Source organism: Mustela erminea, chromosome 11 (assembly GCF_009829155.1).
Source record: "Mustela erminea isolate mMusErm1 chromosome 11, mMusErm1.Pri, whole genome shotgun sequence".
NCBI classification, from domain to species: domain Eukaryota; kingdom Metazoa; phylum Chordata; class Mammalia; order Carnivora; family Mustelidae; genus Mustela; species Mustela erminea.
The window spans coordinates 5,597,815-5,664,781 of NC_045624.1; the positions used below are offsets into that span (position 1 = coordinate 5,597,815).

At 53.5% G+C, this 66,967-nt stretch overlaps 5 protein-coding genes and 2 long non-coding RNA genes across 22 annotated transcripts in view; 5 read left to right on the forward strand and 2 right to left on the reverse strand.

The window, feature by feature from the left end:
* Positions 1-6,294: 6,294 nt before the first annotated feature.
* LOC116568488 (ATP-binding cassette sub-family F member 2) lies at positions 6,295-20,312 on the forward strand. The gene is made up of 15 exons (XM_032303883.1): positions 6,295-6,401; positions 7,061-7,259; positions 11,727-11,939; positions 12,432-12,614; positions 12,698-12,869; positions 14,002-14,097; positions 14,925-15,027; positions 16,419-16,514; positions 16,677-16,796; positions 16,884-16,973; positions 17,336-17,446; positions 18,093-18,155; positions 18,358-18,486; positions 19,174-19,377; positions 20,073-20,312. Exons 2-15 carry the CDS (start codon positions 7,103-7,105, stop codon positions 20,208-20,210), a joined length of 1,875 nt encoding a protein of 624 aa, XP_032159774.1. The 5' UTR covers positions 6,295-6,401; positions 7,061-7,102; the 3' UTR covers positions 20,211-20,312.
* Positions 20,313-20,960: 648 nt separating this feature from the next.
* On the reverse strand, positions 20,961-28,211 carry LOC116568494. The gene is made up of 3 exons (XR_004276648.1): positions 28,041-28,211; positions 25,699-25,788; positions 20,961-21,447 (listed from the first exon to the last, which is right to left on the reverse strand). It is a non-coding gene; the product is annotated as an uncharacterized LOC116568494 (long non-coding RNA).
* LOC116568491 (late histone H2B.L4) lies at positions 23,411-26,345 on the forward strand. Its single transcript, XM_032303890.1, has 2 exons — positions 23,411-24,079; positions 26,068-26,345. Exons 1-2 carry the CDS (start codon positions 23,828-23,830, stop codon positions 26,302-26,304), a joined length of 489 nt encoding a protein of 162 aa, XP_032159781.1. The 5' UTR covers positions 23,411-23,827; the 3' UTR covers positions 26,305-26,345.
* An 88-nt stretch (positions 28,212-28,299) lies between the features above and the next one.
* IQCA1L (IQ motif containing with AAA domain 1 like) lies at positions 28,300-41,701 on the forward strand. Of its 4 annotated transcripts, none has more exons than XM_032303881.1 (19): positions 28,300-28,379; positions 29,003-29,330; positions 30,275-30,394; positions 30,715-30,900; positions 33,436-33,540; positions 34,702-34,910; positions 35,370-35,454; positions 35,900-36,016; positions 36,124-36,199; positions 36,654-36,760; positions 37,343-37,426; positions 37,521-37,579; positions 38,299-38,381; positions 38,537-38,644; positions 39,276-39,475; positions 39,919-40,005; positions 40,278-40,455; positions 40,824-41,062; positions 41,579-41,701. In XM_032303881.1, the coding sequence occupies exons 1-19, from the start codon at positions 28,369-28,371 to the stop codon at positions 41,678-41,680; spliced, it is 2,484 nt and encodes an 827-aa protein (XP_032159772.1). In that variant the 5' UTR covers positions 28,300-28,368; the 3' UTR covers positions 41,681-41,701. The 4 variants fall into 4 exon arrangements, with proteins under 4 accessions (XP_032159772.1, XP_032159773.1, XP_032159770.1 ...); XM_032303882.1 differs by having other exon boundaries at positions 33,469-33,540; XM_032303879.1 differs by lacking the exon at positions 41,579-41,701 and having other exon boundaries at positions 40,278-40,926.
* LOC116568492 lies at positions 34,749-43,011 on the reverse strand. 9 transcript variants are annotated; one of them, XR_004276639.1, is made up of 9 exons: positions 42,919-43,011; positions 42,162-42,777; positions 40,917-42,071; positions 37,935-40,463; positions 37,596-37,660; positions 36,871-37,041; positions 35,833-36,645; positions 35,335-35,459; positions 34,749-34,834 (listed from the first exon to the last, which is right to left on the reverse strand). It is a non-coding gene; the product is annotated as an uncharacterized LOC116568492 (long non-coding RNA). The 9 variants fall into 9 exon arrangements; XR_004276643.1 differs by having other exon boundaries at positions 42,162-42,773; positions 42,919-43,004; XR_004276645.1 differs by having other exon boundaries at positions 42,162-42,306; positions 42,919-42,992.
* Positions 43,012-43,227: 216 nt separating this feature from the next.
* On the forward strand, positions 43,228-52,941 carry ASB10 (ankyrin repeat and SOCS box containing 10). Of its 5 annotated transcripts, none has more exons than XR_004276638.1 (7): positions 43,228-43,515; positions 44,059-44,148; positions 44,328-44,595; positions 47,921-48,440; positions 49,839-49,945; positions 51,021-51,134; positions 51,389-51,478. XR_004276638.1 is itself a non-coding variant. In XM_032303885.1 (7 exons), exons 1-6 carry the CDS (start codon positions 43,245-43,247, stop codon positions 51,572-51,574), a joined length of 1,449 nt encoding a protein of 482 aa, XP_032159776.1. In that variant the 5' UTR covers positions 43,228-43,244; the 3' UTR covers positions 51,718-52,941. The 5 variants fall into 5 exon arrangements, 4 of the variants coding, with proteins under 4 accessions (XP_032159776.1, XP_032159777.1, XP_032159778.1 ...); XM_032303885.1 differs by lacking the exon at positions 49,839-49,945 and adding an exon at positions 51,718-52,941 and having other exon boundaries at positions 51,389-51,574; XM_032303886.1 differs by lacking the exons at positions 44,059-44,148; positions 49,839-49,945 and adding an exon at positions 51,718-52,941 and having other exon boundaries at positions 51,389-51,574.
* A 5,928-nt stretch (positions 52,942-58,869) lies between these two features.
* GBX1 (gastrulation brain homeobox 1) overlaps positions 58,870-66,967 on the forward strand; it is a 19,253-nt gene continuing 11,155 nt past the window's right edge. Inside the window, exon 1 of the mRNA XM_032303889.1 lies at positions 58,870-59,398. Within this exon, the coding sequence (XP_032159780.1) occupies positions 58,870-59,398 (529 nt within the window). The remainder of the gene's footprint in view (positions 59,399-66,967) is intronic.

Here is a 66,967-nt window from a genome sequence, read left to right on the forward strand (position 1 = left end):
CTGCCTCTGCCTCCGCCTCCTCGACGACTTCTCCCAGTGGCCTCGGAACCCCATCGTCCCCTGACGTGTTTCAGAAACGTTGTTTGCCCACCCAGTTGCAGGCCGGCGTTCCAAGTGTTGAGTGAGAGACGCCTGGGTGGCTCGGTCATTTAAGCGTCTGCCTTCGGCTCAGGTCGTGATGCCGGGGTCGTGGGATCGAGTCCTGCGTCCGGCTCCTTGCACAGCCGGGAGCCTGCTTCTCCCTCTGCCTGCTGCTCCTCCAACTCGTGCGTGCGCGCTCTCTCCCAAATAAATAAAATCTTTAAAAAGAAAGGAAAGGGGAGGAGGGAGAGTTGAGCGAACAAGTGGTAGGTGAGGTGGGCATGGTCCCTGCCCTCCGGGAGCTGAGGGTTGAGGGAGACACAGTAAACACACACTGACATACCCAAAATATAAACAGGTAGAAATGGAATCACAGCCTGTCCTAAGTACCACTGCAGAAAGTAGAGCCCAGCGGAAAAACAGGACGGGAAGAATTAAATTAGATTGGGAGTTTGGGAATGCCAAGATCAAAGTTTCGGTAAGTTACTTTGGCAAAAAGTGGAGAGGAGTTTTCCGGGCAAAGAGCAGAGCACAGAGACCCTGAGAGAGGAAAGATACTGCGCCAGAGAAGAACTGGGGGGTCAGGGGCGGCTAAAGCCCGATGACAGAGGAGAAAACAGCGCAACGGGAGGCCAGGGCTGGCGGGGCCTTCCAAAGACCACAGCGCGGCCTCCGCCGGGAAGGCACAACCCTGATAGGCAATTTGCAAGTGTATGGGGGCCACCCTATCCTATGGTTGAGGGGAGGAGCCCAGAATGTTCCAAATCCTGCACTTTGCAAGACAGAGTCTCACAAGAGGAATCACGCAGCCCATATGGCTTTCAAATGTTCTCCTAAACTTTCGTTATGTGGAAAACAACAACAACAACAACTAATCCTTGAGCCTGTGTTTTATTTTTTTTAATATTTTATTTATTTGGCAGAGAGAGCACAAGCAGTGGGAACAGCAGGGAAAGGGAGAAGCAGGCTCCCAGCTGAGCACAGAGCCTGATGCGATGGCAGGATCCTGACCTGAGCCCAGCAGGTGCCCCAAGAGCCTTTGTTCTATATATAAAAACAAAGTAACTCTGTAGGGTTGTAATATGTGCTGAATTTTCAAGGAATGTAACTATCATGTAAATGGAAAGAAGATAATACTTTGTTTCATTCAGGAAGACTAAGAGTTACTATTTTGGAGAACTGTATCACAGACAGTGTACTCACGGTGTTCGGTCTGTATTTGTACAGTCATATTCAAGGTAATTCTATATACGGGTACAAACATATGACTAATTATGTTTTCTAGCATAATGAGATAACAATTATTGGAAAGGCTCTCCTTTTCTTCTGTTATGGCTAAGACACTACATATATATATATATTTTTTTTTTAATTTACGTGTGTAGTTAGGTTATATTTCAAAATAGTAAAGGAGGTGTTATAAAAAAAAACAAGTTGGCTATTAGAAGAGAATATTGGGGCTGGTAGAGTAAAGAACCACCATTCTAGGAAGTATATAAGATAGAAGTTACCAGCATTTGTTTTCCTTTACTGTGCTTTGGTCTTATTCTCAGTTAGACTGCAATTTGATTTCCCCTGAGCAATGGCACATAATAAGTAGTAAGTGAATGATTTGTAAGACTAGGAAGTCTAACTCTGGGAAGCAGAGTAGGGATGCTCACTTCGACTCTGGAAGATACAGGTTCCAGACCAGCATTGTCCAACAGAAATATAATGTAAGCTGTATAGGTAACTTTATATTTTCTGGTAGTCACGTTAAAAAAGCAAAAAGAAACAGATGAAATTAATTTTACTAATATGTTTATTACAGTATTAATCATACCAAAATATAATTTCAACATGCAATCAATATAAAAAATTGAGATATTTTAATTTTTCCTCACATATAATCATTTTATTTTTTGCTTTTTTTTAAATTCTAGTATTACATATAGGGTTATATAGCTTCAGGTGTACAATATAGTGATTCAACAATTATATACATTACTCAAGGCTTGTTATAAGTGTACTCTTCTTTTTTAAAATTAATTATTTATTTATTTGAGAGAGAGATAGAGAGGGAACACAAGCAGGGAGGAGGGGCAGAGGGAGAGGGAGAAACAGACCCCACACTGAGCAGGGAGCCCAATGTGGGGCTTGATCCCAGGTCCCGGGGATCATGACCTTAGCTGGAGGCAAAGGCCCAGCCCACTGAGCCACTCAGGCACCCCTCTTTTTTTTTAAGATTCTATTTATTTATTTAAGAGAGAGAGATAGTGAGCAAGAGCATAAGCAGGATAGAGGGACACATGGATGAGGGAGAAGCAGGCTTCCTGTTGATAAAGGAGCCTGATGGGGGCTCAATGCAGGGCTCGATCCCAGAACCCCAGGATCATGACCTGAGCCAAAGGCAGATTCTTAACGATTGAGCCACCCAGGTGCCCCCTGATAAGTTTACTCTTCATCCCCTTCACCAGTCTCACCCACCCCCCCACCTCCTCTCTAGTAACCACCAGTTGTTCTCAATAGTTAAATCTGGGGGGGGGGGGGGTTTGTTTGTTTGTTTGTCTCCTTTTTTCCTTTGTTCATTTATTTTGTTTCTTAAATTCCACATAGGAGTGAAATCATATGGTATTGTCTTTCTCTGACTGACTTATTTCAGTTAGCATTATACCCTGGGATCCATCCATGCTGTTGCAAATGGCAAGATTACATTCTTTTTTATGGCTGAGTAATATTCTACAGTCCATCTGTATCACATTTTCTTTATTCATTCATCTTTCTGGGGACACTTGAGTTGCTTCTGTGTCTTGGCTATTGTAAATAATGCTGCACTAAACATAGAGGCACTTATATCTCTTCATATTAGGGTTTTTGTTTTCTTTAGGTAAATATCCAGTGTTGGAATTATTGGATTGTATCGTAATTCTACTTTGCATATTTTGAGAAACCTCTGACTGTTTTCCACAGTGGCTACACCACTTTGCATTCCCACCGACAGCCCATGAGAGTTTCTTATTCTCCATGTCCTTACCAACACTTGTTTCTTGTGGTTTTGATTTTAGCCATTCTGACAAGTGGGATGTGGTTTTGATTTGCATTTCCCTGAAGATTAGTGATGTGAAGCATCTTTCCAGGTATCTGTTGGTCATTTTCTTTGGGAAAAGTTCTGCTCATATCTTCTGCCCTTTTAAGTTAGATTATTTGGATTTTTGGGGGTGTTGAGTTGTGTAAGTTCTTTATATAGTTTACTTATTAACCCTTTATTGGAGATATCATTTGCAAATATCTTCTGTGGGTTGTCTTTTTGTTTTGCTTATGGTTTCCTTTGCTGTGCAGAAGCTTTTTTATTTTGGTGTAGTCCCAATAGTTTAATTTTGCTTTTGTTTCTCTTGCCGAAGAAGACATATCTAGAAAAATATTTCTATGGCTAATGTCAAAGAGATTACTGCCTATGTTTTCTTCTAGGAATTTTATGCTTTCAAGTCTTACATTTAGGTCTTTAACCCACGCTGAGTTTATATTTGTGTATGGTGTAGGAAAGTGATCCAGCTTTTTTTTTTTTTTTTTTTTTTTTTTTGGCATGTGGCTGTCCACTTTTCCCAACACCATTTATTGTAGAGACTGTCTTTTCCCATTGCATATTCTTGCCTCCATTGTCTCCACATGCAGTCTTTGAAATTGATGGTTATTTTACACTTACAGAACATCTCAATTCAGACTAGCCACGTTTCAAATGCTCCATGGCCATATGTGGCTAGGGACTATCACCTTGAACAACAGAGTTCCAGACACTTCTTGGTTACTAAGTTTCTAAGTAGTTCTGGATGAGACATTTCCTTCTTTGGGTCTCCCAGTTTCTTCCTATTTTACTTTATTATTATTATTATTATTATTTTTATTTTTAAGTAGGCTCTACACCCAATGCAGAACTTGAACCCATGAGCCTGAGGTCAGGAATTGTACATTCCACCAACTGAGCCAGCCAGGCGCCTCTTTCTTCATATTTTAAATAAAGAGCCCAGACCAAATGTTATTTCTTCCAGCACTGACCTGTGGTATTTCAAACTTAACCAGTTCTTTTCTTCTCCTCTCTGCCCACATCTCTCTCACTCTCCCGCCCATTTCCCCAGTTCTTTCTCCCCCCATACCCAGGTCTGTTCCCTGCAAAAGATCAAAACCCTAGGTGAGAATGGCAGAATTCCTACACGGCCAACAATTTTTTCTAAGCTTCTCTTGCTGTGTTGAGGGAGACTCTGCCCAGCAACTGTTGATCATGGGAAATCATGGATGTGATTAGTTGCTATGTGGGTGGCTTCAGAGAATTCACTGGTTAGTCTTTCTCAGGCCATGCCAAGCCATTTTACAGACCAGAAAATTCCACCCTCAAATCCTGGCACTGTCTCCTACCAGAAGTGTTGTCTTATTAACAACTCTGTGCTTTTGTTTCTAATATGCAAAATGTCAATACCCCCCTCAGAGTTTGGAGGGTGGGATAAATGGGATAGCATAAATGTAAGAGCATAATAAATGTTAGTTCTCTAACATTTAGAGAGTTCGTTCTCTAACATAACCTGCCTGTAACCACACATTTTAATGAGGCTGGGAGAAGGAGGCATATTGTCGGCAGTACTCCCAAGAGGCTAAGTGCTTGGATGAGTGATTTTATGTAACCCACAACCATTTATAACTTCTCTGCTTCATGAAGAAAGGTTTTGCAGGGGTGCCTGGGCGGCTCAGTAGGTTAAGGGTCTGCATTGAGACTCAGGTCATGATCTCAGGTTCCTGGGACTGAGCCCCACTGCAGGGGCTCTCTGCTCAGCCAGGAGTCTGCTTCTCCCTCTGACTGACTTCCCCCCCTTGCTTGTGAGCATGGGAGCTCTCTCTCTGACGAATAAATAAGATTTTTAAAAAAGTTTTTAAAATAAATGTTCCTTCTTAATTGTGAGTTCCCTGAGGTCAGGGAATAACTCGTCTCCATTAGAACTCCAGCATCTAGCTCTGAGCCGGACATATAATGGCCACTTAATTAGTGGAGGGTATTCTAGAAAAAGCTATCCTCAAGGTGTGAAAGCATGAAATAGCAAGGCTTACTTGACATACAGGTAGAGTCTAGTGGAGCATCAAGTTTGAAGAGGAAAACTAGTTCCATGGTGAGAAGAGTTAGCTGTTTTTGTTTTTTTTTTTTTTTAAACTGCGGGGGTGGGGGGCACTTTTGGAGAATGTGCTGGCACTTTTGGAGAACGTGCTCAAAGGGACTAAAAGCTTCATTTGCCTCTCTCTAGCTGTGTCACTGACGGTGGGGCGCCGCTAATCAGAAGCCTGGAGAAGTAACAGGGATCACAAAAGGTCTGCCTTGTATTTGAGGCTGCAAATTTGGGATTTACAGTGTGGGCGATGAGAAGTCCGTGAGGGATTTTAAACAGTAAGACTCAAGAGAAAAAGGGCAAGGTTACAAACCTACCAGGTGATACAGCTAAACTCAGGAAAGATGTTTTTGTTTGTTTGGTTCTTGTTTTTCTTTAAACTTCAGAGCTCTTACCACCAGACTTACACGGCTTTGACGGAATCTAACCATCCTGGAGTGTGGGGGCTACGCGGCCAAGGTTCGGGGACAACGTTCGGCACCCTCTAAAAGTGTGGTTAGCACTGGACTGGCATCTAAAATCTCGGTTCCATTAAACGAGGACGTCTTTCTTTCAAAGAGGACTTCTGTTCTTCGCAGCACCTCCGTCGTGACGCTTCTTCCTCGGCCCTCTCGTCCCAGTCGCCTCACTCTTCCCCCTCTTTCCTCCTCCTCCTCCCTCCGCCTCCTCCTCCTCCCTCCGCCTCCCTCCTCCTCCCTCCGCCTCCCTCCTCTCCTCTCCCCATTGTTTCGACCCACTCCCGCCCGATGCATGCTGGGAAGTGTAGTCGCTCGCCCCGCTGTTTGAGCCGGCTGGGCGGCCCTATAAACACAGTATCGGCACAGAACTCATCATATTTTTTGGGAGGCGGGGTAAAGCCTGGAAGGCCCAGCCCCTTAACCGAGGAGCAGTCTGGGAGTCGCAGTTTCCAGGGCCCAAAGTGGGCAGGTCGGCTGCTGGCTCCGGGACTCGAATCCCCCCCATCCTCGCGCATCCTGATGACGTCACGCGAGTCCGTGAGGTCCCTGCGATGGGCGGTAGTTCTCAGAAGACGTCTCTGCCCTGGTCTCCGCCACTCGAGGACAACACTTCCCAGGAGTCTGCGCGGCGGCGCGCCGACAGCCGCGCGATGCCGTGATTGGCTGGTGAGCCGGCCGCACGCGGAGGAGCCCAAGGAGCAGCTCTGTTGCGACAGAGGCCGAGCGGCGAGGCCCAGTGAGTTGGGGGAAGGGGCGCCGGGGGGAGGGTGCTGGCCGGTGAGGGGGGAGGGAAGAAGAGAAGAGGGAGGAGGGACGGGGTCGGGATGGAGGAGGCTGCGGAGGAGAAGTAAGGGCCCAGGGAGAGACGCTGACGGGCGGGGGCTGGGGAGAGTCCCGGGGGTGGCGAGTGAGGAGACCCGGAGGGGACTCACCGAGGGGAAGAGGAGTGCGTCCCGGGAAGAAGCTGGGCCCGACGGCTCGGCGGTGTGGAGGGGGACAAGGGAGAGGAGGAATGAGGCAGATGGGAGGAGGAAGCCCGGGAAAGCGAGGCGGCCGGCTGGAGCGCCGAGCGCCAAGTTGTGGGGAAACCGGAGACGGGGACCTCTGCCGAGGGGGCAGAACCCGGTCCCTAACTGGAGGCCCTGAGAGGAGGAGCGTTTCCAGAATGAGGCAGTCGGTGAGGATTGGTGGACAAAGCCTCAGGGAAGAGATGTAGAGATTAGAAGAGCGGCCCAGGACCCGAACTGGCTTGAGACACCCTCACAAAATTTGGAGCGGCTGGGCAAGGGCGGAGCAGGGTGTGCGAAGCTTGAGAGGAAAATTCCTGAGCGGGATGGAGCAGGGCCCAGGCATTCTACCACAGGTTCAGGATTGGGGGTGTTTGCCTTTCTTCAGGCTCCCTGTAAGAACAGTTTCGTGCCCCTCTGGTTCATCACCATGCCCTCTGACCTGGCCAAGAAGAAGGCAGCCAAAAAGAAGGAAGCTGCCAAAGCACGACAGCGGCCCAGAAAGGGACACGAAGAAAACGGGGACACTGTCACAGAACCACAGGTGGCAGAGGAGAAAAATGAGGCCAATGGCCGAGAGACCACAGGTGAATTGAGGGAGACGTGGGTTCCTGGGATGGTTGCTACAACCTAATGGATGCCCAGGCTGGAGTCAGAATCCTGATGCCGGCGGGCACTGGAGACAGATGTATCTGGTGCCACCAAACTTTTCATGGTGAACCAGACTGATAGAGTTGGAGCTTGTGCCCTCTTGTTCTTGATCAGGAAAACCGAACACAAGGTTCTCCCATACCTAGTGGCAAACACACGTATGCTGTTGTGCTCTCTTGGTGCTGTGCATGCAAGCCTGAGAAGGAGGTCAGTTCCTTGCCCTTTTCTCACTTTCCATTTCTAACACATGGTGGTCAGTGTGCCAGGTTCTTTGTCACATCATACCTCTGTCCTTCCAGGGGTAGTAACTTTACCAAGAGGGAAGCTTATGAATTGCATTTTTGGATTTTTCCTGGGAAAAGATGCTTTTCTGTTACTTATACTTCGGGAAGTATTTACTGAGCATGTCTGGAGTGCTAGACACCGTGCTACATACTGATGTACTTTGAACTGTCTGCTCTCTGCTAACTTACAGCCCAGCTGGGGAGACACGAACAGAATTTTCTAGGCCCTGGGAGGTCTCGTCCCAGCCTTCTTTCCTGCCCCTCTGAAAATTCCCCAGACACACTTGGTCCAACCAGATGATTGTTGTCCTTTGCCTAGCCATGACATTTTTGCCCTTATACACTAAGGTTCTAATACCACAATTTTTGTGCTAGCTGCGTTTGACATTCTCTTGGGGCCCAGCTCAGGATAGCAGAACTTTCCCCATCAAACCTGACCTTTAAAATAGTACCATCCACTATACCCCTGTGCTGTCGTGTAGTATTACTTTTTATGTTATGTCTTCTGTTTCTTCATCTAAATCGTTTGATTTTTGAGTGCAGGGATCATGTTTCTTGGGTAATACTTTTTTGTAGGTCTGACCTCGCAGATGGAGATACTAAGTAAATGTTTGAAGAGGAGAGCAAAATGACTAATACAAGTCATAACAGATAGGAATTCAGAAAAGGGAGAGAGAAAAGTGATTGAGAAGAAAGAATTGAATGGTAGGAATTGTGTACAAAATAAGAATTATGGGAGAAAGCTGGTGCAGTAAGATCAGGCCACGTGGAAGTTTTATTCCCGGTCAGTGTAGTAGAGGATTGCCAAGTTGAAAATGATGGGAATGAATGAGGAGGCTGAGTTGTGATCTCTAAAATAGAGAGGTGGGGTCCCCTCCAGGCAACCATGGTGAAGCAGTGTCTGTCATCAGCTCTGTCTGGCTGAATTGGAAAAGTAGCAAAGTGAATCCTACTTGAGACTGTCGTCCATGGTTCCCATTACAAGGTTCTTGTTCACTTTTGCCCCTGGGAAAATAGGATTTCCAGGGAGCCCAGCTGTGGTTTCCCCAGCTCAGTTATAGGAGAGCTTTGGTTTTCACCTTGCTTCCTCAGGCAGCTGCTGTTCTGAAATGGGACATCGGTTTTCTTTCCAATCCTCCTCAAACATTTCTTATTGTCAGGGACCCATGTCGTTTCTGCTCCCTCTCCCAAGACGGTCCGCTCTCCTGAGTTTGAGATTACTTGATGTTCCAGGTCATCATCCTCCAACCTTTACTGATTGCCACTGTCACACAGTCTGTCTTAGGTACTAAGGTATGGAAAGATCAAAATAAATATCAGAGAAAGTGACCTCTGACAGCTTAACCTTCTTTAGAATGTGACACTCTTCAAAACAGACACTGGAGTTCAGCTGGGCCTTTTGTTTGAGGAGTGAGTAGAGAGGGACTTCTTGTGAAGTCTGTAGTATTCTCTTGGATGAAGTTTATTCCAGAATCCCTTTTCCATCTCTTCAGTGCTCTTCACTTTTCTTTAAGTGGCAAGTGTTTCCTGGGATGCTGTAGGCTAGGAAAATGAGGTCTGTTTTAAGTCTCTTACTTTTGAAGCTTGGAAGGTGACTTAGATCCCAGATGCGGTAAGCTAAAAGAGGTCAAGAGAAAAGAGTATATGGCTTTCCCTTCATTTTGATTTTCCTCTTGCCTGAGCAGATGGAATTCTAGACTAGGGATCAGCGAACTTTTTCTGTAAAGATGCAGATAGTAAATATTTGTAGCTTTGTGAGCCATATGGTCTCTTGCAGCTGTTCAGCTCTGCCATTGTAGTGGAAAGCAGCCACAGACACTCTGCAAATGATGAGTGTGGCTGTGTTCCAGTAAAACTTTATAAAAACAGGCAGTTGGCCTTTTTTTTTTTTTTAAGCTATCCCCCTCCTAAACTAAGAATGGTTTTTTACATTTTTAAAAAAATGGTTACATTTCAAATGTCTTGATTTTGTCACTTAGCCCCTAAACCCTGAAATATTTAGCATCTGGCCCTTTAAGAAAAAGTTCACTAACTGCTGATCTAGATCATAAACAACTCCTTACGCAGCATCTAGAATAGGGATTGGCATGAAGTGGAGTCGTGGGAAGCCTGATAACTCAACCACATAGAAAAGAGACTGAAAGTTCCTTCACTTAGTGGAAACAAAAACTTTGATCTCCATTCAAAAAGTGTTCATCAAGCACTTATTTATAACACACTGTGCCAGGAGCTGAGGTGGATATGGAGTGCCTGCCATCTGTCTAGAGGAGCAGTCTGTGCCCTCAGTGTTGACTCCTTGAAGGTAGAGCAGGGTTAGCCCCAGGGTGCGTAATGGCACCAGCACTACTGATCACCTAACAGGATGGGGTATTGGAGTGGCCTGAGACTAACCACCACTCGCCCTCTCTCTCGGAGTTGCTGTCCCCAAGGAAGGAGCTGTCTCCATTCCCTCTACCTCATCTTTATTCCTCCTGAGGACAAGCACATAGTCTTCTCGCATTCAGGGATTCTGTAAAATCACTAAGGGAACATAGGTAAGGATAACAAAGGCTAAAAAAAAAAAAAAAAAATCAGAAAATTCCCATAGTAGTGGTACCTCATGTGTAATTCCTGACTTCTTCCCAAAAAGGTAAATAAATAATTTTACTCTCTTTTGGAAGAAGCTTACCAGGACTCCCTTTGCCCCCATTTCTGTCCATTTCAATAATACTTCAAAGTGGGCACCTGGTGGTTCATTCGGTTGGGCGTCTGCTTTCAGCTCAGGTCATGAGCCCGGGGTCCTGGGATCGAGCCCCACATCGGGCTCCCTGCTCAGTGGAGACCCTGTCTCTCCCTCTCCCTCTGCTGCTCTGTCTGGTTATGCTTTCTCACTCTATCAATCAATAAATAAAATCTTAAAAAAAATAATACTGCAAGGGCACTTTCCTTTCTGTAAAGGTACTATAGTGACATAGGTAAGATCACCTGGTTCAAATTCTGGCTCTGTCACTAACTGGTTTTTGGGGGTTTTTTGTTTGTTTGTTTTTACTAACTAGATTTTTTTCACCTTGGCTCTGTAATTTAACCTCTTCATTATAAAAGAGACATTATAAGTATATACCTTAAGAATTAAGAATTGTAATTGTGTTGTAAGAATGTGTTGTAAGAGTTTAAGTTATATGGAGAATGATGATACAGCACAGTCTTGGGCACAGAGTAAACTCAACATTGATTAGCCAATAATATTAATCATTCTTCCCAGGCTAAAGATGTACTCATGCCTGAAAAACCACAGCGGCACAACAGCTCGTGGTCAGTTTGCATCTCTGAAACCCTCCAGATTTGGGAACCTCTGGTTATCCCAGCCTTAGCTCTGCGTGTGTTGATCTCTTTATGCGTTTTCTCACACTGGTCCCTTTTCCACTGCTGACAAGCATGTGTGAGATACGGAATTCCACTAGGTCGTGGAATAAGAGAATTGGACTTCTGTAGTTCCTGCTTTCTTTTGGGTTTGAGGAATGACTCTTTTAACACATATATATGAAGGAAAATTGGGAGTTCGAGCCATTCCCCTCATGCACTTATGTTGCTTAACAAGAGGTGTTAGAATTAAAAGAACAAGTTGTGAGGGGAAAAAATAGCCCATGAAAGGAGGGTATTAGGATACATCTATACACAGCGTATGCGCTCTGTAAACATCTATACACAGCGTATGCGCTCTGTAAACATCTATACACAGCGTATGCGCTCTGTAAACATCTATACACAGCGTATGCGCTCTGTAAACATCTATACACAGCGTATGCGCTCTGTAAACATCTATACACAGCGTATGCGCTCTGTAAACATCTATATACAGCGTATGCGCTCTGTAAATCTTGTGAAACATCTGCGTGAGCTCCACTTGTTCTTGAACCCGGGTCCTGCAGGGCATGCCTTTTTCAGCGTTATGGGCCTTCGTATGATAACATTTGGTCACCTAAGTAAGGGGCGGAGACCACCAGTGCCCAAACAGGGACTTGAACCCTGGACGCTCAGTTCAAAAGTTTGGTTCTCTACTAACTGAGCTGTCTGAATGCTCTTTGAGTGCAAGGGCGGGGTCTGTCTTACCCTTTTCCCAAACTTCTTTTCTGTCCGCAGAAGTGGATTTGCTGACCAAGGAGCTAGAGGACTTTGAGATGAAGAAAGCTGCTGCTCGAGCTGTCACTGGTGTCCTTGCCTCTCACCCCAACAGTACCGACGCCCACATTATCAACCTCTCCCTCACCTTTCATGGTCAAGAGCTGCTCAGTGACACCAAACTGGAATTGAACTCAGGCCGCCGTTATGGCCTCATTGGCTTAAATGGAATTGGTGAGGCCCTTGGAAGGCGAGGTGGGAGGTGTCTCTCCTTGGCTCGCCTGTCACTCAGCAAGTATTTACTTAGCACCAGCTATGTGCAAAGCAAGGAGTTTACAGTATGGGTGGGAGACCACATATGTCCAGGGAAAAGGAACTAGCAGTACAGAGCAGTATGTGGTAAGTACCACAGGAGGAGTTACAGACCGTAGGTGCTGGAGAAGTGGGTGGGGGGCAGCGGTGGCGGTGTGTGAGGCCCCTGTAGGTGAACCGACTTCACGGAGGGGTGGGACCCGCATTGGAGGAATGTCGGAAAGGCAGCCCCAGAAAGCAGCGGGGGTGGGGGTAATTAATAGTAGGCTCTGACTGTATGGAAGGAAGGAAGGAAGGAAGGGCCTCAACAAAATGGTGAGGTCATGGTTTGGCTGGAGTGGAGGGACGGATAGAGGGGACTCAGACCGACCCGTGCTGAGTGTCCTCTTCCCCTTCTGTGCCCGCTGTCCTCAGGAAAGTCCATGCTGCTCTCTGCTATTGGGAAACGGGAAGTGCCCATCCCTGAGCACATTGACATCTACCATCTGACTCGGGAGATGCCCCCTAGTGACAAGACACCCTTGCAGTGTGTGATGGAAGTCGACACGGAGCGGGCCATGCTGGAGAGGGAGGCCGAGCGGCTGGCGCACGAGGATGGTAGGGCTCCAGACCTAGGGGTGGGGGTGGACCTCCTCCCAGGGAAGGCCCAGGGAGCCTCACAAGCCATTCACTGCCCACAGCGGAGTGTGAGAAGCTCATGGAGCTCTACGAGCGACTGGAAGAGCTGGATGCCGACAAGGCGGAGATGAGGGCCTCGCGGATCTTGCATGGACTGGGTTTCACTCCTGCCATGCAGCGCAAGAAGCTGAAAGACTTCAGTGGGGGCTGGAGAATGAGGGTTGCCCTTGCCAGGTGGGTTCCTTCCTCCTTCTCTACCCTCTGTAGCTCCCCATTGCCCTCAGGGTTGAACGCTTACTCCGGTAGAACTTGAGAACAGAGGCCAGCAGTCAGTAACAAGACACGACTTCAGTGGGATGGAGGGGGTGGTATGCTTGGGCTAATGAGTGAGCTTCCTGCCTGAAGTGATCTTTGTTGGGTTTCTGGCAGTGTTTGGGAATCCTAGGATCAACCCTAGGTAAAACGGTAAAGTAGGTCCGTTTCTTTCTTCCTGACTCCCATGCTTTTTTGTGTTTCAGTCCTTCTGATCCTTGCCATGTAAAGATAGAATATTAGGCAGTTATTAAGAACTCTGTCCTTCCCTCTTATGACCTGGACCCAAAGTGAGTTTGTAGAGACCATCATTCCCTCAGCAGTTCCCCCAGAAAGTCTCCAGTTAAATAGGTGGCTCCCTCACCCCACAGTTCCCTGCCAGGGGAGTTGATGAGGTTTGGGGCACTGCTTTAGCGAGGCTGCCTGTGCGTTCCTGTGAACCATGGCTCCACGGGAGAGAAGGATTAGCTACCTCTGGTTCCCTTGAGGAGCTCTTAGGAGTACAGGTTTCCTGGCCTCCTCTTCATATCTGTCCAGTTAAAATACTGGCATTTGGTGCCCAGAAATCTTATTTCTAAAAAGCTCTGCGCTGTGGTGACTGCAGGTCTAGGAAGCGGTGCTTTGGCCTCGCTCTTGCCGACTTGAGATTCCACCTAAGAAGAGAACATTTTCTGGCCTCCTTGCTAAAGTCTGGCAACCCCATCAGATAGCTTTAGCTTGAATACTTTCTGCCTTAATAATTGATATCCTCTATATTTTTGTCTTCCCGATGGTCATCAACTTCAGTGTAAAAGACTTTCCAGACTTGTAAGGACTTTTACAACCTTGTCCTCAAACTGTGCCGTCCTCGTGCTGCTTAGCCCCATTTTCTGCCCTTTCATCTCAGTTCTGGTTTCTCTCCTGGTTCTCCCCTTTCCTCCAAGGCAGAGACCCTAGAAGAGATTTCAGGACTGAGGTCAGGCCTGACCAGGGTTGTAGATAGAAGGCAAGGCATTGTCGTCCTGTGTAGCCCCCAGCAGACTGAAGGCGCCCTGTCTCCCTTCCTGTCCCTCAGAGCCCTCTTCATTCGCCCCTTCATGCTGCTCCTGGACGAGCCCACCAACCACCTGGACCTCGATGCCTGCGTGTGGTTGGAAGAAGAATTAAAGACGTAAGGGGCTGGGGCTGGGGGTTGGGAGAGGGCCGGTTCTGGAAGGGGGGAGTTGAGCAGAGTCTAAATGAAATGAATGGCTGGAAACTGCAGGGATAGGAGAGCAGGGGGAAAAGGAACTGAGGCCAGGCCGGTTGGAGGCCAGATTGAAAAAACGGTAAGCGCCTTTAGTGCAGGCCATTTCGTTTGATTGGTTGTTTTTAGTCTGAAACGTGCCTGTTGTTTTTCTTTAACTTTCTTGGTTCTTCGCATTTGAAATACAACACCTTCATACTTCAGACATGTCTTCAGATAGTATTTTTCTCTTAACCATATTTCTGTGCCTCACGTAAAGAGGGGACTCCCACTTACGATCACGATCCCGTGACATATGGCTAAAGAGCTGAGTAATGGGCATATTGTAGCAGCTCTGAGGGCAGGCTCTTAGTGGTCTCTGCCGTGACTTGGTATCATCTTTCAAACAGCCGAGTGTAGTGATTTTATCGCACCTGTTCAGTTCTGCCCACCCACCTATTAGAGACACTTATGGATTTGTTTGTGGACATACATTTATTTTACCACCATGTTAAATGACCGTCTCTGCTCCATTCTGCTGAAAATTAGAAGATTGATGAAACTCACACTGAAAGGCATCAAAGTGTCATGGCAGTGGCTTGTGCGCTGGTGGCCTGGCTGGTTGCTGGGAGCCCGGAATGGGCTGTAAAATCTAAAGGGTGCTCCAGAGTAAGGATGGCAAAAGATGAAGGGTTTCTGGGTCTCTCTGCTCCACTGTTGTGAACCAGCACAGTTTTGCACACCTCCCTGACTGGTTTTCTCTGGCTTTACAGTTTTAAGCGCATCCTGGTCCTCGTCTCCCATTCCCAGGACTTTCTGAATGGCGTCTGTACCAACATCATTCACATGCACAACAAGAAGCTGAAGTATTACACGGTGAGTAGGCCCCAGCTTCTCCACAGCAACCTCTGTGCTTATCAGCTCCTTAAAGCTCTCCTTTAAAAAAAAAAAAAAAAGACCAACATTTAGTAGCCCTTTTCTACCTGTTGCTATAAAAAGATGTGGACAAGGAGTTCTGCAGCCTGTTCTATTTTAGTCTGAAAGCAGTTGTGCTCAGGTTGTAGGCCATCGACTGGCAGCCTGTGTACGTGGTGCGTGTTTGCCTTATGGTAAGAAGGTGGGCTTCTCATGGTGCCCAGGCAGGCCCTGTCACTCCCTGCCTTCTTGAATGACTACTTAACTCTGCTTCACGATAGCACTTCTACCCCGCCGTCCGTGAAGAATGGGAGTCAGGATCTCAACAGCCCACTTGTCTGCCTTTCCTTTTCATTTTCTGTATTTCAAAAAAAGAAAGGAGTCCTTTCCATTCATCTTACACTCATGGTGGGAGTATTAATCATTTCTTATATGGCCTGCCAGAGATTCCATGTATCCTTGCAAGGATTTTAGAAAATTTCCTGTATACATATCAGAGTTGTATTGTTAATAGTTGTTCTCTTTTGTAGGTTGCTTTTATATTTTAATATGTCTTATACTACTTTCCACATGAATACGTATGGAGTAACCTCATTCTTTTCAGTAATTGCATGATATCTCATTGTGTAGCTATCTAGTAGCTTATTTGTCAGGCCCTTTTTTTTTTTTTTAAAGATTTTTATTTATTTATTTGACAGAGAGAGATCACAAGTAGGCAGAGAGGCAGGCAGAGAGAGAGAGAGGAGGAAGCAGGCTCCCTGCTGAGCAGAGAGCCTGATGTGGGACTCGATCCCAGGACCCTGAGATCATGACCTGAGCTGAAGGCAGCAGCTTAACCCACTGAGCCACCCAGGCGCCCTGTCAGGCCCTTTTTGATGAATATTTAGGTTGAGTCCAACTTTTTACAGATAGAAACCATGACAGTCCAACTGTGCTGTTTGCTGGGTCCTCAATCTGATTGGTCTGCTGTCTTCCTTTCTGGGTGCAGTTTCTGTAGCCCACGTGGGGCTTCATCCTCGAAGCAGGGTGGGGAGCAGTAGGAGGTGCTCTTGGAAGGCTGTGAGCCTCGTGATGTCCGTACAGTCAGGACCACTGCCAGCGCCGTGGGTGTCTTTATGGCTAACCCGAGGGTTTGCTCTGAGTCCTGCTCTGGCTAAGCTAAGAGTGAGAGGCATACAGTTTGAAAGAGCTCAGATTCTGGGTTAGGGCATGCTCTGTTAACATACTTCCTCTTTCCTTACCGCACGGGCTTATAGCCAGGGCCAAGTGCGATGCCATCCCGTACCCCCTAAACCCTGAGAGCCGGGAGCGAGGTTAAAGCTGCCTGCCTTGCCTGGCACATTTCTCTGCAGGGTAATTATGACCAGTACGTGAAGACGCGGCTGGAGCTGGAGGAGAACCAGATGAAGAGGTTTCACTGGGAGCAAGACCAGATCGCACACATGAAGGTAGAGCTGAGCTCATGTTCTCCAGGAGAGTTGGATGAGGGTATCTGGGGAATTTGGGGGAGCGGGAAGTCCGAAGACGTTGTCATCAGTATTTACCCCACATTTAAAACGAGTTGTTTGGCACCTGCCCGTACTCCAAGCCCCCTTTGTGGTCTCTTTCAGAACTACATTGCTAGGTTTGGTCATGGCAGTGCCAAGCTGGCCCGGCAGGCCCAGAGCAAGGAGAAAACACTACAGAAGATGATGGCATCGGGACTGACAGAGAGGGTCGTGAGCGACAAGGTGGGCTCCGCTTGGGTAAAGTTAGCGGCCTGTGGTGTGGCAGATAGGACACAACCTAACTTGATAAGTACCGTCTCCTCTTTCTAGACACTGTCGTTTTATTTCCCACCGTGTGGCAAGATTCCTCCACCTGTCATTATGGTGCAGAATGTGAGCTTCAAGTATACAAAAGATGGGGTGAGTACTCCTGTGTGGTCGGGAGGCTGGGGTGCATTTTATAAGATGAGCATCAACTGGCTGGGAGAGTCTGCTGCTCTTTGCTGAACCCGCCTGCTAACCCGTGCGGTCACGGGCTGTTTCAGGCGTGGTAGCTCGGGTGCCACATCCAGGCTCTCACAGCGAGCCTCTTCAAGTACTTGGGAGGAAAACTGCTCAGCTGAGTCGGCGGGTGGGGGGTCGGGGTCTGTTGTGAGAGCTGCCTTCCTCCCCCACGCTCCTGCCTCCTCGGGTGGTGACGGGGGACATGGCGGGGTTGATCTGCCAGCCAGATGGGTGGGTGACCTAGCCTCGTGTTTCTTTCTCTCTCACACCCACCTCAGCCTTGCATCTACAACAATCTAGAATTTGGTATCGATCTCGATACGCGAGTGGCTCTGGTGGGGCCCAACGGAGCAGGGAAGTCGACTCTTCTGAAGCTGCTCACTGGAGAGGTACGGTGCCGAGTTGGGGTGTGGGATTTCGAAGAGCAGGTACTTAATGTGTGTGCGGAAGAGGGAGGGGTTCGGGCCACTACGCTTGGAGGGGCTGAGCACGCCGGTGGTGAGTGAGCCGCTGGCGGCCAGTGAGCTGGCTTCCGGGGTGGGGGTTGTTGTCACCGGCAGTGCTGAAGTTTGGAGCTGTTTTCTCAGAGGGAGGGAGGGAAGGAGATCTGTGCGTGTGTGAGTGTGAGAGTGTGAGAGAAAACATGCGTCCCAACATTTTTCCTGTCTCTCAGTTAGAGCCTTTAGAGGAACCTGTGCACTTAGAGATAATGTTTTTGTTTGAGAAAACCTATGTTGTGGGTGTGTCCAAGTCCTTTGTTTTACAGGTGGTGCATTCTGTAGTAGATATTTAATGACTAAGTAGACTGTGTCGTATGTATCTTTGGTTCGCTAGAGAACATCTGTTTCAGTGGAACTTCCTAAATATTTTTAGCTTGGCCAGATTAGCAGTCTGTGAGGGGGGCTAGATTCTGTTTAGGAAGTTAGACATCTTCTTCAGTGAACATATGCTTATTTTCCTGCTCTGCCGTGTCTGCTTCGGACCGAGTTTCCCTTTCTGTGTGCTTATCTTTCCACCTAATTCTCTTCTTTCTAGCTACTACCCACAGACGGGATGATCCGAAAACACTCACATGTGAAGATAGGGCGTTACCATCAGGTAAAGGCCAGGCCTTGGGGTACAGGGTGGTGTCCAGGCTGTGGGAAGGGGGCTGCATGAGACCAAGTCAGCTTTTGCCTGCTTCTCCTGAAATCTTGAACAGGTGCCTGGGCAGAGGCAGAGTTACTCAGCATTTAACCCAGCAGGGTTCCTTTTGAAGTGGAAAGCCAAGCACATCTGAGTGGGTTCTTTTTTCCTGTAGCATTTACAAGAGCAACTGGACTTAGACCTCTCACCTTTGGAATACATGATGAAGTGTTACCCCGAGATCAAGGAGAAGGAAGAAATGAGGAAGATCATTGGTCGATACGGTCTCACTGGGAAACAGCAGGTCAGCTGAGCAGCCCCACATAACTGGGAGATCGGGCTGTGTGGTCCGGGAACACTGTCCTGATGACCTGGGGTTGGGAGCTATCCCAAAAGTCGCTTCCTTTTTTTTTTTTTTTTTTTTTCCCTTCAAGTAGGTTCCACAACCAGAGTGGGGTTTGAAATCACAACCCTGAGATCAAAAGTTGTTTACTTTAAAGTGTCTCCCTTTGATTCCAGCATCCAAGAGAACCCACTAGCTTTCCTTTGCCCTAGGTCATATGTATTTTAGTGTTCATGTCATCTTGTGGGGGAGGGGCAGGGATAGCTTGCTTGTCTCTGACATGCCCTGGCCCCAGACCAGCAAGATAAACCATAGTGCTTGAGGGCAAGCGAAACTGGAACCTAGAAAACGAGTTCCTGGATTTAGGTCTGGATTGAGGACCCACCAGATTGTTCCAATTAGTTACCATTTAAGTGGTGAGAGAGAGCAAGAGGGATGGCCTTAGTAATGGCAGGGGCGTCAGGCTTCCACGTTTATCGCTACAGGCCTCGAGAGACTGGTAGCTGTGTCACCATCTCGCTCTGTGATCTTGGGTCTTCCCTTTTCGTAGAATGGTGATAACGTTAATGGAGAAGCGGGGGGAGGGGGGGCCCATGCTCCTGTGGTGGGAGTAACAGCAGGTTCTATGAATGTCATGGTTCCACTCAGGTGAGCCCAATTCGGAACCTGTCTGATGGGCAGAAGTGCCGAGTGTGTCTGGCCTGGCTGGCCTGGCAGAACCCCCACATGCTCTTCCTGGACGAGCCCACTAACCACCTGGATATCGAGACCATCGACGCCCTGGCCGATGCCATCAATGAGTTTGAGGGTGGTATGATGCTGGTCAGCCATGACTTCAGACTCATTCAGCAGGTGAGGCCCCTGGCGGGAGCGGGAGTAGAGCAGACGGCGTCTGGGAGAAGCTTGGCTAGAACGGTCATAGCATGGGCGGGGGGCGGGGGGGCACTTAATTCATGTTTATTGGATGTAGGAAACGGTCTTGGTGTAAACAGGGTGATGAGCAGTTTTTATGGCTCTCTGAGAAACTTAAGAGATTCTTAGTAGAAATACTTCATGATTTTCAGTAGTGATCTGGGAATGGTAGCCCATTTGGTAGTTAGCCAGAACTGGTGAGGATGCTGGCTGGAGAGCAGGGTGCTTTACTATTGCCCCAAGATTCTTTAGCACAGAAATAGTATTATACTGAGGAGGATTTGGATTAGTCAAAGGCTTACCACCAGTCACTGCTGGAAAAGCTGCTGGTCATTTCCCCGAAGCTTCAGAAAAGGTGCGGTGGAGAAAAGGGAGCTGGGAGGGAAGCCTCTCAAAGGATCTAAGCCCTGCGGGGGAATGGAGATGAGGAGACACAGCAGATCTTGGCTTGGAAGGCTTTCAACCTGCTAGCTATAGGACCCTGGGTTCGGCCTCACAAAGCACCTCGAGAGGGTGAACCTGAGCTAGATATGGGGCCGGGTGGGGGGTTCTTCCTGGATTCGCCTGACAGTGGTCTTCTGGGCAGGGACGGGGAGTGCTGGCCAGGATTACTAAGCCTAAAATTTGCCTTCTAGGTTGCACAGGAAATCTGGGTCTGTGAGAAGCAGACAATCACCAAGTGGCCTGGAGACATCCTGGCCTACAAGGAGCACCTCAAGTCCAAGCTGGTGGGGGAAGAGCCCCAGCTCACCAGGAGGACCCACAATGTGTGAGCCCCTGCCTGGGCTGGGCTGGGCCTCTGGGGCCACACTCCTGCATTGCTGCAATACCCCTCCCCAGCCCCCCCCCCCCCCCCCGCCCCACCTGCCTTAGCTGCACTCTGTGATCTTATCTACAGCTGGACAGTACCTGTCCGTTTCCTGTCCTTCCAGTTACTTTTGTCCATGTCTGGACTCAGCTGGCTCTTCGGCCGGCTCCTTGCTGGTTACTGACCTGATAGTGATGCAGCCAGAGGCACCTGAGGGTTAGCCCAAGGGCCCACATCCTGGGCTGGCCTGTGGAAGAGCTTAGGGTCCTCGTTTTCTGGGTTTTGGTGATGTTGGAGGATACCCCCCAGCCCACCACCCCCATTCCTTTCTGCTTCTGGTTTGGAGCTCTGGACCAGGGCTTTAGTCCTGGTCGGTTTTTAAATAATTATTTAACAGTGTAACTTTTAGACCTGCGTGACATCTACAAAGTGTCCAATAAAGAAAGAAGAAGCCATGGTCCCTACCTTCCTTTTCTGGTCTCTGGGCCCTTTACTCGCCTCCTCCCCGCGGTGCCAGCACCCCTCCCCGCAGCAAGAGCTTGGGTGGGGATTGGTGGGGTGGATGCAGACTTAAGACAAGTCTTTCGGAGCTAGAATAACTCTCCTTCCTTTGATCTGAAATCGTGCCTTAGGCCATGGTCTCACAACGCACATCAGAATCATCTGGAAGATTCATCACATCACCAGTCGCTGGGTCTTGCCTCAGGGTTTCTGGTTCAGTAGGTTGGGGGGAGACCAGGAATGAAAACATTTCTAGCAAGTTGCCAGGTGCTGCCGATGCTGCTCACCTGGGGGGGGGCCGAACTTGAGACCCACTCTCCTGGGACACGTTTTTCAGAGTGGTCTGAGGCTCCCTTGCTGCCACCTGTACCCCATACTTGGGGCAGGTGGTGCTTGTTAAAGTGCAGATGCCCGGCCCCGACCTATTGATTCCATCTGGTGCGGTGAGAGAGATGCAGGAATGGTCAGGAATCTGCATTTTCAACAAGTTTGTGAACCACCATTCCCGGCGGGGGGCTGCGGGAAATCTTGTTACTTTATCTGTCCGTGGCCTTCATTTTTGTTAGTATGACCTAATTTACTGACCGGCCAAGGGCTCTGCATGATCGATCTGAACTCGACTAGCACTTGCCGCCTTGGTCCACCAGGCACGCGGGTGGCCGCCGTAGTGATGTGGATTCATCACACCTCAGCAGCCGTCCCTGTGGGGAAACATACACAGCCATGATTTTTCAGCGCTGATTATAGTACGTCTAAGACTATGTAAAACAAAAACCAGTCCCAGATGGCGTCTTAAACCCCCAAGGAGCTCACGATCTAATGGGGACGCCTGTAGTGACAAGAGAACACTACAGGGCATAAATCAGATGCTCAATTGTGACTTGTTAGGCTACACAGAAGGATTCAAAACTTGGGGGGGGGGGTGTCTTGTGACAGCTATCCAGAAAGGATTGGTGCTCTAACTTGAAAGATGAAGAGTGGGGGTGCCTGGTTGGCCCAGGCATTGGGCGTCTGCCTTCGGCTCAGGTCATGATCCCAAGGGTCCTGGGATCAAGCCCCGCATCGGGCTCCCTGCTCAGCGGGAGCCTGCTTCCCCACCTCCCCCCAAATTCCCCCTGCTTGTGTTCCCTCTCTCCCTGTGTCTCTCTGTGTCAAATAAAATCTTAAGAAAAAGAAAAGGAAGAAAGAAAAGAAAGATGAACAGGAACTCAGATGGCCCTGAAGTCCTGGAGCTGCCCGGGGCGGCGGAACTCGGAGCGTGCAGGGGAAGTCAGCGGCTGCGGCTGAGCCCTTGGCTGGAGTGAGACGACTCCACCGCTAAGGGGCCTGCCTTTGTCGCCTTGTGCCTCAGTCAGTCCGAGCACCCAGAGACGGGTGGCGGGGAGAATGGCCTTGAGAATGAGCCGCCGGGAAGACGGGAACAGAGGAGAGCTCCTGCTACCTCAGAAAGGGAGACCCTGGGGCGCCTGGGTGGCTCAGTGGGTTAAGCCGCTGCCTTCGGCTCAGGTCATGATCTCAGGGTCCTGGGATCGAGTCCCGCATCGGGCTCTCTGCTCAGCAGGGAGCCTGCTTCCCTTCCTCTCTCTCTGTCTGCCTCTCCGTCTACTTGTGATTTCTCTCTGTCAAATAAATAAATAAAATCTTTAAAAAAAAAAAAAAAAAAAAAAAAGAAAGGGAGACCCTGAGTGTGTTTGTACCAGTTGCCTTTGAAGTCCCTCAGGGTGTCCCGGGTGAAATCCTCGGGGTGCTAGGCGGGGCTTCAGAACTGGGAGAATCAGTCGTCTACGCAGCTCGCCTCTCCCAGCCACCCCCCCAAAAAAGCCAATTTCAAAAACTTCAGGAATGCTTAAAAAGCCCACTATATATATTTCTACAAAGGCCTAAAATTAGCAGCACTTTTTTTTGGCTTAAGAATTCCCTCCTGGTCCTCTTAAACCTTGGCACGAAGATGCAGCCAGATGGCGGAAGCGGCTGGAGAGGTGAGCGAGGCGCGGCCGGCTCGGGCTTGCCTTCACCCCACTGGCAGGTGCGGCTCGTCTTTACCCCTCTCACCCACCTCTTCTGACTGGGAAACCCTCTCCCCCACCCCGCCCCCAGCCCACGCTTCTCGTGCTGCTCCAGCTTCCGTAGTCACAGCACTTAACTCTCCGTATCGTTCACACGTAGGTGCAAAGCGAGAACCGCTCCGTTCAACAGCTGCTTCTTCCCTTTGCCGCCAGCTTCCCCGGGAGCCCACAGCACCCAGTGCGCCCCGCTCCAGCTCCTCCAGTCCGCCCCAACGTCCTCCCCAGCAGGCCCTCCCAGCCTGTGGCTTCCTGCCGCTTGCCTCTGGCCCCGGCCCCGGTTCTGCCTTCCGTCCAAGCCGCACCGCACTCAGCACACACCGATTCCACTCTGCTTTCCCCACGGACCGCCCTTCTGTCCCCCACAGTTACACCGTGCCCCTCCCACCAGACCAGCACCAAATCCCCATTCCTTCCATGAAGCCATCTCTGGCTACTGTAGCCCTCACTAGTTTTCTGTTTTTAGGATTTTATTTTACTTGTTTGAGAGAGAGAACAGGCAGTGGGGAGGGGCAGAGGGAGTGGGGGAGAGAGGGGAGCAGACTCCCCACTTCGCAAGGAACCCAATGCAAGCCTTGATCCCGGGATGCAGAAATCATGACCCAAGCCGAAGGCAGACTGAGCCCCCCAGACACCCCAGCCCTCACCAGTTTTTCTTTCCTGAACTGTCTTCCCTAGGCCCCCTCATTAGTGCCTCTACTCTCTTTGCTGTGAGCCAGTCCGGCCTCCCCAGCTGTATTGTCCGGCTCCGTGGGTGGGGGTGGGGTGCCTCGGGTTCCTCCTGACACTCCCCTGCATTTCAAGTCTTGGCGAGGACGAGGACAGCCGGTGCAGAGTGATCTCATGGCACAGCTGGGTGGTGTGGCAACTCTCCCAAGTGTGGAGTCCACCGGGAGATGGTCAGCTGGGGAAGGGCCCTGGGGGAGGGCCGCTCATTCGGAGGCAAGAAATCACTTGGGGGAGAGGTGGGAGCCATTCGTCTCCTACAAGATTAGCCCAGAGCCTGTTCGGGGTAGGGATGGGCGAGGCTCCTCCCCTCCCGCCCCCTCCCTCCCAGGTGCTGGCCCCCAGCCCCACCTGGTGGGCAGCCGACTCCATAAAATGCCCCAAGGAGCAGGAGGCAGCCGTTAGGAGGAGCCGCAGGATGAGCTCGGAGCATGGCCAGCAGCCGCAGCCGGGGGGCCGAAGGGGCCGTGGTGATAAGAAGTCCAGAAGGCGAGGCCGGCGCAAGGAAACCTACTCAGTGTATATCTACAAGGTGCTGAAGCAGGTGAGAGCGGGGAGCCAACGAGGGTGTGCGTGCGCGTGCGGGTGTGTGGAGCGCACGGGCAGAAGAGCCTGGAGAGAGCACTGGACAGAGAGTCCTACTCCGCTTACTCCTGGCACTGCGGTGGGTGGCCTCAGGCACACCGTGCCCGTCTCGCGGTGGCCTCGCTCCAGTTCAGGTCCCTACAACCGCTCAGTGTGTGTCGCGCCCCTGAGATGGGCAGGAGAACTTTAAAGCACGCCACCACCGCCCAGAAGCTCACGGGGCTTTGGGCGGACAAGATGATGATGGGTGGGACTAGGTGGGACATAATTAAGACAGGGAGGACTGTAAGAAGTGTGGGGCCGAAGGGTGATCGAATCCCAAACCCAGTACGGTACAAACAAGAAGCCCTAGCAGTGGGGGCCGGAGCACGGAGCCACACGTGTGAGCTGAAGTCCTGGAGAAGGCCTTCCAGCCACACAGCACTCGGGCCCCGAGGAGCTACAGGATTGGTCTACTGCCCAGACCTGGAACACAAAGTCCATAAAGGCTCAGTGCATCGACTGAGCCCCATGAGCTGAGAGCTGCAGAGCTCAGGCCCCCCCCCGGCTCTGAGCAAGCCGGTCACCTGCTTCGGCTTGTCCTGTCTCTTAACCCAGGGGTACTAGGGATGCTTGCTGTTCCCAGCCTCGCAGAGCACCTGCGAGAAGCGCCTACTCCCGGCCCTGGCTCACTGACAGACATTTGGGGGCATCAGCGGGCACCCGACTGGTCAAGGGCATCAGGCACCCTCGCCTCCCAGCCTCTTCCCCACTCAGCAGAACCAGGGCCAGGAGCCGGCAGAACAATGGTCTTGGCTGCCTTGCGTCTCTGCCACCTGCTGGAGTCTTACCTCTTGGTGAGACTAGATCCTAGACGAGGAGTCTGTCTCCAGTCGTTGTCCCAGTAGCAGTTTCGGCGACCTGACAACTTGGGTCTCTGGGAATGCTTTTGTGGGGTCAGGGTGAGGTTGGGACCAGCACTGTCATAGACGGGCCGGAAGGCAGCAGCAGAGGACAGACTCCAGCGACCGGCAGAACGTGGGGGTGGGAGGGAGCACTGGTGAGCTCGGCTGCATCACATAACCTTGGGGCGCAACTGTGAGGCGAGGGTTGGCCCTGGGTTAGACTGGTGAGGGAGAGCTACTGAGGGACTCACCCATGGGCTGTGAAACTCACTGTGACCCCTCAACCCCAAAGAGAAAAAGATGTGATGACAACGAGGGGTTCAGGCTTGGGTCCCCTGCTGCCAGTGACATCCAGAGACTGGGGAGAGCCCGAGTTCCACTCCTGTCTCCACCACTGGCCTGACGTGTGTTATTGGCAGTGACCGCTCCCTTCGGAGGGAAACACCTCATGTCTGCCCACTCTCACGTTCTGATTGTTATCAGGCCCCTACCCCTTGGGTTATTGGAGGTCACCTAGTTCAAAAGCTTGTGTGACAGAGGAGGAAACTGAGGCACAAAGAAAAGTGCCCCACTGGAGGTTGGGCAGTGATTCACAGTAGGGCCACAGATCCCTGGTGTTCTGACCCCTAGTCTGGTGCTGGGATCGTGTCACACAAGCGTGCTCTTGGACCATTATTTGGTAATGCCGACTTACGTGCATAAACCCTTGGATGCGGTGGCAGTCCCACCTCCGGGAGCTTTGCCGCTAGGAGTCCGTTTCTGGGGGTAACGCTTTGCGGATACACTAAAGGAGAAAACCAAACGCTGTGTAACTGTTTCCATTTCCCAAAGATTGATGCTTACATGTGGCTCCTAGGAGGAACATAATAACATTACTTTTTGCAGTTGGGAAAAACTTTTAACTCGGATATAGTAGTAAAAAACCCATCCCTGTTTCGGTGGCTTGGCCTCCGGAGAGAGGCTGGTGAGGCAGCCTTGCAGTCCCGAGCTTGAGCCCGGGGCTGGGGCCCGCAGCGTCAGGCAGAGCCTCCTCCTTAACCGAGCGGTTCTGCTGCTTCTCCAGGTGCACCCAGACATTGGCATCTCTTCCAAGGCCATGAGCATCATGAACTCGTTTGTGAATGATGTGTTCGAACGTCTGGCTGGCGAGGCTGCCCGGCTGGCCCAGTACTCGGGCCGAACCACACTGACCTCCCGGGAAGTCCAGACGGCCGTGCGCCTGCTGCTGCCCGGGGAGCTGGCCAAGCACGCTGTGTCTGAGGGCACCAAGGCCGTCACCAAGTACACCAGCTCCAAGTGACCCGGGGCCGAGCGTTTAATAAAATGTGAACTGCTCCCGTGCACTGTGGTGATTTGAAAAGCGGAGGTGCGGTGTGCGGCAACAGTGTTGTCACTTTTTATGGCTACAGGGGGAGTAATACTTATAATTTTTAAATACTGCTTTCTGAGTGTGGCCCCTGGGCAGCACAGGGGCAAAGTTGTAACTTGAAACTTTAGCAGGACTTGGGATCTGGATTAGAATCCCCGATCCGCTGTGTGTTAACTCTTATAGCCCACAGTTTGGTGATGCTTTTTCTGGCAAGCTGTCATTTTTGTCGTGTGTTGGGCACGGGGACCACATAGATCTTATCTTTCAAGACACAAAAGGGAAGTGTTCTCAGTAAGCTGCTGGGATCTGTAGGATGTGTTCACTTTCCCCCCGATGTTTTCTTCCCCCTAATTTCAGAACAAATTGGTAGGAATATTTGAGGCTCCTCTCTTTTTGGAAAAAATCATAAGAAAGTACCAAGAGGAGCTATATATCGTTCACCTACCATTTGTTCACACTTGCTTTTTCTCACCCATTTGGCCTCTGCTCTATCTTACAGGCCCATGAGGTAAGCTGTGAGGCAGTGGGGGAAGGGGGTTGCGCTCAGTGAACAAGTCCCGAATCCTTTCTCTTCCCTTTGCCACTGGATAGACACAGCTTGTCCCCTTCATGTATCGAGCGGGCTGGCTGTAATGGGGGCTGGCCACTGGATGCCGTCCCACACCCTTGACACCTATTTTCTCTCAGGAAAACCCTAACCTGGAGATGCCATGAGAGGAGAACCAATCACCCGCAATTTAGTTCCGCAGCTAGAAAGGGGAGGGCCCCGGAGACCGGGCCCCTGAGCCCTGGCCCTTCCCCACTCCCACTGAGTTTCCTACCTTGCTGCGGTGTGACTCAGAGACCCACGTCCGATCGTGGAATTAGCATCTGCATCTTGGACAAGATCTCGGGTGACTCGCATGCACACGGAAGCCGCGGAACGCCTCTGCTCTCGCTCCCCTGCAGCTTTCCCCTTTCCCTTTCCTCTGCTCTGCGCCTGACTTATTCACACGTCCCGACTTGACACTGAATCAAAAAGTCACCCCTGGGGCGCCTGGGTGGCTCAGTGGGTTAAAGCCTCTGCCTTCAGCTCAGGTCACGATCCCAGGGTCCTGGGATCGAGCCCCGTGTCGGGCTCTCTGCTCAGTGGGGAGCCTGCTTCCCCCTCTTCCTCTGCCTGCCTCTCTGCCTACTTGTGATCTCGGTCTGTCAAATAAATAAATAAATAAAATCTTTATTAAAAAAAAAAAAAAGTCACCCCCAGCTGACCAGAGTCCAGGCGCTGCTGCCGCTAGGTTTTGTAGTTTCCAAACAATGGTCTCCTAAGCCTGTCGCCCTGATCGCGTAACCCTCAGACGTCCCAGAGCAAGCCCCGAAGACCACAGAGTCCCATTTGCTACTGTCTCTAATGTCCTTCTTCGCACGGGCCTAGCTCGCGTGAACCGTGGGAAGCGCCATCAGACCCCAGGGAAACACGTGCTTGTGCTCATCTCAAGGGAAGTCGTGACTTCGCAGCCCGAACCCAGGCCTTCTGACCCCAACTCCAGCGCCCCTTCCCCCTCACGTCACACCTGCCCCCAGGACAGTCCTCAGTTAGAGCTTAGGAGGCTGGCTCTGAGTGGAAGAAGCAGAGGGTTCCTCCGGCTGAGAAGTGTGTTGGAAAAATGGATGCCTTTAGGACTAACCTTCACCCCGAGCCTCATGGCTCGCAGGGTGGCTTCAAATAGTGACTCCTCTTTTATATGACCCTCACTCGAAAAGAAGCCAAGGCTGACCCCACACTCTGCCCCAGCCTTCCAAGGCTTGCTTCCGGAACATTCTCTGAGATAAGGGTCCCCAGTCCTGTACCTGCTGCCCTCACCCCCCCACTCCTGGCCTTAGAACATCGAGACAATGGGACAGAACTCTCGAAATTGGGCTGTTCTGACTTCCGGGGTGTGGAGTCAAGGTCGAGCCACAGGTTCTGCGGACTGCATGACCAGCTCACAAAGGGAACTGTGAGAAGTGGGCACCATGTCCGAGGGGTGAGTGACGGGCAGGAGCGGAGCCCCCAGGGCTGGGGCGGGTAGGTGGGGAGAAGAGATGCCCCGAGAGGGGGCTTGCGTGCTGGGCCAGCCCTGGCTGCGCCCCGGGCATTCATGCGGCTGGCCCGGCGGCTCTGTCTGTGGTCGGCTCTTCCTCTTCAGACTCTCCTGGAACTACTTATTCCAGAATCAGAGGAAGGGACCCTTCTCTACCCTCATCCCTCACCCCTACTTCCCACTCACCATTCTACACCCCTGCAGCATCCCGGGGCTGCACCCTCTCCCTGGAGGGGCCGACTGTGGACTCCACAAGAGGCTTCTTCCTTACAGGGAGCCGCTGAGGGCGGCGCCTAGCCTCCACCCTCCCCGCCAGTCCGTCAGTGGATCCCTCCTCACAGCCATCCCCGCCTCCCACCTGCTGGAAGCCTGGGCATGTCTCCTCACTACCACCTCACTCCCCCTCAGGACTCCTCGACACCATGAGTAACCTTAACTGCACACCTCTGGAACCCCAACTTCACTCTCCTCAAAGGCTCAGCAGAGCCCATCCCCCCCACACTGTCCCCACTCCTCTGAGGCCCAGATCACCCCAGACCTGCAGCCCTCTCTCATTTCCTCTCCAGAGCTTACCAGCGCCTCTGGGACTCCTCCCACGTGACCCTTCAAGAGTTGCTGGACCAGGAGCAGCCCCTGCTGGAACCTGTGTCGTCCAGGGAGCGGCAGTCTTTCCAGTACAGGCTCTCGTCCGTCTACCTGTGCTACCTGGGGCTGATGCGCCGGTTCGACACCCTCTACGACCAGATGGTGCAGCCGCAGAAGCGGCGGCTGCTGCGGCGCCTGCTGGACAGTGTGGCAGGCCGCGTGCTGGAGCTCAAGGAAGACCTGGTGCGCGCCGACCTCAGCGAGTACCACTGCCTGGACCGCGTGCTGCAGGACCTCAAGCTCACCCCGGTGCGCTGCGGGGGGCGGAGCCACTCCCACTCCAGCGGAGGCGGGGGGAGGGGGGAAGGGGGCGGGGCGTCAGGTGAAGATTAGCGGGTGACCTTGACCTCCCACGGACGTGGAGCCAAGTGGGGCAGGACGTGGCGGAGAGTCTGGAGCTGGTCCTGATCCCCCAAGGACAACCCCGGTGTTGGGACCCCTGCAAGGGAAGCGGGGACGGGCAGAGCAGGGGATGGGTTTCTGGAAGACGGGGTGCAAGCAAGCAGTTGCGGGATAGCTAGAGAGTCAGGCTGGAGGCTCCGCGGGGCTGGGAATGCCCACCAACGGCAGGGATTGAAGACCACCCCCACACCACCAGGCTTGCTTCTCCAAGTCTGCTTCCTGGACCAGCCCCATCAGCAGCACCCAGAACTTTAATCAGAAATGCAGAATCTCGGACCAAACGGGGCTAATCTGCTTCTGCATTTTAACAAGCCCCTGGGGTGATGTGAATGCGCTCGCCGCCAGGCGCGCGAGGGCTTGGTTCGCTGCTCCTCATCGGAAGCAGTCTCAGAGTTTCCAGAACCCGCTGCTTCAATAGACTCAGCTGCCGACTTGAAAAAACAAACTGATAAAACAGATTCTCCAAGCCCTGACACTCAGATGTGCTAGTCTGGGGAGGGCCTAGGAGTCTGCATTTTAAGAGCTTCCCCGTTCATTTTGATGCACAGTCAGGATTGGAACCACTGCCCCTTACATTTCTGGATCCTCCGGAATTCAGCTCCGGTTACACGGTGGAGCAGGGCCATAGAGGGATGAGCTTAAGGGGATCCGCCCATAACCCATGAATCTCCTGTCCTGGGGCTCTAGGATGAAGGAAGCCAGCACCAGGCTCGGTAAGCAGAAGATGGTAGTATCAGCCAGACGCCCTGGATTTTGAGTCCTGACCCTCCTTCCCCCGTGTTGCCCCAAAGGCAGACCTGGAGGTTCCAATCCCCAAATACTTTCTGTTGGAGCAGTCCACCGTTCTGAAGGAGCGAGAGCTGATGCTGGCAGAGATCCTGTCCAGAATGAAGCCAGTGACCTCTGAGGTGGTAAGTCAGGGAGACACCCTCCCAGATTCCTCTCATACACCCCGCCCAGAACAGAGATGCCATCTTCCAGGACACAGAGAGGACTTGTCCTACCTATACCCGCCTCAGAGTGCTCCTTAGGTAATCCCTGGCCTGCTTCAAGGATGCTCTCATGCTCCTTGAGCCCTTCTGACACCGAGCTAGAGGACGGGACTTGGGCACTGAGATGCTCTGGGAGGACCGTGTCCCCAGCATGTCCTTGGATGATGGTCTCCCCGCTGCTAGCCTAAATATAACCCGCTTCTCGTCTTCTCCTGCTCCTTTGCCCCTACGGTGGCCAGGGTATTCCAGAAATGCACCGGACTGAGGCCATAATCCTGCTGCAAAGGGCTGAGCGGGCCAGGCAAGGACGGCTCCGAGCCACCTTCATGCGAGAGATACGGAGAGAGGAGGAGCGGGATCGGAAGATTCGAGAGGACGGTTGGCACAAGTTCGATCAGGACCAAGCAGCTGTGACCATACAGAAGGTAACCCACCCGCCCACCCCAGCACCCAGGAGGAAGGTCAGGGTTGAGTCACCTCTTCCAGGAAGGCTGCCTGGCTTAGCAATTGAGGACAGAGGTGCAGGGGCTTGGATTCTGTTTCCCCCACAACTAGATCCTTAACTCAGGACCTAAGCAGTTAACAAGCTTCTTTCTTGTGCTACATCTCATAAAAGCCCCAGAAACAGAAAGATCATTAAGATTAGAGGAGAAAGATCCAGAATAAGGTAGCAGAATAGAGTAGATGATCATTCCAGGAACTCATAAGACTGTTAAAGGTGAGTCACTAAAATGAATCCCGAGACTCCTGGCAGCTGAGGTAAAAGGAATGGTGACAAACGAAACAGAGTTTGAGAACTGATGTGATCTAGATGTCCTCAAGGCTGGTACCATCTGGGTCACCCTCTACTTTACCATGGAAATGACCTAATCGCAGCCCATCCGCCCACTGCAGAAAACCCAGCCCCATCCCTAGGTGTCTCTGCCTTCTTACCATTCCTGTGGCCACCCTCTCTCCTGCTCTGGGTGGCCATTCCGTACCTCTCAGCACTTGCTGTCCCTCAGTGTGTGTGTGTGTGCGTGCGCGCGTGCCTTCTCTCACTGAGTCCTGCTGACGCAGGCCTCCTCTGTTTGGTACTGGTTACCAGCTTAAGAAGACTGGGGAGGCCCTAGGAAAAGTCCAGTGCGGAAAGGGAACCCTTCGCTCCTACAGCATTGTACCCCCTGAGGCCACTGTCCTGTCCTGTTGTAGGACGTCCCTTGCCACCTGTATTTCCAGAAGCAGACCCAGAACCGTGAACATGGGGCTGGTCTTTCTGTCTCCAGTGAACATCTCCCAGCTTCTCCGTCAAGTCCCAGTGCTTCAGAAACTGTCCACTGGCCCGAGAGAGGGAACTTAGAATTCCTTTCCACCAAAGGCCAGAAGCAAACCAACCAACCAACCCACTAACAAATAATGACTCAAGAGGATATATGCCCTCCAAATGGGATATGCTTTTTTATTTTTTAAAAAGATTTTATTTTTGGGGCGCCTGGGTGGCTCAGTGGGTTAAGCCGCTGCCTTCGGCTCAGGTCATGATCTCAGGGTCCTGGGATCGAGTCCCGCGTCGGGCTCTCTGCTCAGCAGGGAGCCTGCTTCCCTCTCTCTCTCTCTGCCTGCCTCTCCATCTACTTGTGATTTCTCTCTGTCAAATAAATAAATAAAATCTTTAAAAAAAAAAAAGATTTTATTTTTTTATGTGACACAGAGAGAAAGTGCACAAGCAGGGGAACAGCAGAGGGAGAGGGAGGCTCCCCGCTGAGCAGGGAGCCCAACAGGGGCCTCGACCCAGGACACTGGGATCATGATCCGAGCCGAATGCAGATGCTTCACCAACTGAGCCGGGCAGGCACCTGTAGATTTTTAGGTTTTTATTTTTTTTTATTTTTTTTTTTTAAAGATTTTATTTATTTATTTGACAGAGAGATTACAAGTAGGCAGAGAGGCAGGCAGAGAGAGAGAGGAGGAAGCAGGCTCCCTGCTGAGCAGAGAGCCCGATGCGGGACTCGATCCCAGGACCCTGAGATCATGACCTGAGCCGAAGGCAGCGGCCTAACCCACTGAGCCACCCAGGCGCCCCGATTTTTAGGTTTTTAATCAGTGAACAGAGCATGTGCATCTGAGTGCCTGCCTCTGGCTGACTTGCTCATGTCGGGCTGGCCCAGGGATGATGAGAAGGCCCTGCTCCCCCGGGGCTCACTAAAGCAAGAAGTTCTGCCCCAAAGAGAGAGCCCCGCTTCTCCCATGAAAGCCAAAGCAAGTCCTTGTTACCAGACAAGGAGAATGTGGAAGTAGTGCAGACAGAAGCTGCTCTCTGAGGCTCTGTTATGGAACAGAACCCACCTGGCCAGGCCTGGGTGCTGCCTCCTCCTGCCCAGTGCCCTGTCCCTACCCTCTTGGCAGCCCGAGGCCTGGGAGAAGAACACTGGGCAAGGAGTCAGGAACCCTGGCCCTGTGTCAGCTCTGCCCGAATGGGCTCATAGACCCAGGAGAGGCCACGTCCTCTCTCCTGCCTCAGTTTCCTTGGGTCAAAACTATAGGAATTCATCAGGGGAGCTCCTTGGTCCTTACAGCACTGATGTCTACGTGACTATATGCTGGGGGAGGGGAGGTCAAGTGTGTATTCCAAATACTGTGGGAACTCTGAGTCGTGAGAGTGGGGGTGCTTCTGGGAGAAGGTGGTATTTGAACTTGGCCTCAAAAGATATAGCAGATCGGAGGGTGGGGATGAGAAGGAGGGAATACCTAGGGGCCCCCGAGGGAGCAAAGCCTTGGAGCTGGACCACATGTGTGCCTACTGGCCCCGTGCTGTCCTGGGCTGCTCCCGCTCAGAGAGTCACTCGTCCACGAGCTGCCCCGGAAGGTGTCCTCGCCTCCCCCACCTCCTGCTCCTAAGCTCCCCTAGCCAGACCTTTCCCTGTGAGGGGCTGGTGCTTCTCCCTGGGGCTGATCGCACGAGTCGCAGCCCTACAAAAATGCAGTGTGGGGCCTGTCTGGGCCCACATGTCCCCCAGGTGTGGAAGGGTTACCTGCAGAGGAGACGTACTCAGCAGGACCGGCGAACGGAGATGGAGTTCATCGGCATGGTAAGCCCCCGCCTCACCTCAGGCAAGGGCTCGGGGTGAGCTAGAACATGGGGTCTCCTCCCTCTGTGTCCCCGTACGGCTCCGCACTGCCCACGCCTCCCGCCACTCAGGACTGTGTTTAGCAAGTGTGGAGGGGTGCGGGTCTGGGGTTCAGCATTTGGGAAAGAATGAGAAGGACCAGAAACCCGGGACCAAGCCCCATCCTTTGGTACCCCTCCCTCTCTAAAACCCTTGGAAGGATCTCACACGTGGGGCGGGATGAAGGGTCAAAGCACAGAGAATTCTGGACCTCATGTTCATGCCCCTGGCTGGAAGGAGAGGCTGAGTGGGTGCGCCCAGCACAGGGAGGAGCCCCAAGGCTAGTGGGACCACCCCTCTCCCCCGCCAGGGCTTTTACAGCCTCTGGGAGAACCCCGGGGGCCAGGGTGGGAGGGAGGGCGTTCGTATCCCTTTCACAGCAGAGCGTTTCAAGCCACAGTCTCCCCATTTGCTCTGAGGGGCCCAGACTGGCTTTTCTTCCGCACTGCAGGGGGTCTAGCTGAGTGTCACCGGGGTCCATGAGCCCGAGCGTGCACATAGGGGAGGTCAGGCTTGGGGGTTTGGAGAGCTGGACCCCCAGGAGGCAAGACAGGCAGAGAGAGGCCAGGGTCGGGCCTCGGGGGTAGGTGGGGGGGGGGGGGCATGGCGTGGCGGTGGGTGAGGAATGAGCCTGGCCGCCCGGGCCCATCGACAGTGTGAGCTCAGCGTTTTCAGTAATTGTCTCTGCGCAGAGTGATATTTAAAATACATTTGGGAGCCAATGAGGCGGGAAAGTGGCTGTGAGAGCGGCTGCCAACACGGGCCGCTGGGGCGGGGGTGTGGGTGGGGGCTGGGGCCGGCGGCCCACAGGGGAGGGTGTGCTGCGGGGAACGGGCAGGGGGGGCCAGCCCAGATGTATCTAGCAAAGTCATTATCAGAGTAATTTACACAGGCGAGTTTGAGCTCCAAACACAATTTCTCCTGATGCAGGCATGCCCGTTGTTCCGTGTGCGCGTGTGTGCGGGGCCGCACGTGTGCGGGAGTGCTGGGGAAGCCGGGGGGCAGGGGTGCGTGCCGGAGGCCGGGGCTGGGACCTCCCCACTCCCACTCCCGATGCCCTGGGCCTCTTCTCCTCTTCGCCAGCTCCCCTTGCCACCGAGCCAGGTGGAGAATGCGGGCGTCATGTACCAAGCCGGCCTCAGGGAGGGTATCCGGAGGGTCCGCCAGACAGAGAAGGAGGAGGAGTTCCAGCTGGCCATAGAGAAGACCCGTGATTCTATCAAAGAGACAGAGGGGCCTGACATGAAGGAGAAGTTGAAGGAGCAAATCCGACAGTGGTTTATCGAATGCCAGTCAGTGTCCCCAGCCTTCAGCGCCGCTTTCCCTCCTCACCACCGTGTCCCCACGTCTGTTCTGTTCTCTAGTCCGGACTGGGCCCTTTTCTCCACCCACTCCCACCCCCCTGCCCTCGCTGCTCACACCCTGATTTAAACCTGGAGCCCCCAACCACAGGACCGTCTCTGCGCATGACTTCTCATTTCCTTGGATGGAGGAGAAAATGCCAAATCTCGGAGGGGAGAGCATCCATGGGTGCCTCCTGAGGGGTTTCCGGTTTTGTTGTGTAACTCTCTGCTCCTTCCCTCTCATCCTCCACCCCCGGAGTCCTTGTTCTTTCTTCATCCTTCCCTCTATTTAACTATCTCTCCATTCATCCGCTCTTCCAGCCCCCCACCCCCCCAACTACCCATCCACCCATCCATCTGTCCATCCACTCACCTGTGTATCTCTCTGACCATTTTATGTTTACTTAGTGCCCTTACTGGTCGATTCCCTGATTATCCAGATGATTCTGTAGGTGGATCCTACATGATCTTTGCAGACAAGACTCCAGAACAGGTACCCTACAGGTGGAGACAGGAGACTTTCCGTGGTGGGGGTGGGGTCTGAGGTTACAAGCAGTACTGAGTGTAAACTGAGGGGGAGAGGTCAGCCTCCGCAGAGGCAGATGTGGCTGGAGGAAATATGTGTAGCTAGCAAGACAGCAGGGCGGGGGAGGCAGTGCCTGTGTCTGGAGAAGACATCTTTGGGCATGGAGAGAAAGCATGTCTGGTGAGATTCTTTGTGACTTCAAATCTCTATGGGCCAAGAAAGAGAAGCAGTTCTGATCAGAACATCTCTTTCTTCCTGGACACCAGTGAGGTCTCTGAACTTTCAGCTATGGACCCCTGGACCCCTGGACCCCACGAGTGACCCCAGTCAATCCCCATCTCAGACCTGGGTTCTTTTGCTCCTGTAGAATCCCACTGGTCTTCTCTGAAATGTCTTCCATCGTTGGTCACAGGTAAAAATGGAACTGGAGACAGAGATCCAGGAGAGCAAAAGAAAGGACCAAGAGAAAAATAAGGAGAAAAAAGAGAGAAAGCAGAAGAAAGGAAAGAAAGACAAGACCAGGAAGGGGGTAAAGTTCCTCTTGGTCTGAGGAGATTCCCGGTGGGAGGCTGGTCTGAGGGGAGGAAGGGGCAGGGACCATGAGGGAGTTGAGGTCAAAGGATGTTTCTGTTCTAGGAAGCAGACACGATGCTGAAAGTGTGGCCATCCAAGTTTATACCTGTCATCAATGCTGGCCATGAGGAGTACATAAGTAAGGCAGGAGCAGGCTGGGGAAGAGTGTCCAGGCCCTGTGAGGGCCTTGGGGTGACTCAGGGTCCTGGGGAAAGTGAACACATGCTCTGTGGACCATGAGGGGTAGTGTGGGTGTGCGGATGTGGAGGTCGAGAGGAGAATGCCAAAGGAGGACGCACGCGTGGGGTGCGATGCGATTCCCTGGGTGGGGGGAGTTCTGCCTTTGGCCTTGGGGTCAGGCCTCCATGATCTAGGTAGAAGCAGTGCTGGACAGCCCTGTGAGGATGAAGGGACCAGCCTGGGTCAGGTTCCTGGTCCATGTAGGCATGTGTATGAGACAGACAGACAGGTGCAGAGACGGAGCAAGAGACACGTGGACCAGCCTGGGTCAGGTTCCCCTGCCAGGTTTCTGTGAGTGTGTGGGTGCCCTGGGACTCTGAACTTCATTCTTCTGTCCGTCTGTCCCTGGTTAGATGTATGGAAGAACCGGTGTGAGAGCATATACCCGAAACAGAGTTTTGACCCCGAGACGCTCCAGGTGGAGAAGAGAAAGGAAGTAGAGCAGGAGATCCGGATACAGGTGCGTGAGCCGGCTCAGGGCCTCCCTGCAGCCCTCCCCACCTCCCCTACTTTGGGCTCTTCCCCTCAAGGCCCCTGCCCTGCCCCTCTTCTGTAGCAACCTCTACACACCGCCTTCCGTGTCATTCTAACTCCACCTTCGTCCGTCTCGGTCCCCTTCCTCCTCTGCGTCTCTCTGGTCCCTCTCTCCCTGGGGTGCGGAGGGGCTCTGGGCTGGGGTCACACCCACCATTGTGCCCATCAACCCTTCAAGAGCTCCTGCCGTGTGGCCGCAGGGTGTACCTAGGAAGAATTAGATCATGTGACCTTTCCAATATGGCCTTTCCACCCCCTGAGGTGGGCGCCGTGATTGTCCCGATGTGAGACAACAGTCTGATTAAGTCCGGCAGCTGCTCACGTGGCACAGACTTTAAAGGGTGGGTCTGGGGCTTGAGCTGAAAGCCAGTGACTCTAGCTAGGAGCTTCTCCCCACATTGGTGCCAGGTGAGGGCAAGGCTCCTGCGTGACCAGGGTATGGATTAGTATTGGGAGTGGACCGGTGCAGCGACAGGGACTGGGACAGCACTCCCTGCTGTCCCCCCAGGTGGACGAGCTGATGCGCCAAGAGCTGAAGAGCCTGCGCCTGGTCGTGGACAGGGAGGAGGGGAGACCCTTGAAGCGTGCGAAGGCAAGATGAGGGGTGAAGGCCGGGACCCGGACGCGCACACAGCGGGGGAGGCGAGGACCAGAGGACGACAGCCCGTGTGCTTGTTTCCAACCAGAAAAAGACTGGGAAGAAAGCCGGGAAGAAGAAGAAGGAAAAAGATCTGACCCCAGACAGGTAGCAGACCCTTTACCTTATCGTGGGAGGTGGAGCAAACCCGGGCCCAGGACCGATCTGACTTCCGGTCCTCGTTCTGTTCTGTGTGACCCGGAGAGAGTCACTGAACCTCTCTGACTCCCTGTCCTCGTTAACCGAGCACCCGCCCCGCCAAGCCCACGAGATAGCTGGCGATGAAACAGAGCAGTGCTTGGAAAATGATGGTGGGCAGGTGGATGCAGGTGGAGGCTTGTCCCCGGGGCCCCCTCCCTCCTGCTTCCCCCTCCAGCCTTTTCCCTTAATCAGCTCTGTCCCTACCAAAGCCATCTCCCCCCAACGCCTCTCTGGGCCCTTGGGGAGCTCCCCGGCTACTCACTTCTTTGGTGAAGTGAGTCTCGAGCACACTGATGTCAGCTGCTTCCAGGAGCCTAGACGTCAAGTGTGATTTCTAGAAAAACGGTCCTATGTTGGCCAAATGACTGGATTTCTGATGGCGGGACCTGGGGACCTGAGCAGACTGATGGAGGGAGGGCTGCAGAGGGCGCGTGTCCTCCTCACACCCCGCTCAACCCACGGAGTCCCACCGTGGGCAGACGGCCTTCTGGCCAGCGGGTTGGCACTGTGGCTTCTGATGCTGGCTGTCCAGTGGCACTCTGGGTATTTTTGTCCTCAAGCCTGCCACTCATCTCCATCTCCACTTCCCTTCGTCCTTGGGGACCCCTCTGCACTGTCCTCTGCAGGTCCGTGGACTCTCTGTTTGAGGAGCTCGTGGTCTCCGGCTTTCTAAGGAAGTGCGAGACGGTGGCCTTGAAAGATTACATTGGTGAGACCCCTGTCCAGCACCTGCTCCCAGGCTGAGGAGCGGTGCCCTGGCCACAGCCCTCCTGTGGCTAACTACCACCCTCTGCTGGGAGCCTTCTCCCCGCGGGGCTCTCTTTCGGCCCTGTGCCAGCGGATGCCACACACTTGTGCCCCCAGGCGACTACCTCTATCTTGGATCCATTCTGAACCTGGCGAACAAGTTGCCTTCACCTTCCTTGTTTGACATAAGACAGAATGTGGCCTTGTATGGGGTCCTTCGCCTTGGTAAGGTGCCCTGGGGAGCAGGGAGAACCAACACTGGCAGGTGGCTCGTGGGGGAGCCGAGGTGCCTGTCAGGGCGGTTGAGGTGGGCATGTCCCCGGTGCCATGGGCCCCTGCTGGACTCCTCCGGTCTTCCCCAGGCCCTGCCGGAGGTCACACCCAGATTGGGCCACCCCAGAAATCATATGGACTCTTGGCCTACCAAGGAATCCACTTTTCTGGCCCCTTTCCCAACCCCAAGTGATATCCCATAGTCTGTCTCCTTCCCAGAAGACCAGGATCTTTCTGGAGCGGTTGGTCCCAGGCCCTTTAATTCCACCCCTCATGATCCAGAAGTGGAAAGAGATGGTACAGAAAACAGAAAGGGTGTTGGAAGGGGCTAGAAGGCTCCCTTTTGACCCTGTAGAGAACTCTTCATAATTGTACCTGGGAAGTCCTTGGAAGCCTCCCGGGCTGCCTCTCTCAGCATGCCTGCCTGGGGATGGGGCCCCCCACACTGGGGGTCGGCAGGCACCTAGGATCCAAACGTCATCCCACCCTGCCTTGGGCCTTCGGCCTCACCTTACACTGTGGCTTCCACCCCAGCCCCCCTACTGTCCTACTGTCTGCCTCTGGCCCCTGTTTCCTCTCTCAGGCTCCCCAGATATACACTCCATGGCCCCCTTCATCCGCTCGATCCTCCTGGTGGGCCCCTCTGGAATGGGGAAGAAGATGCTGGTCAAGGCGGTGTGCACAGAAACGGGCGCCAACCTCTTTGACCTGTCCCCCAGCAACCTGCAGAGCAAATATCCTGGCAAGACGGGGACACAGATGATCGTGCATATCGTCTTTAAGGTCTGGGTCCCCCGCCTTCAGCACCTCTCGTTCTCGGGCTGTGCCCACAGGGCAGGGTGTGCTTTACACTTAGGAGATCCCTCATCTGCCTATTCGGTGTGATGTCCGGAGCTGCTGAGGTCTCCTTACCAACCCCTGGGAGGACCTTGTGGATTTCTGAAGCCTTGTGGATGGGGAGCATGGCGGGCAGTGGGGAGCAGAGCAGTTTCTTTCATGATAGGTTTTCTTTATGATGAGGCTTAATACGCAGGGTCCCCACATGGCGGGGGGGCGTGAGTCTGTTCCTAGGGAGGTGTGGCGGATGGCAGCAGGTTGAGAGGAGGGGTGGACGCTGCGTGGGAAGTGGGGACCGGAGCTCCAAGGTCAGCCTTTGGACCAGACGGGGGAGGTGACCCTTGCCCAGGGACATCCGACGTCAGGTTTTTATTCTCTGACCTGTCCAGGTGGCTCGGCTCTTACAGCCCTCTGTGATCTGGATTGGGAATGCCGAGAAGAATTTCTATAAGAGGGTCCCGAAAGAAGAGAAGGAGGTGCGGGACCTGGGTAGCAGCCGGAGCCAGGGGCGAGGCCGGCGTGGGCTCGCTCAAGTCAACTCCAAACCTCACCCGCTGTGGGGCCTTGGACAAATTCCCTCTTCTCCTGCTGCCTTGGGCTTATCCTGGAAGCAGGACAGGGGCCTCCTGGCCACCTCCCTGGATCCCTCCCGGGGTCCACTGGAGGCTGGGTGTGGACACGCGCTCCGAGAGAATGCAGAAGCCCATACAAGTCACCATGTTCCCGCCCCCACCCTGCCCCAGAGCAGATGGACCCAAAGCGAATAAAGAAGGATCTCACCAAGGCCTTGCGACTGCTGAGCCCAGGAGACCGCGTGATGCTGATAGGGACGAGTGACCAGCCGCAGCTGGCAGAGATGAAGGGGCTGTGCCGGACCTACGAACGGATCCTCTTCATGCCTCGGCCCGATTACGCTTCTCGCTTCGGTGAGACCCTGCGATGTGAGGACGGGCCAGATCGGGGATCCAGGGACCGGCCCTGCCCGAGCCTCCTCACCCTTCTCCCCCTTCCCACTGGCGCTCCGAGACGGCGCCTCCCATGGCAAGGAAGGGGAACTAGACAAGCAGCCTGGCGGTGTGGGTCCTGGCCTGGCTCCGTGGACACGGCAGGCCCCGTAAGTCCTCCGAGTCTCATTCCCTCGTGTCACGTGGGGAGAATGAGTCCCACCTTCCCTGGAGAGGAGGCACTGATGAGCACAGAGCCACTCTCCAGACGCAGGGACCTCATGTCTGATAGGGGCCGAGGTGCTCACTGCGGCTTCTCCCTGTCCTGGGTCCTCCCCGGCTGCCTGCAGTGCTCTGGAGGCAGATGATAGAGGCCCAGGGGGTCCAGGTGACCCCGAACCTAGACATCAGTGCCCTGGCCAAGGTTTCCGATGGCTACACACCTGGTCACATTCTCCAAGCCATCCACTCCGTGCTGACTGAGCGGCGGGTCCTGCAGCTGTCCAAGCGGCCCCTGGTGGCCTCAGAGTTCTTGGGGCACCTGGCCAAGCTGGAGCCGGTGTACAGGGAGGAGGAGGAGTCCCTGAAGGTGAGGCTTGGGGGTGTGGGGGGAGGGTAATGGGTCAACACTAACCAGGGAGTCAGCCCTCTACGGCCCCCTTAGATACCTCCCTCTGCTCCCCCCTGGAGTCCAGCTAAGAAGGGGACGAGAAATCCAGGAGAAGGGCCTGTGGCAGGACCAGCTTACCTGGTGTCCTCAAGGGCTGGAGCCTAAAAGTGTTACCTGGGTTTTAAGAGCCGTGGTTGGTCCTGGCACCAGCGAACACCCACATTCCCCTCCTGAGTCACCACCCACCAGTGCTCCATGGGGGCAGGATGGCCACAGAGAGAGGGCTTGCCCCCTGACAGTGGCTGACCCCACGGCCTAGAGTATTTGGTGGAGAGCAAGGGAAACCGGGACCCTAGCAGGACACCTGAGCTGGGGAAGAGAGGGGAAGCAGCTGCCGTGGAAAGGGGAGGACAAGTTCGGGAAACAGAAGCAGGGTGTGGGGGAGGGGGTGGGGGGAGCCAATGCCCTCCCCTCTCCCCCTCCTCCTCCCACCAGGACTGGTACTTCAAGACTCCACTGGGCAAGAGGAGGGTAAAACTCCTCAAGGACCAGGACGCTGGGGAAGCCAAGCTGGCGAAGGAGAAGAAAAGGAAGTGATGGTTGAGGCAGGATGCTCGAGCTGGGCAGGGGACTGGGGCGCGCCCTGCAGGTGAAGGGCCTGGGGCAGAGGCATAAACGTCCAGGCAGCTCGGGAGCAGCTCTCTCTGTCCATCTCCGTGCTTCTCACACCTGTTCTGTGCCCCCTGCCGGTGCCCAGACTCTCCCTCCCGCCGCATCCCTGCCGGCCCTCCGTCCTCACCCACTCACAGCCTGTACCCTCGGCCCCCAGAGCCCTGTCCTCTGACCCCACCTGCGTCTTCATCTCCTGTCCGCTCCTGTCCGCGCTCCCCAGCTCTCTTCCTGCTTGGGGTTTTTAAGAAAGAAAAAAAAAAAATAGGAAAAGAAAGAGAAGGAAAAAGCGAGGGGAGAAGGAAGGTCTACGGGAAGTCTGGAAAAGAAAAAAAGCAAGTGTGGAAGTCAGCGGACGCTGGTGTTAACCCCACCTCGGCATTAACTCCCTGTGCGATCTCACACAGACCTCTCCTGTGTCTGGGCCTCAGTTTCCTTGTAAAGCGAGGAGAGATTGGACCAAGGTCCCTGGTACTCTAGGGCTTGATGATCCTTACAGGAGTGTGTCAGGGTTAGGACTCTTAGGCGGTGGCGGGGTGGAGTAGAGGACGGTTCTAGAGAGAAAGGGTGTAGTAGGTGGCCAGCACAAGGGACAGTGGGGGGCCGGGTTTGAAGTTCTCTTTCTCCTTGTTATCCGGCTTATCTTCCCAAATGTAAGTAGTCTTGTTACCCCAATGTGCCTGAATGGGCCACTTCCTCCTCCCCACTCCCCACCTGGGACCCCTCTAACGTTGGCAGGTAGGGATGGGAGATCAGGGGTTCAGACCCGTGGTGGGCACGGGGAGTTTCTGTGGCTGCTCATGGGCTGAGCCCTCTCTCCCCAGGCCGAAGTCTGTCTTCTGGGGAACACCTAGAAGGAAAGCCTCGTGGAATGGAGCCTTCTTAGCCATTCGCTCCTACTGTGGACCCTTTCCTTGGGTTTGGGAGGCAGAAGCTTGACCGGTGGCATTTGGGAGGGCAGGAAAAATCGCCGGGCACCCACAGGCCCTCCCTGTGGGGTCAGAGCCCAGGCCGCCGGAGCCTGGCTGGGTGAAGCACACAAGAGAAAACAGAGAGAAGGAAATGACAGCTTGAGATCCACCACCCCCGTTCTAGTCCCGGCTCTGCCACAAGTGCTCACACCTTGGGCAGATCACTTCCCACACCTGGGCTCTGTGCTCCTTTACCTGTGAAACTGCAGGTTGGCTCCCACGACCTGGGCGATCCCTTTTCAACCCTGCGGGCCATCAGTTCCAGGGTGGACTCAGGGTTGGAGGGCTCGAGCCTCACTCTGTTTTCCAGCTCTTCCCTAATGCCCACGCCGGCCTGAGGCCGCCTTCCTGGGACAGACAGCGCAGCCAGCCCGGGCTATTTATGGCATGGCCTGTGTGTGCTCCCTGCTCCTCCCACACCAGGTCTCTGCCTGCCTCGGGCCCAGTGCCTGCCTGCCCAGTCGGCCGGTGACATCGCCCTGAGACCCACTTCTTCGGCCCCTCTCTCCCAGAGATTGGCCATGCCTGGGAGAAGGAGCTCCCCTCCCCGCTGGGGAGGCCACCTGGGGTGCCTTCCTTCGGCCCCAGCCTGCCGGATCTGGGAGTCCCAGTCCTGCCCAGTCTGGGAACCGACCCGGCGGTCGCCACTGCTATGCCGTGACATGGCCTTACAGAACGCCCTGTACACTGGAGACCTGGCGAGGCTGCAGGAGCTGTTTCCCCCACACAGCACAGCCGACCTGCTGCTGGAGTCCCGGGCCGCCGAGCCTCGCTGGAGCAGCCACCAGAGGGGTGAGGGACTGCCAGGGGCGGAGGGCTACGGGCAGGGGCCTGGGCTGACCCGACGCGACGCCGAGTTACCAAGTGCTTGAGGAAAAGGAGCAGCCCCTGGCTACTTCTCCCCTACCCAGAGGCTTGCCTAAGCCTTGGCTCGGGAGCGAAGTCATGCGGAGCCCAGAATAGCTTCTGCTGAACCGCGTGGCCGGGTCAGGCTCAGCTCAGGGACACAGAGACCCTCTCCGTCCATCTGTCCGTGCTTCCTTCCCTCTGCCTCTGACCCCCAACCCCAGCTTCCCCCACTCCTCTTCCCACATGCTCTTACGTACTCTGTCCTCATGAGCTGGTCCCCAGAAGAGTGCAGGGGGCGGGGAGAACCCCCCAGTGACAGACACGCCCTCTGTGCCAGGCTGGTGGAGAAGCCCAACACAGGGTCTGCAGAGAACCCGGAGTCTGCCCCGGGACCCATCGTCACCCGGGCGGCCTCGGGACCTGCCCTGGCCTTCTGGCAGGCGGTGCTGGCGGGGGACGTGGGCTCGGTCTCCCGCATCCTCGCAGATTCCGGCACTGGCCTGGCCCCGGATTCCGTCTTTGATACCAGCGACCCGGAGCGATGGAGGGATTTCCGCTACAACATCCGCGCTCTGAGTACGGGCCTGGGGCACGGGGCGGGGGGGGCGGGGAAGAGGCCGGGGTTCTGAGTGGGAGAGGGCAGGCTGGCGGTGGAGCTCTGGGCTCCCTCTTGCCAGCCTCCGCCTGCCTCCTCTGTTGCCTGGTGGCTGTCCGCCTCCCTGCAGGGTCTGAGACCCCCATTCCTCTCTCCCTAGGACTCTGGTCTCTGACATACGAAGAGGAGCTGACCACACCCCTGCACGTGGCTGCCAGCCGGGGCCACACAGAAGTCCTGCGGCTGCTGCTGAGGCGGCGGGCACGGCCTGACAGTGCCCCCGGGGGCCGCACCGCCCTGCACGAAGCCTGTGCTGCAGGCCACGCCGCCTGCGTCCATGTGCTGCTGGTGGCAGGAGCGGACCCCAACATCCCCGACCAGGATGGAAAGCTCCCCCTGCACCTCTGCCAGGGGGCCGGCACCCTTGAGTGAGTAACCTCTTAGCCCCGTCCCCATCCTGCTCTCAGCGGAGGGAGGGGGGTCAGAGCCAAGACCCCAGGGAGGATGAGCGAGCAGGTCGGGGCGTGCGGGCTGGCTGAGCTCGGCTGGGCTGGGAGTCAGGAAGAGGGTGCTCCCCAAACCACCCTTCCATTGGCCTTGGCCCTGGAACTTTGGAAGGGCCCGTACTTGGGACGGTTTCTGCTTCCCCAGGGGTGTAAAAGGACCATGGCAGGGACCCAGCTGCAGAGCCTGGGCTGGGAAGTTGTCTGGATTCATTGTGGGCAGCGGGAATACTGTAAAGTGTTCATTTTTCTGACCCTATCCTGTGCTCCAGGCCCTGTGCTAAGTACAACAGTAACTGAGACATAAGCCTGCCCTCAGGGAGCTGACTCTCCAGCAGTGTTCCAGATAGTCTGGAAAGGAAAGCAGCCCCCGGTTAAGGCATGCATTGATCCCTGTGGGCAGGTCTTGGCATTTCCCTAGTGGTGGCTAACCCTCAGATAAATGGGCCTAGGGACAGAGCTCAGCTAATTAAACTCACAGGAAACTGATAGACCCATCTTTTTAAATAAAGATTTTATCTGTTTATTTGACAGAGAGAGAGAGGAGGGCATGAGCAGGCAGAGAGGCAGGCAGAGGGAGAGGGAGAGGAAGAGGCAGGCTCCCTGCTGAGCAAGGAGCCCAAAGCGGGACTCAATCCCAGGACCCTGGAATCATGACCTGAGCTGAAGGCAGATGCTTAACTGACTGAGCCACCCAGGCGCCCTCTCACTCAATTTTTTTGATGACTGTGGGATCCTGGCAAAGGGAGCCTTGGCAAATCCATGAAGTACCTGTACGTGCAACAGAGGCCCTCCCTCTACTGACCGCACACCTGGTGAATTTCACATCTTGCTCCTGAACGGGGCCAAATTTCTATCCCTTCCATCATGAGCTACTTAACCTCCTGTTAATCTCATCATCCTTCAGCAGACTCCATTGACTTATTATGGTTGAAGATGTACTCTATACCAGTATGTCCCAATAGAAACACAATGTGAGCTGTGTATGTAACTAAAAATTTTCTAGTAGTCTTATAAAAATAAAAGAACAATCATGGGGCACCTGGCTGGCTCAGTCAGTAGAGTTGGGACTCTTGATCTCCGGCTTGTGAGTTCAAGCCGCACATTGGGTGTAGAGATGATTTTAAATATAAAATCTTTAAAAAAAATAGAAAAAGATGAAATTCATTTATTAAATTGTGGTAAAATACACGTAACATAAAATTTACCACCTTGACCATTTCCGAGGGCACAGTTCAGTGGGACTAGGCAAGTTTACATTGTCAGGTGACGATCACCACCATCCCTCTCATGAACATTTTTAATCTGATAAAACTGAAATTCAGGGGCACCTGGTTGGCTCAGTTGGTTAAGTGTCTTCCAGTCAGGTCAAGATCTCAGGGTCTTGGGACTCCTGGGGCTCCCTGCTCCATGGGGACTCTGCTTCTCCCTCTGCCTCTCCCCTTCTCTCCCCCTCCCCCTGCTTGTTGTGCTCACTCTCTCAAATAAACAAAATCTTAAAAACAAACAAACAAAAAAACCAACCTGGAATTCTGTCCCCACTAAACAACAGCTTCTCATTCCTCTCTCCCTCCAGCCCGGGATAGCCACCACTCTTCTGGGTTCTAGAATTTGACTATTATAAGTACCCCGTATGAGTGTACTTACAGGACATTTGTCCTTTGGCGATGGCTTCTGGCACTCAGCACCGTGTCCTCAGGGTTCATCCCGGCTGCAGCAGGTGTCAGGATGTCCTCCCTTTTTCAAGCTAAATGAGACCCCATTGTCTGAAGATGCTACATTCTATCCATGCACCTGCTGGTGAGCACTGAGACTGCTCTCATAGTTTGGCTGTTGTGAATAGTGCTGCTGTGAACATGGGTGTGCAAATATCTGTGAAACAAGTGAAATTAATTTCATTTTTTAAAAAAGATTTTATTTATTTATCTGACAGAGAGGGAGAGATCACAAGTAGGCAGACAGGCAGGCAGAGAGAGAGGGGGAAGCAGGCTCCCTGCTGGCAGAGAACCCGACGCGGGGCTCGATCCCAGGACCCTGAGATCATGATCTGAGCCGAAGGCAGAGGCTTTAACCCGCTGAGCCACCCAGGTGCCCCTGTGAAATTAATTTTAATAATATCTTTTATTTAACCCAGTATATCCAAAACATTGTCACTTCAACATGTAATCAGTATACAGAACTAATGAGATATTTTTACTTTCTCTTTTTTTGTACCAAGTCTTCGAAATCAGTGTGTGTTTACACTCACGGCGTGTCTCCATGAGGCATGGTCATAATCCAAGCATTCAGGAGCCACGTGTGCCTGGTGATCACCGAATCAGACAACACAGCTCTACACAATCCCACATTTTTGGCTCTGGTCACGTTCTAGCCCAGCCATATGGAGACCACACCTGGTTGAGAATCATTCTGCCCTTTCCCGAGTGAACAGAAGTATTTTTAAAGTTATTATGGATAACTTTAAGCCTATAGAAAGGTGGGCAGGATAATATGATGGGCCCCGTGACCCATCACACTCACTCTCCCTGCCAAGGGCCGCTGTCATGGCCTTTCCAGGCATTTTCTCCTGGGCCACTCACAACTTCATTCGGTCTAGGTATTAACAATTATCCCTGTTCTACAGATGAGGACACTAGCTCCAAGAGGCTAAGTTCCCTTCACCTTGAATTTCCGTGTACACGGTCTTACAGGCACGCATGACCTTCTGAGAGGGCTATCTTGGAGCAAATCTGGCTGGCCAATTTTGATTTTGTTGTTCTTTTTCCTATGCCCCCAATTCCGTCTGCACCCATGGCCAGGCCCCGTGTCTCCCTTCCTCCACCAGCCCCGGTGTGCGCAGCCCTCCAACTGCCCTGCAGGTCTGAATGCCAGACGCTCTCTTTCCTGGCTGTACAAACGTGGGCCAGGTCCTCACACCCTCAGGGCTCAGTTTCTGCCTCAGGACCTAGGAAGAAACAAGTCAGTTCATGTAAAGCCCTCAGAAGGGTTCCTGTTCTCACGGATGAGGGCTCGTGTGACTCTCACCCCCACAAAGAGTTTAGGGCAGCACTCCTGCAGAGGGCAAGCGGGCTTGGAGAGAAGCCTTGCTGGCCCCAGGACATGGCTGGGATGACTAGTGACCGCGGGATGGAAGGGGTGGGGAGGGACAGAAGCAGGAGTCACCCCAGTACTCCCCACGGGTTTGCTCCGCGCGGACTGGTAGGAGTGGAGGACTCTATTTCCCTCCCCACCCCCACCTCGCCCTTCTCAGGTGTGCCGAACTGCTCCTGAGGTTTGGGGCCAAAGTGGATGGTCGGTCTGAGGAGGAGGAAGAGACCCCTTTGCATGTGGCCGCCCGGCTGGGCCACGTGGAGCTGGCAGACCTGCTTCTGAGACGGGGGGCATGCCCTAACGCCCGTAATGCCGAAGGCTGGACCCCGCTGCTGGCTGCCTGCGACGTCCGCTGCGCGTCCCCCGCCAACGCGGAGGCCACCACCGCCCGCTGCCTCCAGCTGTGCCGTCTGCTGCTCTCAGCTGGAGCCGAGGCTGATGCTGCGGACCAGGACAAGCAACGGCCTCTGCACCTGGCCTGTCGCCGTGGCCACGCCGCCGTCGTGGAGCTGCTGCTTTCCTGCGGCGTCAGCGCCAACGCCATGGACTATGGGGGACACACGGCCCTGCACTGTGCTCTGCAGGGCCCAGCTGCAGCCCTGGCCCAGAGCCCAGAGCACACGGTGCGAGCTCTGCTCAACCACGGTGCCGTCCGCGTCTGGCCGGGGGCCCTCCCCAAGGTATGGGGCTGGGGCCAAGGGGAGGGCCGTGAGGGTGAGGGGGCCATCTGGGAGCCTCGGACCTGCCCCCGCTCACTCTAGATGCAGCCTCACACTTTTTGATTCATCACATCAGCAAAGCCCAACAGGGGGCAAAGGCAAGGACGCAGACCAGCAGGAGGGGTGTGTGTGTGTCCACACATGTGCTCACACGTACATAAACCCATGTGTACATACATGCATATGCACGTGCGTGTGCATGCCCCAGTGTGTGCGTGTGCGATGAAGGTGGACGGAGGGCAGGAAGGCAGATAATCACGTACCTGGAAAGCGGGGAGCCGGGACTGATGTGAGTGTCAGGGAGTTTTTTCTTCGTCAGGGGAGTGAGCTGATGAGAAGAGCACGTGGGAAACTCAGCCTGGCGGTGGGATCCGCTCAGTGAGACTCTCTGTGCACGGGAGAGGCTCCCCCAGGGCAGAGCGATGAGCCTGAGTCATGAGGTTCAAAGCCTCCAGACCTTGTGCAGACAGACATTGTCCTTGTTTCAGAGAGCTTAGCAGGACGGGCATCCCCCAGACCAGCAGCCGCTGTCCTGGCACCAGAGAAAAAGCCTTTCACCATGAATTTCCTGGCTGTCTCCTATTTTATTAACATAAAATATTCCCAAAGTAGATTCAACTTGAAGACCTATGCTCCTAGATGCCCTGTCCCATACTGCGTCATATCTGGAGGGGGCCATATAATGTCGCCGAGGGTGCTGGGAGTGGATTGGGGACCCCCGTTCTCTGAGGAGCTGGGTCAGAACAGTTATAGGGCAGCAAGCTGTGGGCAGATCCCTCTGGGCCATCTCGGGTCTTGAACTGTCCAACCCTGCCTGATTCTGGACACTCCTCTCCTGTTCCTGCCTTTCCCCTTCGCTCATAAACCTAGAAGCATCTGTCTAGATTCCTAAGCAAGACCAAATAATTAAACAGCCCGAGAGTTCGGCAGATTGGTCTCCCCTTTGGGAAAATACAAGAAAATCAACAATTAACACTAATTAATCTCCTATTAACACCAGATAATTAGGAGACGAGCAATTCCCTGTAATCTGACGGTGGCTCTGACAGCTAATGATTTCCCCTTCGGGGAGAGGGTGGGAGGAGGAGGCAGAGCAGTGAAAGGGTTTCCAGAGACCCCACTGCCCGCCCCCCGCCCCCAGCCTCGATCTGCCTGGCCTTAGGGACTAGTACATCAAGGGGGCCTGGGGGGCCTTAGGGACTAGTACATCAGTGGGGCTGGTAGAGCCAAGTGCCGCATTCCTCCCCTTCGTCTGGGTGCTGCATCCCAGGTGATCGAAAAGTTCAGGAAGGAGTCCGCCTCCGTCTCCCACAATCCGGAGCAGATCCATGCTTGGCTGAGGTGCCGTCTCCCCGCCAGGAGTCGTCTGTGATCACTGCCGGCCTCAGCCAGCTCTCCAGGAGCCACTGGGGGCTCAGGAAACCTGGAGCCGGGGTCTGGTTTGATGCTTGTTCCTGTGACTATAGGCAAGTCACTGGAACGCTTTGAATGCATGTTCCTTGCATGTAACACAGTCTCTAGCGAACGGTGCTGAAAAGCTGCAGGAGCCTCCTGGGTGACAGTAAGAGGGAACACAGCCCTGCCCACCACCAGACACTATTCTATGGTGTGATACCTTGGAAGTAAGTGACAACCACGAGTGCAGGCTCTGGAACCTGGCGCACAAGGCTCATGACCCTTGGCAAGTTGCTTAATCTCTCGGGGCCTCAGTTTCCTGTGCATAACACAGGGACGTAAGAGTGCGCCTGCTTCATAGAGTTAGTATGAGAACTGAGCTCATACACATCAAGCCCTTGAGATGGGATCCTAACCTGGAGCTAGCGATCAATCCCTGTTAGCTCATGTTCTTCTAAGTTAAGTAACGTGCGGGAAAGCTGCTGGGCAATATCCCGAAGTAGGGGGAGAGAGAGATGCAGTTTGAACTACCGCAGGAGGCTTCCGGGAGTGGAGGGGACTTGGGATGCGCTGGGCTTGGAGATGGAGGAGGAGTCACTCCCAGACCTGCCCTGGGCAGATGGGATGGGGCAGCGAGGCTTTTCTAGACCACAGGACAAAGCACCCTTCTAACACACTCAGTCCCTAGCCTGCCTGGTTTTCATTGTAACGGCTTATCTGTGGTTGATGTGTTTACACTGTTTCCTCCCACTGGAATCAAAGTCCCCAGCTGACAAGGACCTGTCTGTCATCATCATTTCTGGGTCCCCAGAGCTCAGCCCATAGTGGCCCTCAGTAAATATTTACTAAATGAAGAAATAAAAGAATGAAAATGGCTCCAACTCGATCCTACCAGGCCTCTTCTGGCCTTGTCCCTTCTCTCTGAATCCTCTCCCCAATGGCCTCACTTTAACTTGATCACAACTGCAAAATCCTAAGTCTTGAGGTTATATTTATATGTACTGGGGATTAGGACTAAAACATTTTGTCGGGGGGCACAATTCAACCCACAGCAGCCGTTCTATCACCGTCTGGCCATTCTGCGCAGACTGGCTGGGGACCTGCTGTGGGGGGGAAGCCCAGAAGTGCTATCTCTGCCTCCTCCAGGTGCTGGAGCGCTGGTGTGAGTCTCCGAGGACCATTGAGGTCCTGATGAACACCTACAGTACCATGCAGCTTCCCGAGGAGGCCATGGGCCTGGTGCCTCTCGAAACACTGCAGGTCAGATTCCAGGACCCGGAACACACACACACACAGCCTGCCTGTCCCCAAGGGACTCCCGCTGCCTCCAGGGAAGCTCCGTTCCTTCCCCCAACCCTGCCCCAGAGAAAGGACCCAGAGACCCACTTACGTCCCAGCAGAAGAAGACCCACAGGGTGAACACCCAAAACACCAGCATCCCCCCGCCCCGCTCTAGGAGGAAAGGGTGCCATTTGTCCAAGGCCACCTCACTGAGCCCCTCATTCTGTCCCCAGAAGCACCACGGTTTCTATTCCTCCCTTTTCGCCTTGGCAAGACAGCCCAGATCCCTGCAGCATCTCAGCCGCTGTGCGCTCCGTGCTCACCTGGCAGCCCACCTGCCCCACGCCCTGCCCCGCCTTCCCCTGCCATCCCGCCTGCTCCGCTACCTGCAGCTGGATTTTGAGGACGTGCTCTACTAGGTAAGTCCTGGGTTCCGTGGGTGGCCCCAGCCGTTTAGAGGGATGGGTCGGAAGCAAGAGAAGAATTCAGAGCAGGGCCTTGGCCAGAACCAGCCAGCCTCCTGGACCATGGGACCTCTCTGAATCTACACCTCTCTTTCCAGATGCCCCCTGACTTTGGGGAGACCTGAAAGCAGATACCCCAGGGGGGGTCTGGTGCTCACAGCACCCCCAACCCAGGACTGAGTTGAACTGATTTAGGCCCGAGGTGACTGTGTCAGCAGGACGACCAACTTCCCAGGCGGATGTTGGTGCTGCCATTCTCACCAGGGAGAGACGCAGACAGAGCACGCCGCCAGGTGATGTCTAACGGAGAGACAGCTGGGACTCATGGCAAGGGATGCACTCCTGTCGGTGGTCTCCTGAGGCACCCCTCCAGCCTACCCCGATCCTGGTGTGAACATTAAAAATCTGCTCGCCTGCGTTGTTTGGTGCTGTGTCCAGCAGGCCTTCCTCTGAGCTGGTCACTCAGGGGACTCAGGTTGGGCAGACTTATGCCCCGCCATCTGCCCCGTGGTGCCAGCTGTGTCCTCGTCCTCCTCTGGCATCTACCAGCTGTTGAGCAGTCCAGGCAGACTTGCCCAGTGGCTCATGATGTGACACAAGGGCCACCAGGTGAGACCACGTCCGGACAACCAGCCAGAGGAGGGGTGAGCACACAGGCTTCGGTAGAGAAGAGCTGCTGCAGGGATGAGGCAGTGCGGACGGCGGGACAGGATGGGAAAGGCGGCCTCGGGGCAGGGCGCTGAGGTGAAGAACAAGGCGGCCCGCGAAAAGGGTGCAGGTGTCAGCCATCAGGGAGGGTCACCGTGGCTCAGGGAGAGCGGAAGATTCAGGTTTGGCATAAACAACGCTCGCTACTGCCTGTCGTCTAGGTCAGGGAGCGGCCGACGCACACCTGGTCCTGCCTCTCTCGGATTTAGCTTTGGGGCGGCAGGAGCTGAGCTGAGGGTTCACGTGCCGGGGGTCCCAGTCTCAGCTCGGCCAGTCGGTAGTGGCACTTAGATTTCTTCCCCTCTCTGGCTCAAGTCGCTCACATCTGTAAGACAGGAAAGGGGAGAGTCCCTGAGGGCCTTTGCAGCGCCAGGATTTTAAGACCTCGCAAGTGGCCCGCACGCAGGAGTCAGAAGGAAGGTGGAGTTGAGGGGGACGCAGAGCAGCCAATCAAGTGCACTGTGATCCGTGACGTCACGGGTCGCCGGACAGGTTTCCCAGGGCCCCAGAGGGCGCACGCGCAGGTGTTCACGCCTTTCCCGCCAACTTCGGGACGGACAGAGTCTGCGGTGGGCGGGGTCTGAAGGACGCAGGCGGCAGGGGCGGGGCCGGCGGGGCGCGAGGCCGGGGAAGGCGTGGAGAGAGAAGCCCGGGAGGAGCGGGGCGGAGGTGAGTGGGCCCGGGGGCTCCCACCCGGCCTCAGGGGCCTTGGGCTGACCCGCGCTGTGGGGCGCGACAGGAGGACCGGACCGCCCGACGGAGCCCCGGCCCCTCAGCTGTGGCGACGCCGGGCGGGTCCTGAGCGCGCAGGCCCGGGCGCGGGGTGGAGGGGGTTGGGCAGCGGTTTCGGCGGGGCTGGTGCGTGTGTGCGGGGGGCCTCTGCGGCAGAGCCCGTCCTGTGTCGGGCGGGGGCCTGGGAGAATGCCCGTGGCCCACCCGTCTGTTAGGCAAGGGCTTACGTGCCCCTGGGCCCGGGTGCCGCGCGCACAGGCCTGGCTCTCCGGTGCCCGCCGGAGTACCTTCTAGTGCGGGGGACCCTAAGCAAACAGGCGGCAAGGTGCCTCCGTGCTGAGCCCCCCGAGGATTCACCCGGCGATTACCAGCGTGCTTGGAGCGACTGGAGACCGGGGGACAGGGAAGCCGCCTCTTGGAGGAGGTGACATTTGACCTGAGGCCCAGGCGCGCGAGTGGGATGGGGGCGAGCCTTGGAGTGCCGTGAACTGATGTAGCTTTGAGAAGCTCTCTGAATGGCTTAGGGAGAGGCCAGGGACAGTCCAAGACCACTAGGGGCTTCCGCCGACGTCCAGAGACCCCAGAGACGGGGAAGCAGTTTGGGACCCCCTTTGGAGACTGGAGGTGACATGCTGATGGGCTGGACGTGGGGGCTGAAGGAGAGTAATCCCGGATGACTGTGTTTCGGCGGAACAACTGGGTGGGCGGCGGCGCTAATTCCGAAGGCGGAGAAGATGAGCCAGGGACAGGCGGTGGAGGAGTGAGACGGCCAGTCTGGGACATAGGAAGTCGGAGCTGCCTGTTACACGTCTGAAAGAGGCTATGTCACAGGGTCATTTAGATCTAGGAATCTGGAATTCGGAGACAAGGGCAGGTCTGGCGGTATAAATGGGATCGTTGGCAACAGAAAGATGCTGAGTGAGAGCTCTGTTCTAAGAGAATCCTGACTCCAGAGGATGACTTTCCTGAGAGAGTTATTTATGCACTCTGACGGGAATTTTACTTAATCCCAGCCGCATCACTCATTTTGCACCTCCTAGATCTACAGCTGTGAATGAGACCGGTTCCGGCCCTCAGTGAATTTCCCATCCAGTCCGAAAAACAAGTGTGTGAATCACTAGTTCAACTACAAGGGGCAGTGAAGTGAATGCAAGACTTGTGGGAGCAGAGGCTGAGGGCATGTAGGGGGCAGGGTCCTGGGAAGACTTCCCAGGAGGCGGTTGCCTCTCCCAAAGTGTTAAGAAGGGAGAAGGATTTCTGACCGTATCTGAGAGTACTGGATCCTTTGAAGGATGCCTTATTATTATTTTTTTTCTTAAAAAGATTTTATTTATTCACTTGACAGAGCAAGCACACGCAGAGCGAGCAGCAGAGGGAGAGGGAGAAGCAGGCTCTCCACCAAGCAGGGAGCTGGATCCAGGGCTGGATCCCAGGACCTGGAGATCATGACCTGAGCTGAAGGCAGACACTTAACCAACTGAGCCACCCAGGCGCCCCTGAAGGATGCCTTTTTAAGGAGGATAGCAGTCAGGGAAGAAAGACCATGCAGAGTGGTCATTGTGAGGGTCTGCTGCCCAACTTCACACGTTCTGCCATTAGCAGGCAGTGGTAGGCAGGTCCTTTCTGGGGTTAGACATCCACAGACACTCTTGCAAGCCGGGGAGCTTCCTCCCCAGCCTCCTGGCTGCGGGTCCCGCGGGCCCAGAACCTCTCCCCGGTAATTGCTTTCCGTAATGTGTTTGCTCCAAACCAATTTCACGCCTCCGTGAGGACTCCGCCCTGCACTGGAGGCGCGGACCTCCCCACCACCGACCTACCCACGTGTAACGCGTGCGCACACACAAACGGCACGCATTTTAGACAACAGATTCACGGGGTTCAAGTAACTGGGCGCGAAGAATATACATGAACCTACACGCACGCCTACTAGACTTTAAGATTCTTGGGTACAATTCCCCCCGCCCAACCAGCGCGCTCCCAGTTTGATATCCAGCAGGGGCGCCCAGGGCGCGCGCCCTAGGAGGGCTCACCTGGTCGGGCTCCTGTGCCCTCGCACATCTCCCGGGCTTACGCCAGGGGGCGCTGCAGCACTCCGCTCTCCGCTCACGCTGACGCAGTTGCGCGCTGCCGCCACCAGAGGGTATCCGCGAGCAGGGCCCGACGCCCATCGCCAGTGGACTCTCTCCCGCCAATAAGTGAGGCGGAGGTACAGATACTTCGGCTTTGACTTTAGAATACTTCGTTCCTCGTATCCTAGGGGCTACCTTCCAAACCAAGAAGGGGAGGCCAGATGGGGAGGTCCGATACAGGGACAAGCAGAAGAGGGTAGGTTCAACTCCTCTTACAAGCCTTGACCCAGCGGGTGAAATCCTTGAGTACGTGGACAGTCCGAGAAGCAGAAGGCTGTTGTGGACAGCGAGAAGAGAGCTTGCCCGCCGCGGGCCTGGGGGGGCTCGGTAAGAGCAGCACAGCCTTCTCCTGGGAAAGAGAGGAGCCGGCTGTGTTCAGAGTTGATGGTGACAGCGTCTCCCCTGGTCCTGATGGGAAGGAGAGCCGCTGGTCCAGGGACTTCCCGACCACTGTGCTCTCCTTCGTCCATTTAGTACAGGAGGGAAAGGATGTCCAAACGCATTTCTTCATGTTCGCTTGATCCTTGCCCTGGCTCCTGGGCTAGGCAGAGTAGATCCTAATCACTTGCTCTCACATTTGGAGCTGAGTCCGAGGGGCCAAGGTTACCTGGCTCTGTGAGGCTCCGAACAGGGACTTAACTCCAAGTCTTGTTACTCCAGCCCATGCTTTTTTCCGTTGACCATTTGGCCTCGGTTCCACAGCCTGCAAAAGGTCAGGGAAGGGGAATGGGCTGCTTCAGCTGCCCCTATGTATGTGGCTTTTATCTTGGTTAGCTAGTGAATGTAAAAGACTATGCAGAAGTCACACTTCATGACCTAGCATGGCAGGGGACATGTCGAGCACATAAACGGATTACAAAATACAGTGTCTCACAGACATGCGGCACACCAGGGCAATACAAAGTCCCTGGGGTTTCACTTGCCTCCTTTCAGAGTTTCGGCGGAACAACTGCTGCGATTTGTTGGCACAGGCTTTAAGGCTGAACCCTCTGCCAGCTTGAGCAGAGGATTTCACTTTACTAAGTCTGGTTCTGGGCAATAAGCTCTTGGCTTGAGCTGGGTGACATACATCTTCAAGACCAGAGGGTCTTTAACCTTGAGTCCTTGACAGTACATGATCCATTCAGTCCTACCAGAGAGTGACAGGCTTATTACAGTGGCCTTTTATTGGGGGGCACTACTGGTGGGAGGGAGATGTTTAATATATATACCCTTTTGAGCTTTTGGAATTTTGTACTATGTAGTTTTATCACCTATACCAAAACAAACAAACAAACAAAATGAATGCAGTTCCTTTTAAAAAAAAAATCTCTTCCTTCATGCTTTATTTGATTGGTGTTGTTACTGCTCATATAGCTTTAATTTCAGGGATTGTAACCCAAAGCTCCTTCCGTAATTTATCAAGTCAATAAGGCTCCTATTGTGTATCCCACACCATAAAGCCGTCCAACCAAGTACTGACCTGTCATTTTTTAAGTACATACAGTACACTTTTGAAGACTGGTCTTCCCTCTTGGGACCACGAAGTGCTTGGTTAATTTAACAAGGGGTTCTGAAGAAGATCTTGAGGATGTACAAAGATCATCCTAGAACCCTAGTAGTGAGGCAGGGTTCCCGGACCCGAGGTGAGGCCCATCTACGTTGTCCGTGGCAGACGTTCTCCCAGCAGACTTGTCTCTACGAGGTTTCATGAGTTTAACGTACAGCCCAGGACAGATCAAGACTTCGTGGAAACCACCCATTTCTCCTTTGACCTGTCTGGTGCATTGTCCAGCATAACCAAAGACACGTCTTCTCTAGGATCCCACCGTTTTCTGCCCCACCCCGCTGACCGTGTCTTTCCAGAGGCTGTTTTGTAATCGTCAGTCTGACTTTAGTGGTGGTCACTAGGCCATCACAACACTCCTGATTTGGACAAATGTCTCTGAGATCCAGAGTTTGCTCCTGCCCGCTCGGCCTTGGCTCAGAAAAACCAAGACCCTTAGGCACAGGTTTCCCTTCTCACCTGAGAAAAGTAACTTTTCCAGTCTAGGCTGCCTGTTCCTGAACTGGCCCAGCTTTGCTCTTTTAACTAGCTTGGCTCTCGCGGGCCCCACCTGAATCGGTTTCCCAGCGGCCAGGTGACCTCCATTGTAGCTAGCTAGGTGCGCTCTGGGTCCTGAAACGCGGGGCGCGCTCCTGTTGACTTGCCTGTCGTTAGTCTTTTTTTGCCCGTTGACCTGGGCCTCCTATCAAGCAAGAGTGCCGGAGACTTTTGCCTCTAGACTGACAACTATACCGCTGGGAACAGGGGTGGGGGTGGTAAAAGACGCTGTGTTTCTGTGTTAGAGAATGGGGGAGGTGAGCAGAGTCATCTGCAATTAGCGAATAATTAGCGCTGCTGACCCTTGGGGCTCATCAGCGCTCCTGGGGCCAGCCCCCAGCAATCAGCTAGGGCAGGTCGAGAGTGTCAGGCCCAGGAATGAATAGGGCTCATCAGCGGTGCTGGAGCCTGGGAGCCAATCAGGGAAATTAATAGCAGAAGAGGGAGAGAGAGGGAGGGAGGCAGAGATAGACAGACAGACAAGAGATACGGATATAGGTGAGAAATGAGAAAAAATAGAGTAAGACAACGGGGATAGGGCAAGAGAAGTAGGAATAATCAGATGGGAACAGGGATAGGACGGGAGGGCGGGAAGAAAGGGGAGAGTGGAGGGAGGAAACGCATGTAAGGGATCAGGGAAAGGTGAGCGCAATGGGGAGTACTTGGCGTAGTGTGTGTCCTCGAGGAAATGACCACAGAGGCTGCCGCGAGGAGCTGACTTAGTCCGCGCCTGGGAGGAGGGACCGAGGAGGAAGGGGAAGAGCCAGTATCAGGAGAAGAGAGCCCCGAGGAGAGGGGAATGGGGTCGGGAAGAAAGTCCCAAGGGGAAAGGGGCCCCCTGCAAGAGCTCTGAGCTGCGGCGCCCCCTGCCGTTCCCGCCTCGCCGCCCGAGGGGGCGCGGAGGTCCTGTCCCGCCCGCGTGGCTGGGGCTTGCTCTCCGGGCGGCGGGGGAAGGGGCGTCGGGGACGGGGAGGCACGCGGGGGACTGGCCCAGGGTCCGGCCGAGGACGGCGGCCCGGGGGCCTGGGGCGTCGTGGTCCCGCCCCGCCCGGTGCGCCCTCCTTGCCCCGCGTCCCGCGCCACGTCCACGCCCGGGCAGGGTGGGCTGAGCAGGGGGCGGGTTGGGGGGAGGGAGGGGCACCGGCCCAGCAGCTGCCGCCGCCTTCTCGTCGGCCGCAAACTTTCACAAAGCGGCGTGTCCGGCCTCATCAATCTCCATTAATAATAGTTGGTTGGGCCGCGGGGGGCGGGCGGGGGTCCCGGGCCGGCCGGCCGGGCCGCTGGGAACGGGCTCTGCGGAGGGAGCGGAGCCGGGCGCGGCAGCGGCGGGCGGAGGGAGGAAGTGAAGCGTAATTTGAGGAAGATGGATGAGTCCGGAGGGCGACACCCCCAGCCCGCCCGCTCGCCCGCCCCCTCCCTCCTTATGAGAGAGAGGGAGCGCGGCGCCGGAGCCACACTGCGCCGAGCCCGCGCCCCGCCGCCACCTCGGCCGGGAGCCTGGGAGCGAGCCCTGCGTGTCCGCGCGGGGCGCCCGAGCCGCGGGGCGCACGGCGGCGCCCAGAGGGGAGCGCCCCGGGGCGGCCGCAGCTCCGGGCACGATGCAGAGAGCTGGAGGCGGGGGTGCCCCCGGGGGCAGCGGCGGGGGCAGTGCTGGGGGCCCGGGCACTGCCTTCTCCATCGACTCCCTGATCGGGCCGCCGCCGCCTCGCTCCGGCCACTTGCTGTACACGGGCTATCCCATGTTCATGCCCTACCGGCCGCTGGTGCTGCCGCAGGCGCTGGCCCCTGCCCCGCTGCCGGCCGGCCTCCCGCCTCTCGCCCCACTAGCCTCCTTTGCCGGCCGCCTTACCAACACCTTCTGCGCGGGACTGGGCCAGGCCGTGCCCTCGATGGTGGCGCTGACCACCGCTCTGCCCAGCTTCGCGGAGCCGCCCGACGCCTTCTACGGGCCCCAGGAGCTCGCCGCTGCCGCCGCCGCCACTGCCGCCCGAAACAACCCCGAGCCGGGCGGCCGACGCCCGGAGGGTGGGCTGGAAGCCGACGAGCTGCTGCCCGCCCGGGAGAAAGTGGCAGAGCCCCCACCGCCCCCACCTCCGCACTTCTCAGAGACTTTCCCAAGTCTGCCGGGTAAGTGCTGGGCCGACCAGGGCGCCGGGCGGGAGGCTCGTTCACTTGGAAATCCCAGGCAGCAGCTTGCTCAGAATCTCAGCACCTGCCTGGAGCCCTGGCATCCCAGACCCCCCAGATGGGGGGTTTTGTTGAACCACCTCCAGTTCTGTTCCAAAGGCGGCAGCTCTGGATCCCAGAAGCCGCTGCCCTGCTGGGTCATCCAGAGTGCCTGAAGCCTCACCAGTACTCCCTTCCAAATCAGTACCTTTCCTCCCTGCATTCTAGTCTTCAAGACTTGGCTCCCACTTCTCTTTTTAAGGATCCCTTCATTTTTCTCCTCTGGGGAGAAGAGAGAAGCTGCAAGTGTGGGATTCCTGGAGACACTAGCAAGACCCTACGGTGACGGGGCACCGGGGCAGCTGGCAGTTCAGTAAGGGGATGGCAGTTCTGGCTTCGGAGAAGACTGGGCTGACCCCAAAGAGGCTCTGTGAGTGCAGGGGCAAAGGGAGGGTCTTAAAGCTGTGGTGACCAGTTGGTGACCAGCTGGTGACCTGTCTTTGCCTTAGTAGCAGAGGTCATTTCTGAATTGTCGTATTTAGAGATCGGTCTTGAAGGACTGAGTAGGGGACCTAAGGGGATATCAGCGAGCAGGGGGCCTAGCACCTGCCGCCCCAGGGCCGATTGGGAGGTCAAGATGGAAGTTAAGGGCGGGGCTGGCTTGGGCGTGGCACAGACACCTGGAGTGGAGAATCTGGCTGAGATTCTGGAACCGGGGAGATTCTGCCAAGAGATAATGCAGGAATCCTGGCTTCTCCATGGGAAGATGCCCTCTCAATGGAGACAGGGTGTATTAAACTGAACCCCGTTTAGAATCAAGCTACCCGGAGTCCTCCTGACCTTCCTCATCCATCCTCAACCTCTCGCTGCCGGAAAAGCTTCCCCCTATCCAGGGGCAGATACAGGTGTGGTGAGATCCAGAGCGTACACAATGTAGTGGGCTCTGTTTAGGAAAAAGGGGCTGCTTACAAGCATGGGGCTCCTGAAGCTTAAACTTATCTAGCACTAGGATGAATCCACATCTGCTTAACCATTCCTTATATCAGCTTAGCAGGTACAAGTGACCCCAGGAGGCCTGGGGGTTGACTCTAGCAGAGGCAAGGAGGAGATCCGAGAGTCCTTTTGTGCTTTGTCGGGAGAAGACAGCTCCTGGTGACAGGTTCCTGGGCCCTTCCGTGAAATTGGCTCAGGTCTGACTCTTCCCGACCCCAGATGCTGCTACAGGGCCTGTCTTCCCTCCTTTTCCCCTTTAGCCTTGGGCATTTTGGCTTTGAGGATTCAGCTGTTGTTTTGTACCTGGTTAGGCCAGGGGGATCCAGTGACTGAAGTCTGAGCAGCACCCCCTAAGGGGGATCAAAAGGAAATTAGCAGCAACTGGAAGGTGGGAGGAAATGTCCACAAGATAAAAGGGCCCGGAGCGGAGCGGAGGGGAGGGGAAAGGCAGCTGGCAGGACGATCCCAAGAAGAACGGCTCAGTAGGATTTTCGGAATAATAGTCCTAAGGCAGAAAAGAGCAAGCGGACCGGGATGGCGTTGGGGGCCACAGGAGCTGGAGGAACAAGCAGACACCTGAGGAAGAGATACGCTGGCCAGGGAGCAGGAAGGCCGACAACCAAGGGAAGGGGGACCTGGGGAGGGGTGCTGACGCCGTGGGAGGACTTGTCCTCCTCTGTTGTTTATTTTGACCCATTTGTCAAATGAAGGCTCTTTTCCTGAAGCAAATAGAATACTGGCTGTAAAACCGGACAGCGAGAGAGAGAGAGAGAGAGAGAGAGAGAAGTAAGCAGAGGGAAGGAACAGAAGCGAAACGTTGAGGAAGGAGGGACAGAGGAAAGGAAGGACCAGCAAATGCGCTCTGTGCCCTGATTGTCCGGAGAGAGAATAGAGCGAGGAGACGTCTGTCTGTTGGGAGAGAGAAGTCTAAGGGATTTCTAGCCTGGGCTGGGTGAAGAGGGAACAGCATGTCTGTACCAGAAATGTGTGTGTGAAAGAATTCTGTTTTGAGAGGCTTGGGAGGGAGCTAACTTCATGTCCGGGTCGGAAACAGGGAAGTGTCCACACCAGGAGTAATCTTTAAAAAAATGTTTCTCCCCACGGGGAGTGATAGTGAACTGGAATTTGTATACAGAGGATGATGGAGAGATCATAATCTAAGGGGAAGTCATCAGAAGACACCTGTTCTTGGAGGAAAGACTAGAATGACGGGAGCGAGATCCTCCCGGGGAAGAATGCTGAGAGCTGGTGGCGTGAAGGTAATCACCATATCGGAAGGAGATACACATCAAGGGTTTATAGCGGGCCGTGTGGGCCACGGCAGGAAGGAGAGATTTCCGAAGAAGCCCTCGAAGAGGACAGTGACTGGGCGATCTCTCTGTGACCCCCACGTCTTCTCATTCTCAGGACAGACTCTCCTGGCACCGCCTCATCACGCCGCTCGCGTCCCCTGCCCAGTCGTCATTTATTTCCCCCAGGAAGTAGTTCAGAAAAGAGGAGGAAAGTCCAGAAATGTTAGACATAAATTCAGTTTTAGGGAGTGATGACCCATGGCCTGTGCTCAAAATGGTGGGAAAATGAATACTCTATTTTGGGAGTTGTATTAAAGTATTTATTGTGAAATGAGAGTTTTCGCTTGAAGAATGAGATTGAAACCTCAACATTAGGAGAGTTTGCAGAGAGAATGCTGTCTTTGAAACGACAGAGGAGGAATTGCTGTTCTAGTGTGAATGGCTGACATGGGTCTGAAATTATTAATTGACATATGTTTAGTGTTTTACAGTGACTAGCCCTGTTTAATGAAATTATAGTGAGGATAGGCCAATCTGGAGAATGGTGAATGAAGCTCTTTTGTTGGGAATTACGATTTAAAAAATTTTTTTTTTGCTTCAAGTTGAGAGAGACACCACCTTACTACAACTGCCGATGAAGAAAATAACTTTATTATGATTCAGTTGTGGGGGCAGAAGCTCTATTAACAGGCAAAAAGAAATACCATGTATGGAAATAATGGGTAGAAAAGACATTGAGAATGGTAGATTGAAAATAATTCTAGGTTTAGAATGTGGGGACAGGATGACTGGGGACGGTGTCTTAGTAGAAGTGGTTAAAGAGGAGAGAACTTTGAATTCATAGAAAAGATTTAAAAGTGTGAATCAACAGAAGAGCCCAGAGTAGTGCTGTCTAACAAGCTGTTTATGTAATTAAAACATTAAGAGCCATCTTAAAAAGGTAGAAATAAACAGGTGAAATTAATTTTAATAATAAATTTTACTTAGCCCAATATATCCAATACTATTTTAGCGTGACTCAATATAAAAAAATTTGAGGAGATATTTTATACCCTCCCTCCATGTTATCTTGGAAATCCCTGTGTATTTTCTACCTTTAGCGCATCTCAGCTCAGATTAGCCACGTTTCATGTGGTCGGTTGCCTCATGGGGGCAGTTGTGAAGTGTATTCACCGACGTAAGAGATCTAGAGAGTCGTGAGGACAGAGTCCTGTGAAAGTGATAGGGAAAAGGAGCTTTGAATTATGTGGTAACAAATACTTCACTGTGTTAGGAGTAAGGGAGAAGAGACAGCAGTAAGCGCTACATGACAGAAGGAAAAGAGAATTCTGCCTTGAAAGAGTTGGGCGGTGATGCTACGTTGCATGTGGAGCTGCGTGTGAGCTCCACTGAGAGGCATCAAAGCTGACTTGCAGATGTGCACTTGCTTCTCTGAGCAGCGCTGCGTGCAGGTGATCCTGTGCTGGGGGAACGACAGAGGTCTGTCCATCTGGAGAGATGCAGGAGGAAACTTGAAACTGGGGGGCTTAGAGCAATGACTCAGGGAGAAAGGAGTTGGATAGCTTGAACAACTTTTTTTCTTTTTAAAGATTTTATTTATTTATTTGACAGAGAGATCACAAGTAGGCAGAGAGAGAGAGAGAGAGGAGGAAGCAGGCTCCCTGCCGAGCAGAGAACCCGATGCGGAGCTCGATTCCAGGACCCTGAGATCATGACTTGAGCAAAGGCAGAGAGGCTTAACCCACTGAGCCACCCAGGCATCCCAGGAGTTGGATTGCTTGAAAAAGACTTAAGAAGTGAAGAATGGGGGCGCCTGGGTGGCTCAGGGGGTTAAAGCCTCTGCCTTCGGCTCAGGTCATGATCCCACGATCCTGGGATGGAGCCCCGCATCAGGCTCTCTGCTCCGCAGGGAGCCTGCTTTCTCCTCTCTCTCTGCCTGCCTCTGTGCCTACTTGTGATCTCTGTGAAATAAATAAATAATATATTTATTTATTTGTGAAATTTGTGAAATAAATTATTTTTTTAAAAGTGAAGAATGGTAGATAATCCATATATAATTGTTAGATGGATGATAAAAATACAGTGAGATTGACATGACAGATAATGCCGTATTGAGCATATGGTGAAGAAAACATCTGGAAAGAAAACATTGAGTTGATCTAGGAAAGAGAATATGATCGAACAAAATCAGGAGATGGCAGTGTAGTGAACATTATTTTAAAAACTAAAAAAATTAGGGGCGCCTGGGTGGCTCAGTGGGTTAAGCCTCTGCCTTCGGCTCAGGTCATGATCTCAGGGTCCTGGGATCGAGCCCCGCATCAGGCTCTCTGCTCAGCAGGGAGCCTGCTTCCTCCTCTCTCTCTGCCTGCCTCTCTGCCTACATGTAATCTGTCTGTCAAATAAATAAACAAAATCTTTAAAAAAAAAATTAGCTAATTTAAAAAAATTATTTTATCTTAGCAAGTGAGCAGGGGAGGGGGGGCAGAGGGCAAGGGAGAGAATCTCAAGCAGACTCCCAACTGAGCACAGAGCTTGACAGGGGGCCCAGTCCCAGGACCCTGAGATCATGATCTGAGCTGAAACCAAGAGTCAGACACTTAACTGAGTCACACAGGCACCCCCAAACTGGCTAATTTCTGAGCAGTGATTGGCAATAATGATGGGAATCATGTGAGGAGACTAGGGAAACTTCCTAGGAGCACGAAATTTGAGGGCTGATTGCTGTAAGCAAAGCACCTGATTATAGAAGAAGAACATTTTAGATGCCCCATCAATTAATTTTTTTAAGATTTTATTCATTTATTTGACAGATCACAAGTAGGCAGAGAGGCAGGCAGGGGGGCGGGGAAGCAGGCTCCCTGCTGAGCAGAGAGCCTGATGCGGGGCTCGATCCCAGGACCCTGGGATCATGACCTGAGCTGAACGCAGAGGCTTTAACCCACTGAGCCACCCAGGTGCCCCCATCAATTAATTTTTGATTAGGTGCCCATTATGACTGTCCAGATATATTTACTGATGAGAGAAAAAATGGGAAATAATAATGTGACATGAAATCAGAGACTTCTGTTGTTAGAAACAGGAGGGAAATTTTTCTTGGAAGTGATGGATGGAGACCCATGATTCCCTAGAAATGCTGAGGAAGGCACACAGTGAGAGTGTTGGTTCCATTGGCATTTCTAGAAAGGCACATGTGGCATTAACTTAATGCATTAACTTAATGATAAGATTGAAAGAACTTTTATCAAGGAGGTGTGACACATGCGCTCAGGTGTTAGCTCTGTCCCTTAGCTGCACAACCATGGCCAATTGCTTCCTTCAATTCAGGGAACGTTTATTGTGTGTCTGTGATGGACTTACTATACTCCAGACACCGTGGGAGATTCGAAGTCATACAGCATCTCTAGGCTTTAGTCTCCTCATCTGTAACATAGAGGTTGATTGAGATTATTTTTAATGTTTCTGTCCATTCCATAAAATAAAAGTTTGTTTTTCTAGCTTCAATATTTAAAGTAGGGTTCTAACATGGATTTCATGTTCTTATAAATGGATCTATTCATTATGGGGTAGGGAAAAATTATGTCTTTATTTTTACTAACTTCTAACTAAAATTTGCATTTTCTTTAGTTACGAGTGTAGAGCAGAAACCATAGTAGTTTCAGCAACAGAAATTATAGGTCTCAGTGGCTTAGTCATTAAGCGTCTGCCTTCGGCTCAGGTCATGATCCCAGGGTCCTGGGATCGAGCCCCGCGTTGGGCTCCCTGCTCGATGGGAAGCCTGCTTCTCCCTCTCCCACTCCCTCTGCTCTCTTCCCTCTCACTGTGTCTCACTCTGTCAAATAAACAAAACCTTAAAAAAAAAAAAAAAAAAGAAATTACAGATATTTGTGTCACCAGCAGAATTTACAGGTATTTTCTTATAAATGTATAGTCTTTGGAGGCATCTTGTTTAATGAATTAATAAAGAAACATGTGATTATAACACAAATTCATTTTTAAGTATCTGAAAACTGCATTTTTCTATAGTTGGCTTCTGATGTAATCCTATGTGTTTTATGTTATATACCTAAAAGCATTATTCTAAGAGGGGGTTCATAGGTTGTATCAGACTGCCAAGGAGTTCAGGGCACAAATAGGGTTACGAAGCCCTGGTTGAGAGACAGAGATCCCAGAACGACAAGATGACATTTTATCTGGAGGATCGGAATACTGAGGTGCCTTGTACCACCGTGAAGGTGAGAGTTGGGAGGCGCGAGTAGAAAAGGGGGATCCCTGCAGTGGCGTATGGGAATGTGGGGGGTGTAGATGATTGGGACAATTCCTATGCTCAGAGCGATGGGCATAGATGGTCTATGCTGGGAGTGATGGGAGCAAGGCAGTAACTGGAATAATGAGGGGGAAATGCTTTTTTTTTTAAGATTTTATTTATTTATTTGATAGAGAGAGATCACACGTAGGCAGAGAGGCAGGCAGGCGGTGGGGGAAGCAGACTCCCCCTGAGCAGAGAGCCCGACGCGGGGCTCGATCCCAGGACCCTGAGATCATGACCTGAGCCGAAGGCAGACGCTTAACCCACGGAGCCACCCAGGCGCCCCAAAGGGGGAAATACTTTAACTGAAAGGAGGAACATGGTATGGCGAACCAAGTGCTTTGCCGTGAGACGAATGTAATGACGGGAAGCTACAGGCAGAAATTTTGCCTCGGAAGTAACCGGGAAAGGAGGATCTTTGCCTTGACGTGGGAATTAGGGAATAGAAATGACAGCATAATGGAGCCGATGTACAAAAAGAGGGAAACTGAAATAGGAACGATGACAGGGAAAGAGTTTTTATCTAGAGGGAGCAACAAAAAAATAGGCCCCACGCTGGGGTAGGAGAGAGGAAGCCCTGGTTCCAAACCAAAGGAAAGGACAGAGCCCTCGAGGCAGGTGATGGCGCCCACGGCCACACCGCCCATGACGGCGAGCAAAGAGGTCTGTCTTGGGAGTGATGGAGAAGAGGTTGGGGCTTTTCACTGGAAATATGGGAGAAAATTGGCAGCTTAGAGTCATGTGGAAGAAATACTGATGTGCTAATTGGGAGAAAGAATTCGGGGAGAAGAGATGCTTGAATCTGGTGTGATAGAACCGCGATTCCCACAAGTTGAGTTAAGTTGTAGTAGGAGGAGACAAGGCAGTTACGCACGTCCTTGGGAAGGAACATCTCCGTTCCCTTCCCAGCATGGAAGGGAAAGGAATGACCTTTGAGTG

What these genes read in the sequence shown, in the direction of transcription:
- LOC116568488 (XM_032303883.1), top strand. Translation starts at nt 7,103, where the DNA reads ATGCCCTCTGACCTGGCCAAGAAGAAGGCAGCCAAAAAGAAGGAAGCT. An exon ending in AGAAGCTGAAGTATTACACG is followed by an intron (nt 15,028 to 16,418) that starts GTGAGTAGGCCC and finishes ATTTCTCTGCAG; the next exon opens with GGTAATTATGACCAGTACGT. An exon ending in AGAGGGTCGTGAGCGACAAG is followed by an intron (nt 16,797 to 16,883) that starts GTGGGCTCCGCT and finishes TCCTCTTTCTAG; the next exon opens with ACACTGTCGTTTTATTTCCC.
- LOC116568491 (XM_032303890.1), top strand. Translation starts at nt 23,828, where the DNA reads ATGGGCGAGGCTCCTCCCCTCCCGCCCCCTCCCTCCCAGGTGCTGGCC. An exon ending in TCTACAAGGTGCTGAAGCAG is followed by an intron (nt 24,080 to 26,067) that starts GTGAGAGCGGGG and finishes CTGCTTCTCCAG; the next exon opens with GTGCACCCAGACATTGGCAT.
- IQCA1L (XM_032303879.1), top strand. An exon ending in CAGCTGTGACCATACAGAAG is followed by an intron (nt 30,901 to 33,435) that starts GTAACCCACCCG and finishes ACAAAAATGCAG; the next exon opens with TGTGGGGCCTGTCTGGGCCC. An exon ending in GTATGGGGTCCTTCGCCTTG is followed by an intron (nt 38,645 to 39,275) that starts GTAAGGTGCCCT and finishes TTCCTCTCTCAG; the next exon opens with GCTCCCCAGATATACACTCC.
- ASB10 (XM_032303885.1), top strand. Translation starts at nt 43,245, where the DNA reads ATGCCTGGGAGAAGGAGCTCCCCTCCCCGCTGGGGAGGCCACCTGGGG. An exon ending in CAGGGGGCCGGCACCCTTGA is followed by an intron (nt 44,596 to 47,920) that starts GTGAGTAACCTC and finishes CGCCCTTCTCAG; the next exon opens with GTGTGCCGAACTGCTCCTGA. An exon ending in TGCCTCTCGAAACACTGCAG is followed by an intron (nt 51,135 to 51,388) that starts GTCAGATTCCAG and finishes TTCTGTCCCCAG; the next exon opens with AAGCACCACGGTTTCTATTC.